The sequence below is a fragment of the Ochotona curzoniae genome, unplaced genomic scaffold (assembly GCF_017591425.1).
Source record: "Ochotona curzoniae isolate NIBS_2020 unplaced genomic scaffold, NIBS_Ocur_1.0 scaffold_461, whole genome shotgun sequence".
NCBI lineage: Eukaryota > Metazoa > Chordata > Mammalia > Lagomorpha > Ochotonidae > Ochotona > Ochotona curzoniae.
In genome coordinates this window covers 1,220,260-1,291,730 of record NW_024467120.1, presented here as the reverse complement: position 1 = coordinate 1,291,730, position 71,471 = coordinate 1,220,260, and the positions used below count along the sequence as shown (strand labels likewise).

Below are 71,471 nucleotides of genomic sequence, written 5' to 3'. Positions count from 1 at the left end.
TGAATCACGGCAAACGTGGATTCTCCACAAAAATAGCAAGAAACAGCACGAGTGCCAAACTCAAAGCAGGCATGGACATGGGTGTCGAAGCAGTAGCTGGACCCAGCAGCTCGGCAACGCCTGTTTCTCTCTCCTTATAAGAAGACTGGTCACTGGAGAAGTGAGGTCACCCCAATGATGTCATTTGGCCACAATCACCTGTTTAAAAACCCTAGCTCCGCGAAATGTTGCATTCTGAGACTTCAACAGCAGAACAGAAGGTGGGGAGAAGAGTGCAGATCCAATTAGATGCAATTCAGCCCATACAGGCTTTCTGGTGCCAGGCATTGGTGTTTAAGTCGGAGTGACTACGTGTAATGCATAACACGCTGCTTAGAACATCCGTACCAGGGTGCCTGGTTTGAATTTCAGCTCCACTGCGGACTCAGCTTCTTGTTCCTGCACAGCCTGGGAGACAGCACAGGATGGTTCAAGCAGTTGTGTCTCTGCCACCCACGTGGGAGATCTGAACGGAATTCCAGGCTCCGAGCTTCAGCATGGCCCAGCCCTGGCTACTACACAGATATGGGGAATGAGCCAGAGAATTAGAGCTGTCTATCTAATAAATTAGCAAATATATATTTTTTTTTCAAAAAGTTTCTAGTGTCAGTTCCCCACCACCCCCGTGAAACAAATAGAAAACACTGGATGTCAAATCAATAATGCTTGAACTGGCTACAATGCAAGACCCCGCCTTGAGTAATGCCATCTCCACCACCGGCTTTAAGCCCCTATACCCTCGCCATACGCATTAATGAGATTTACAGAAAGATTAATTTCCATCAGTTTCTCCAAGACATATCTTTGCCCCCTCCGGCATTCACCATCCCCCCTGAGTATCTTCGTTGCTTTTTTCTTTTTTGTAGGGCTTTAGGAATGCAGCAGAAGAAGGCGGCTTTCCTTCTTGTCCACGCGTAACAGGCCTTATTCCCCCACTCTCCCACCTGAGTCTCTTAAAGTCCAACAAATGGCAGCGACGAGCCTGCCTTCTAGGGTCTTGAGGAGCTTCTGCCTGGAAGACACTCGGGATACAGGAAGGCAGCAGCTATTGGCAGTGGTGTGGGACACTGGAATCCTTGCCTTGTTGTGCCACCCATCAGCGTGGAAAGCTGTGTGCATACTCATGTATACAGCACCATTAGTCACAACAGCCAGGTACCCACTGAAGTAACCCATGACACATGCCGTAATATGGCCGGACCTTGGAGCATTATATGAAGTAAGACAAAGACGGTAGGCTTTTACTTACAGGAGGTATCCAGAGAAGCCAGGAGCTTCAAGGCTTTGGACCATCCTCCTCTGCTTTTCCAGGCCACAAGCACGGAGCTAGATGGGAAGTGAAGGAGGAGCCAGGAAACAAACCAGCACCCATGTGGCACCTGCAAGTAGAGGATTAGCCAACTGAGCCATCACAACAACCCTGACACACATTTTTATTTATTCAAAATTTTTTTCTATTTTTCATGATACAGTTCCAAAGCCTCCCCATTCCCTTCCCTCACACTATTTGCCCTAATACTATTACAAAAGTGTAGTCCTTCAGCAATAGTCACAAGTCCATCATCGTATTACTTAAGCATATTGGGATATTGTAGATAGAGACAGCAGTAGAAAGTCCAGCTTCCTGATATCATATTTAACAGTTTCATTTAGAGTCCATCATTGTCTGACATTTTGGTTTGAAAGGGAAAGCATGGGTGCTGGCATCATGGTATAGGGGCTAAGCTCCAGAATCCCATATAGGTCAAGTTCCGACTATCCCACTTGCAATCCAGCTCTCTGCTAATGACTTGGGAAGGCAGCCGAGGTTGGCTCAAGTCCTTGGGTCTCTGCAGGTGCATAGGAAAGCTGGAAGAAGCTCCTGGCTCCTGGCTTAGGACACCCCCACCCCAGCTCCAGCCAGTGCAGCCATGTGGGGAGTGAACCAGTGGATAGGGAATTCTCTCCCTGTAACTCTGCCTAACACACATATTTTTTTCAAACCTCCATATTGAAAGTCAATAGTTTTTTCAGTCTACATTGCTGTTAACAGAATCATTGCTGTTAAATTACTAATCCCTTCTTTCATGGTTAGGGAAAGAATTATCTATCACTCAAATATACTTCTTTTTTTTTAGATTTATTTTATTTTTTTATTGGAAAGGCAGATATACAGAGAGGAGAGACAGAGAGGAAGATCTTCTGTCCGATGATTCACTCCCCAAGTGAGCCGCAAAGGCCAATGCTATGCCAATCCGAAGCCAGGAGCCTCTTCCAGGTCTCCAACGCGGGTGCAGGGTCCCAAAGCTTTGGGCCATCCTCGACTGCTTTCCCAGGCCACAGGCAGGGAGCTGGATGGGAAGCGGGGCTGCCGGGATTAGAACCGGCGCCCATATGGGATCCTGGGTTTGCAAGGCGAGGACCTTAACCACTTGCGCCATTGCGCCGGGCCTTCAAATACACTTCTAATATCTTTGTCTCTTTAGCACGAACATCAACGAAAAAGCAGCCACATGGTATGCGTGAATCTTGAGATCCAATGTACAATATGAAGACTGGGATACTAACGCTACATTGCTAATGAGCTGTGTGCTGCGAGCTGAGAGTTCCAGACTCACTCCACCTGCACACACAATGTGAGAGAGATAACCATAGGGAAGGATGGGTATGTTGATTTGCCTAAGTGCTATAATCGCTTGACCAAGTACTCTGCATCCCCATAGCCATGGGTTTTGCACATTCCACTAACTGTAAATTAAAAATATTTGCAAATACAAGAAGCAACAATTCAACAATTTTAAAACACAAATTTTAAACACATAAACATAACCATTTATATAGAATATGCATTGCATTTGATTTGGTAAGTAATCTAGACATGATTTAAAGTCTTCATGAAGGTGTGCGTGGGGTGTAGGCAACCCACCTTTACAGAAGGGACTTGAGAGTTTCTGATTTTGGTGCCTTCAAGGGGAAGGTCTGGTACATGTATGTGAATGTACATACATGTATTTGTACATACTCATGTGAAGCATATAAACAAATCAAGTTGAACACTTTAAAAACAGGCATTCAGAACAAGTGCATTTGCACTAAAAATGAATACTTTTTGTTGTCCTTATTTCCTAAACCATGCAGTATCACAACTCTACATGGCGTTTACATTGTCTCAGCTATTGTAATCAGTCTAGAGTTTAAGTTAATTGGAATATTATATACAAATACTAAGCCATCTTTTTTTTAAGATTTATTTATTTTTATTGCAAAGTCAGATATGCAAAGAGGAGGAGAGACAGAGAGGAAGATCTTCCATCCAGTGATTCACTCCCCAAGTGACCGCATCAGTCACTGCTGAGCCAACCTGAAGCCAGGAGCCAGGAACTTCTTCCAGGTCTCCCACATGGGTGCAAGGGTCTCAAGGCTTTGGGCCGTCCTCGACTGCTTTCCCAGACCACAAGCAAGGGAGCTGGATGGGACGTGACGTCACCAGGATTAGAACAAGTACCCGTGTGGGATCCTGGCCCATGTAAGGCAAGGACTTTAGCCACTAGGCTACCGTGCTGGGCCCATATACCATCTTATATAAGGGCTTGAGCATCTGTGGGCGTGTTGTCCATTAAGACTTGTGGAATCAATCCCTTGCCATTACCAATGGGCGGCTGTGCATCTGACATGGAGTGACTACGCGTCCCTGTGAGGTCCATCGATAAGAAGGTCTTGTATTATATACAGCGGGAGAAGGAACAGTAAGGAAGGGCAAGAATCCACCCCAGTGAGGATTATGGTATCCTCTCACCCTGTCGTTCACTTTCAAGTCTGTTAAGGAATTATTCCAGTTGACGCCGAGAGGCCAGAAGGGCTGTAGAGGAAGGAACCTGGGCACTCTGGAGTTGGGAGTGCCGGATGGACGTAGGACGTGTGAGGTGCTCTCCCATTCCCGTTTATGGCCCTCAGTGGGCCCAAGGGTAGCCCTTCCAGAGCTTTGAGTAAAACGTGGTGGAGAGTGCCCTCTGTCGGCACCTGGATGAAGGGCAGGAAGTGTCTGGATGCTGAGTCAACAGCTCACTGATTAGTTCTAATTGATTTGCTCAAACTGCTCCATCTTTAGAGAACACGCAAACCTTGACCCGTCTGGTTGTCATCACAAAACACGTACTGGTTGGTTTAAACATAGCAGAAATGTATTTCTCACGACTCTAGAAACAGTAAGTCTGAGAAGCAGGTGCTGGTAGGTACAGAGGTCAAGGCCTGCTTCCTACTTCCCAAGTGATGTCTGCTAGCATTGTCCTCGTGTGAAGCAAGAGGTGAGGCACCTCCCAAGGTCTCTTTTAGAAGGATACTAGTTCCTTTCATTAGGAGCTTCACCTCATGACCTAATTACCTTCCAAAGGTCCCCAGCTCCTGAACCAGCACCAGGGGGGATTAGAGGCATCAAATGAATTTTGGGGGGCCACAGAAATTTAACTCATCACCTCTGCTGTTAAAACATGCTGGGCCATAGTTATACTCAGTAGGATCAGGTGCAAACTCAGCTGCCATAAAGGAAGAACTTTACACTCACAGATCCCTAGAGCCAGCAGGTGGAGTACCCCCGAAGGACCACTCGATGAAGCACCAGGGATGATTAGGGACCACAAGAGGGGTAAGGGGTTAGAGGAATGGCCAAGGCCTTCACTGAGGTTTTCGTGGTAAGGAGTGGGTGAGGCCAGGTATCTGGATGGAGTTATGTTAGTTGGAATAGTTTCCAAGGACTTTTGGCTGCAGGGTTGGTCCATAGTTGTCTAGTATCTGGCCCTATGATGATTTGAGGAAAGGCACTTGTTGGCTTAGTGTGTGAGAGTTTGCTGAAGGACATGTTTAGAGGCCTGGGCTCTTGACTGGTTAGTTTGTGTGTCAAAGGCATGCCTGCAGGGCAGTCCTTGGTGAAGAGAGAATTAGCTAGCCGTGGGAGGGGCAATATATCCAGGATTAAGACCCCAAAAGTCAGAAAATTAAAAGAAAAATTCTACAACCATGCCACCCTGATTACGTTCTTTTCTCTTCCAATCTTAGAAGCTAAGGAGGGCCAGGCCTGGTTAGTACTAAGTTGGGGAAAAAAAAAAAATAAGAAAACGTACTTAAAACCTGAGCTATTGTGAAGCCAAAGTGGTGTAGTTTGCCATAGTGAAGAAAAAAGAAAACAACCAAGAGAAAGATTGAGCACGGAGTGAAAAAGTCGTGTTTCCTGCTGGCATCTGGTCCCTGAAGGTCACAGGCTACTCTTTATTCTGGAAAACGTGGTCTCCCCAAACAGCATGCGCATGCTCAGCTCTTGCTAGACTTTCACAAGAGACCGGGAAGACTTCAGATGCTTTCCTACGCCACTCACCCAGAAAGTCTTTTCAGGTCCTCTCTTGCATCCTGTCCCATGCCCACCATGCTGGTCCACTGGAGGAGAGTTCCTCCGGGCCCACCTGGAGGTGAAGCACAGGTGTAGTGGCAAGACCTTACACGGAAATGAAACGCTGCCATGGTTTGAGTGTCAAGTCCACGTGTGGACAGCTGAATCTCCAACGCAACAGTTGGTAGATGGGGCCTCTAACAGATGTTTGGGATCGAAGGGCTCTGTCCTCATATGTGGATCCAGGGTACTGTCACAGGAGTGGGCTCTGATGGAAGGATGAGTTCAGCCTCCTGCCTCCAGCCTTTCTTGTGTGCGTGCTCTCTGGCCCATCCTCCTTCAGCCATGGGAGAATGCAGCCAGAAGGCCATCATCAGTACCAGGCTCCTTGACCTTTCACTTCATAGCATCCAGAATCAGAAGGAAAAAGTCAAATCCTCTTCTATGTTAGTTCCCCAGATCCAGGTATCTGTTACAGTAGCACCAAATAGGACACGCATCATGGCAGTGATTAAGCTGCTGCCCAGATGCCCACATCTCATATGGATGCCTGGGTTTGAGTCCCAGTTACTCCACTCCGTATCCAGCTTCCTGGTAATGCAAACCCTAGGAGACAGCACATGATGGCTCAACTATCTGAGTGCAAGACCTGGATGGAAGGCTAGACTCCTGGCTTCATTCTGGCCCAGCCCTGGGGACTGTGAGGACTTGGACAGTGAACCAACACATGGAAGCTCTCTCTCTCTCTTGCTCTCTCTCTCTCTCACCCTTTTAAATGAATAAAAATATGCTTCTTGAAAATGTAAAAAAATATATATAGTAAATTTTAAAAATCATACACCAAAAATTCTTATCCATACGCTGCAACTACCTTCCCTGAGGAGCCAGCTCCTTCTTAACCACAGCCAACCCCGGGAGCCAGCCTGTCAGAAGTCAGACTTTAAAGTCAGATTATCATGTAAGGTAGTAATCCATGAAGTCATAAATAACCATTTCAACAATTGTCCCCAAAACGACTGGGTCTTGTTTGAGAACTAATAACTACTCTAACTTTTGTTCTTGCTTCTAACTTACTAGCAAATACAGAAAGCCACGTAAGCCCCTCCCCACAACCCATCATGAAGGAGGCCCCGCTTGTGGTTAGCCCACCCCTAGTTTCCCCAGCTCACAGCCTCCCACGAGGATGCACTTGTCAGCTTTCCCTTTCTTCCTTTGGGAAGCTCTCCTACTCTTCTGCCTGCCTATCAGTGTCTGTCAAGCAACAGAAGCCGCCTCCCTTACTAATAAACGCACTTTGTTCTTGCAGGGGATGGCCGTTCCGAGACTGTGTCCCAACAGGCATTCCAGTGGCGGTCTTGATGGGTAGGAACGGCTCAGAGCCCTGCTCAAGGAAGATCACCACTTCACTCAGTCCCCCTCACTCCCAACTCTGACCACTCTCCAGGCGTGGGATTAAAAACTCCTTCAAGTGTTCTGCATCTGTTGTTTACAGCGTATTAAACCGTGAATCCTTAAAAGTTAGAATATTCCCAAGCAGGGCCAGTGCTACGGCATAGTAGACTAACCTCAACCTTCAGCACCAGCATCCAACATGGGTGCCTGTTTGAGGCCCAGCTGCTCTACTTCCAGTTGAGCTCCCTGCTTGTGGCCAAGGAAAGCAGCGGATGGCTCAAGTCCTCGGTTTCCTGCACCTACATGGGAGACCTACAAGAAACTCCTGGCTCCTGGCTTCAGATCAGCTCAGTTCCGAAGATTGTAGCCATTTGGGGAATGACCCAGTGGATGGAAGTTCTCCCCCTTCCAACCTCTGTGTGTGTGTGTGTGTGTGTGTGTGTGTGTGTGTGTGTGTGTGTCCTTCTGTCCGTAATTCTTTCAAATCAAAATAAATAAATCTTTATTTTAAAAAAGAATATTCAAAAGCTTAGGCCTAAAAACACTTTCTTTCAACTATGATATCTGCCTTGATATTTAAAAATACATTTTTTATAATTATTGAAGCTGGAATATGGATAAATAAGGGTTATCTGTTTTTGTAGTCACTTGAACTTTTCCACTATTCAACCAATCCGAAGTTGTATCAATCACGCTGTTTCATTTTCTGTTATTCTAGTGCTTTTACATCATGAGGCCATGCTGACCCTTGAAAAGGCCATCTCTGCCAAGGTTAGCTAATTCTGGAATAGTAAATGACACAGCCTGCAGCCTGCAGTATGTATGCAGACCAGCCAGAGCCCACACATCCCACCACCTCTACCACCTTCTCTATACCCAGGATATGCCAATCTCTCCAGAACCTGGCACCATGCAATTCAGGACAGCCTCCGGCACCCCAACCCTGCTCACCCTGCTCACCTGTTCCTTCCCACAGTCCCCTGACTAGTCCTGGGGCTATCCTGAGTCATCTTGGGTGATGTCATAGACCTGCTCCTCTTAGAATTTAAGAGCATCACCAACTATCTTTCCAGTAATGATTCTCCCCTAATCCATTAGCTTTACCATCCCATAATAAAAATAAAACCAACATTTTAAAAACAAAAATATAGGGACCAGAGTTTTGACATAGTGTGTTGGGCCTTGCAATGTCAGATTCCATATGGAACACCACCTTAAGTCTGGCTGCCATATTTCCTATCCTGCTCTCTGCTGGCACACCCAAGAAAGCAAAACAGAAGACAATCCAAGTGACATCCACATGGGAGACCCAGATGGAGTTCCAGACTCCTGGCTTCAGACTGGTGCAGCCCAGGGCATCAGGGCCATGCGGGAAAATACGATCTCTCTGTCCCTCTTTTTCTCTCTGTCTTTCTGTCTCCCTTCTTCTCTTCTTGTTCTATCACTGTGCCTTTTAAATATATAAATAAATTTTTTTAAAGATTTGTTTTATTTATTAAAAAGGCAGAATTAAAGAGAAAAAGGAGAAGCAGAGAGATCTTCCTTCTGCTGGTTCATTCCCCAAGTAACAGCAGTGGCCAGAGCTGAGCCAATCCAAAGCCAGGAGCCAAGAGCTTCTTCCAGGTCTCCCAGGGTGCAGGGGCCAAGAACTTGAGCCATACACAGCCAAAAGCAGGGAGCTGGATTGGAAGTGGAGCAACCGAGACTCGAACAAGCACCCATATTGGATGCTGGTGCCACAGGTGGAAGTTCAGCCTACTACACCACAACACTGGTTCTAAAAGTAAAGAAATTTAAATCTATTTTGAAACTCAGAAATTAAATGACTTTCAGTTTTATTTGTGTTGCCACTGTAACAAGTTTTTCCCAAGGGAGTAAATTTGAAAGGCCCAGCTGCCAGAGAGGGGCGAAGCAAACTTGATAGAAAAACCACCTGTGGATAATTAACCGAGTGATGTCAGTGAGGCTCATTAACTTGCCACACACACAGAGGAAACACTCAATAAATGCCATTGATCAGCCAGTTTCATTGATTACTTAAACTTCCCTTCGTTGATGGATCCAAGTACATATGCTTTTATTTCCTCCCCTACCACTGACCCACTGCCCTAAATATTTTCGAAGGATTAAAATTTCTCTCAATATGCTTGATGCTGTGCCATTTGTTGGATTCTTCTCCAGCCCTCTACGAATGACTTCCCACGTACCTTCATCACTATGCATTTGTTTGATCTGTGTGGTGCCATTTCTTCCAGAGGAAAAAGGCAAATACCACGCTCCAAGTAGCCAGCCAGCTATACTCATATGGGGTGGTAAGCTTTAGCAGAGTAATTAAAAAGAAAGATTTATTGATTGATTGAAAGGCAGAGTTAGAGACAGACAGACAGAGCTCTTTCACCCACTGGTTCAAATAGCCACAATGGCCAGGATCATGCCAGCCAGACCAAAGTGGGGAGCCAGGAGCTTCTTCCAGGTCTCCCATCTGGGTCCTGGAACCCAAACATATGGGCCATTTTGCATTGTTTTCCAAGTCACATTAGCAGGGAACTGGATCAGAAGTGGAGCAGATGGGACTTGCACTGGTGCCTACATAGGATGCTGGCATCACAGACTATGGCTTCACCTGCTAGGGCACAGCACCAATCCTAAGGCATCTCATTTTTACTCGAAGGCTGGCTGAAGAATCTCATCCAGACATGTTCATTTGAAAACAAGAACATGACTGTGAGAACAAACTCCCACTGGTTTGTGTGAGGGCCAAGTGTATGGTGGGCAGGATCGGGCTGGGTTCCACCACCCATTGGTTTGCATAACAGACAGGGCTGGAGACAGAACTGACTGAACAATTGCAACCACTAGCATGTGCACAGGCTGACTGGGGAGACTGTGCCAGACCTTGTATTGACCAGTATGTACAAGAATCAGGGCTGGGATCAAGATGAAGTTTCTTTGGGGATCCCCCCAACTGAACTGATGGACTCAGAGCTCCAAACATGGAGAGAATTGCAGGTTCCATGGTCTGACCATGCAGTGCATGGTCAGAGCTGGACCTCTTCAGCGGCTTAGATGAAGTAGTGGACAGCATATCCAGTTGCACGTGGAGGATATGGCAGTACATTTGAGCCTGCAAAAGACACCTGATACCATAATAGAAGAAAGAGGACAGAACAAATCAATCAACTAAGCCAGCCAAGCATTGGCAGTGAATAGCTGGGCAAACGGAGACCCTAAGTTGGATTATGTCAGCTAGTGGATTCTGGAGAAATTTCACGTGCTTGGAATGGCGAGATCGACAATTCAGAACTGATGGACTATCAAAACCTCTTGAGCAGGACCCTTGGAACATGTCCCACATAGGGGACCCTGGAATGGTTGGGAGGCTGGGTGTGGCTTCTCCCCTTATCTCCCTCTTCCTCCAGATACAGGAAGGAAAAAAAGAGAATGTGGAAATAATGGTCTCACCCACCTTCCTGTAGCCCTTGACCCTTTGCACCATAATCAACTATGTAAAACTCATCAAAAAATTATTATCTTAAAAATAAAGAAGACAAAAACATGACTGTGAGAACAAAGGCTCATTTTGTAGAGGTGGACACTCTACAAGAAAGGTGTTTGCACCAGACTGACGCAAATGCTGGCCTGTTATCCCAGAAAAGGGAAACAGAGCCTGTTCTCTTCATTATAGAAATGGCTCAGGAATCAAAGAAGGTATTCATTTTTGAGGGTTGTCCTGACAACGTCCAAGAAACCAGAAGCTGGAAATCAAGGTATTGGTACAGCTGGTTCCTTCTGGAAGCTTTGTGTGAGAGAGGTCCCCCAGACCACCTTCTGTTTCAGGAATTCACTGGAAAGCCTTGCAGGCCTCAGAATGTGAATGTGTTCACAGCCATGACTTAATTAGGAGAGCAGGCACAATCAGCAAAAAGAGAGGTACTTGGGGAGAAGTCTGGGGGAGGCCAGGTATAGGCTTCAAGGATCCTCTGCCACTGGAATCACCCAGCCTCTCAAGATCTGCACTGGCAGGAAACTGGAACCGGGAGAGAGAGATGCAATGCCCTATGCAATGAGCTGCAGTCACTGATGGGAAACCTTGTCCCATGGAGAAGCTCATTTAGACAGTTGGTGCTCGGGCTTGCAGGCATGTAGGCAGCCTCTGTTAGGCATACCAACAACATGCTAGATTCCCAGGAGGAGGAGGTAGGTACTTGGCATAAACTGCATTGTTTGTACAAACATCTTAGGTACATTGAATGTTTGCTTGTTAATGAGGGGGGGACCCTCCTAAAATCTAACTTCCCAGAACCAACCAAGGGTTACCTAGTATGCAGGTCTTCTCAAGGAGAGAAGTCCAGGCCTGCTGTGGTAGCTCTTTCTTATATTCACTTGGGCTCAGTAAGTTGTAGGGGGTTCAGGTTAGATCCCTGAAGATCAGGATCCAGTGACCAAAGTGATTCCAGTTGTCAGTCTCCTCGGACCACATCTGTCTACCGTGCAGTCACCTCACCCCTGGTAGCTCCGTATATTCCTACCTAGGCAGCATCAGTAAGAGAATGACAATGTGGGGGAGATAGAGCACGTCCCCTGTGCTGGGCCCCACTTAGCACAGAAGGCGTTGATGATCCCTGAAGCAAGGGAGGCAGAAGTGTGATTGGGGTTAGCCCTGGTAAACCAGCTGCACTAGGACCCTTATTCCATGTGACTCCAGCAGGTCATCATGGGGTAGGTGAATGGGAACTGTGGGTGTGCAACGACTAGCCATTTTCACAGCATGTAATCTCTGAAATTATACAGCCAATCGGCAAGAATGGCATACAAAATATAATGATGGGGCCTGGCAGCATGGCCTAGCAGCTTAAGTCCTCGCCTTGAATGCACCGGGATCCCAGATGGGTGCTGGTTCTAATCCCGGCAGCTCCACTTCCCATCCAGCTCCCTGCTTGTGGCCTGGGAAAGCAGTCGAGGATGGCCCAAAGCTTTGGGACCCTGCACCCGTGTGGGATGCCCAAAAGAAGTTCCTGGATCCTGGCTTCGGATCGGCATAGCATCGGCTGTTGCGCTCACTTGGGGAGTGAATCATTGGACGGAAGATCTTCCTCTCTGTCTCTCCTCCTCTCTGTATATCTGACTTTCCAATAAATAAATAAATCTTTAAAAATATATATATATAATGATGCTTGTATGGTAAATCATATCAAATTGATATGACTTGGCAATCTTAGAAGATCATATTGTACCAAAGTCACGGGGTGACTTGGTTGGGTGATGGAAAACAGAGTTTCCCATGAATCAAAGCGCCTGGTCCTTGAGATACAGAATTACATGACCTTCACGTACTTTGTGCACATCCTATGAGAACGCTGGAAGACTGGCACAGCCACACCATGAACTACATTGTAGGAAAAGGCCCAGTGGTCCATGGGGTAAGCTGCTACTTGGAATGCCCACATTCCCTGTGAGGTGCCTGAGTTCAAGTCCTGCTTCCGATCAACTCGCGAACACCCTGGAGGCAGCAGGCAGTGGCTCAAGCACTTGGGTCCCTGCTGCCCATGTGGTAGACCTGAACTGAGTTCCTGCATCCTGGTTTTGACTTTACTCAGACCTGCCTTTTGCAGACATTTTGGGAAGTGAACCAACAGATAGAAGATATCTGTATGTATGTGTGTTTCTCTTTGTTGCTCTGCCTTTTAGATAAAATAACTAAATACTTTGAAGGCGAGAAAAATTCAGCCTTATGATTTCTGAGCTCTTTGCTAAAAGGCTGTGTTTTGAACCTGTCATAACAACCTTATCATTTATTAGATGCCTTCATTATTAGATTCTCGTTTTTCTCTGGGAAGTCGGGATCTGGGAGTCTTCCTGCTTAGAATTGAGTGTAGCAATAGGCAGGGCCCTTGAAATGGAATGATGAGGCCTGGGGGCCAACAATGAAATGTCTATACCCAGCTCCAACCAAATTATCATAAAAGACGTAGATCATTATGTTATTTGCTAAGAAATCATATGTGTATGTGTATTTGACAATATAAAAAACTCTTTCAGGTAAGAGAGTGTTTGAGACATTTTTAGTCAATAAAATGTCTTTTAAAAATTAAATAGAAGGTGCTGTGTCCCTAGGCAGGAAGCACCCACAAAGTACCACTGAACTTGGCCGGGGGCTTGGGGACAGGGTCTTGCAGGCGGGGCAGGAGATACCAGACAGGTGGATCTTCAGGAGACTATATACACTACACAACACTGTACTGGCCTGGAAAAGGCAGGGCAGGTACTGATGGATTCTAGGTGGTAGCAACCACGCCAAGCCAAGGACCCAAGGCCTAGTGTGGACCCCCATGGATGGCCTCTGGCATCACCAAGAAACCCATGTTTTCATGTCTCAGATACAACAAGATTTCAGGTCTCAGAGACCAGAGAGAGACTGGGGTGTGGGACCTGGCATCTAGAACACACAAAGCATGTTGTGCCACCTATTGAGTTGACTGCTGTGCAAGAGAGAGGACCATGCTCAGGTATACATGAAGAATGAGTCACCCTGTTCCTGTGAACCTGTTTAGGCCCTTGGAAACTGCTTCAAAAGATAGAAAAGGGTCAGCAAATTTCCAGAGTGTTGATGTCCATGTGGGAGACACAGCCATTGGCCCAGCTCCACGTTTTATGACTCATGAGATGGATCCATTATATGGGATATGGAGAGATTTCCAAACCTGAAACATGTAAGGCTTACATCCCTAATCAGCAGGAAGTAACTACAGAAGATAAGAAGAATCTACATCCTTCAGCAGCCCTTGAGAATAGGGGTTAGAAATCTCATGAGACAATGAATTGGGACAGGAAGACAGCAAGCTCAGACTCATGAATTGGAAACCATACCGCCCCTAATCTATCTAATACAGTCTACCTACTTGTCAGTCTAATGACTCCTCCCCCAGGTTGTATTCCCCATCACCTGGGACTTGAGGGTGGTTCCGTGTAATTATCCCCTTTCCCAGGCTCACAGAAGCCAGACAACAGGGAGGAATGCCATCTCTCTCCCCGTGGATGTATTGCTAAAGTAGAAATCTCTCTCTCCCATCTTTCTTCTCTCTGCCCGCTCTATCCCTCAATGTGTTTCTGTGATTCCCTCGCTTGTAAACTTCACAAGATAAATTAGACAAAAGAATTCATCATATTTTAAAAGGATGATTTCCATGAAAAACAAAAAGTTAGGAATAAAGAATTGAGAAAGCCAAACTATCGGCACAATAAACAGTGAATAAATTGGTTTTATCTTGACACCTCACTCCATGGTGCTGCTTTTGCATAACTAGGAGGTGCAAATCTATTCCAAAAATATTTGTGGGTAGGAGTGTTTGGCATGTGATCCAGGTTTTTGCCTCCACACTTGCCTTTCTGAAAACTAGTAACTGCTGACTCCTGAGTTAGGACCAACCTCCACAGCAACACTGAGGAATCATTGCCCCATGGATGCTGGGTTTACATGTGCTCCAACAGAGAAGGTGCCTCGTGGTATCCAGGTGCCCTGGGATAGCTACAAACCTCACGGTGTGAGTGTAAGGTGCTACTCTGGTTTGACTGTCTGATTCCAGAATTCTAGCAGAAGTTTAAACCCCAAAGCGATAGTCAGTGGTACCAAGAGCGTGATCACTTAATGCAATTACTGTGTGTAGAGGTGGGTCTGTGAGAAATAGTTGAATTAGATTAGGTAGTTAGAAAGAAATTGTTATAATTAAATCTGGGGAGTTCAATAAGGAGACAAAGACATAACTAGGCCATCAACTCATTCCCTGTCTCTTGCCTGTATCACTACCTGACACTGCCAGAGAGTGCCACCATCAGAGTCTGAACCCAGCCTTGGACTAGGTATTTTCAGAACTATGATCTCAAACAAAACTCTTTCTTTTGTAAAACTGGGTTGCATTGGGTATGTCATAATAGTGTTGAGAAGCTAAGCTAGGCTCCATGCACCTGCTCACTTGGCCAAATCATCAATCCATTTCAAGCCAAATGCATGAGTCCTCCAACTATCATAAATAAGTAAATATATAAGCTCATGCAACTTATTGAAATCTCTTTCTAGTTTAAGAAATTCCTGGGAGAATCAAGATGGCGGAATAGGGTAAGGACACGTTTAAACGGACGGAGAAGCATTTAACCAGAAAGAAGCAGAGAGGACATATTTCAGGAAATACAAAAGGACAGAACAACAGCAGAGGGGTACCTGGAGACTGACAGACACAGGAAAGCAGTGGGCACAGCAGTGTGGTGTTGCAGCGAATGATATTCCAGCATGGCGATCTGAACTCCACCAGCAGCCAGAACTCCACCAGCAACCAGGTCCATGTGGCACCCAGACCTAACATCCCACAAGTTCCGGCAAGATCAGCGCCACCAACAACCTAACTAGATAGTACACCTGGTGTCTCTTTGATCCTGGAACCCACTCCAACCAGAAGAGGGAGAAAGGTTGCAGAGACAACAGTGCAGCCTCAGCACGGTATCACAGGAGGTGGAGAGTGGTGAGCCAAGAGCTGGGGCTGTGGAGACCACGGTGGATATCTGACATAAGAAGCCAGACCTGGAACTTGCTGGAGGTGGTGGCACAAGTGGCTGCAAGCAAAAAGGTGTGTACCAACTGCAATAAGTAAAATTGCATTGTAGACCTGTGGGTCACACAGCTTAGAAACCTGCCCCAAGAAGAAGACTCTGCTAACGAGAAGTACAATGATCAAGAGCAGAAGACGAGACAAAGGCACAATGAATATTACTGAAAACTCCCCTGCAAAGGAGCAAAACCCTATGCCAACCTCAGAGTTAACTGAGGAAGACATTGAGAAAATGGGGGACACAGAATCCATAAGACTCATTTTAAAGATTCTGGTCAAAAATGAGAAATTAATGCAAGAGTTCAAAGAATTTAAGGAAGCAGTAAAGCAAATCAAGACTGGAATATCAGAAATTAAGAACACAGTAGAGCAAATTACAAGTACAGTGGAGAGTCTCCAAAATAGAATGAAACAAGCAGAAGAAAAAATATCAGAATTGGCAGATATCTCCTGTCAGCAGGGGGAAGCAAACAAAAAGCTGGAAGCAGAGCTGGATCAGGCCAAAAAAAGTATTCAAGAATTGAAAGACACTATTAAGAGGCCAAACATAAGTGTTATGGGAGTCCCGGAAGGTGCAGAAAAAGAAGCTGAGTTTGCAAATGTATTTAATGAAATAATCAAGGAAAATTTCCCTAATCTGGAGAAAGAATTGGGAAACAAGATCCAGGAGGGACACAGAACTCCCAACAGGCTTGATCAAAAGCGATCTTCACCAAGACATGATTATCAAGCTCTCTTCAATTGAACATAAGGAAAAGATCCTTAAATGTGCACATGAAAAACATCAATTGACATATAAAGGAATGTCAATTAAGCTCACAGGAGATCTCTCACAGGAAACTCTACAGGCAAGAAGAGAATGGAGTGACATATTCCAGATTTTAAAAGAAAAAAATTGTCAGCCTAGGATAACATACCCTGCAAAGCTTTCTTTCATCTTTGAAAATGAAATAAAATTCTTCCAGAGTAAAGAAAAGCTAAAAGAATGTACCTCTTCCAAACCTGCCCTACAAATGATACTTCAAGATGTTCTCTTGACAGAGAAGAGGAATAGCACCTACCAAAACCAAAGGCAAACAGGAAGAACATCCCAGTAAAATGACAACAGAAGACTAAATCAATAAACAACCCATTCCTAAAATGACAGGACCAAAGTACCACCTCTGTATATTTAACTCGGAATGTAAATTGCTTAAGCTCAATCAAACATCATAGATTAGTAGACTGGATTAAAAAACAAAACCCATCTGTTTATTGTCGGGAGGAGACACACTTCAACAAAGATCAGCGGAAACTATATCAAATGGGTTTTGTTGTTTTCTGTTGGTTTCATCTCTTCAAAACACTTTCTTCTGATTAAATCATTCAATGACTTGTAGATCATACAGTGGCATCATTTTCTTCAAGAAGGTTCTTGATTTTCACTTCTTCAGCTACACGTTATACATTTAATAGCATGTTGTTTAACTTCTTGATGTTGTTAATTTCTTTTTTCTCCCAGATGTTGATTTTGTTTTGTGGCTCTTCGTTTAAGGGAAGGTATAATAGTTGTGTAAAGGAGACTGTCATATCTAGTAACATGTCATTTAACTTCATAGCATTGTAAATTTCTATTTTTATTTCTATTGTTGATTTTGTATCGTGACTTTTCATTTAAGGGAATGTACAGTAGTTACATAATGGAGACTAACAACCAGATGTGAGGATGCAGTGTGGTCGGCATCTCTGTTTCCAGACAAAGATGGAGTTATATTGAAACTGTTTATATTATATTTTGACAATAGGATTCTGGACTCTCTGCCATTGTCCATGCCCGCATGATGAACATATGACTGAGTATGAAGAACTATATGTTAGTAATGATATAAAGGAACTGGGGGGGGGGGAGGGAGTTAGGGAGGGGATAAGGGAATATGGAACTGTATCATAAAATGATAGCAATAATAATAAAATGTGAAAAAAAAAGAAATTCCTGAGGTTTCACATACAATTAGAAAACTCAGGTTGGAATCCTGATTTTGTCACTTCTTAAAGCATTTTCGCTGAGTCTCAGTTTGCTCATCTGCATAATGGGAGGGACTAAAAAGACCTAAGAGGTATCATAAAAGTATCTGGCATCATGCCTGGCAGGTAGCATTAGGATGGAGGCATGTGATTATTATTTAAAATGTGGAACTGGGGAAACAAGTCCTGCTTGCACTGGACGAAAGAATTGCCACCTTTTCCTCTTAGTTCAATTCAAGATAAAGACTGAGAATTTCCAGAACATTAGACCAAGTGGAAAAGTTACTGACGTAGATATGTATCTTGTTTCCTGCCTGGCCAGTTCCCTGCTCTCCAGGCTTCTTTGCAGTTCCCAGAAAACCTGCTCTCCAGGCTTCCTTGCAGGCATGCTGCAACCAAAGATCTCACCGTGCAACTTAGACTCAACAACAGATAGTGGAGGAGGACAACCAGCTTCCTGGAGAATCTCCTCACCGTGGCAGAGGTACCCATATGCTCAGATTCCTGAGATCAAGATAGCTTTGTTGCTGCGACCTGTGGAAGTTTCAAGTGTTGTCCTGTTGGCAAAAGTGCAAATTAGGGGACAGCTTTGTGGTGTAATAAGCCACCACCTGCAATGCTGGAATCCCATTGGGTACCGGTTCCTATTCCTGGCTGCTCCATCTGCGATCCATCACTCTGCCAATGGCCTGGGAAAAGCAGCTGAAAACAGTTCAAGAGCCTGGACCCCTGCCGTTCATATGGGACACTTGATGAACCTTCTGGCTCCTGGCTGTGGCAGTTAAAGCTACTAAGAAAGTAAACCAGAGAATGGAAGATTTTTTTTTCCCTCTTCCTTCCCCCTACCCTAACCCCATGTAACTCTGACTTTCAAGTAAATAAATCCTTTTATTTAAAAAATTATAAACTGTCCATTAATGACAGTGACCATGAAAGGACAATTCTGCAATATGAGACACTGTTCTGTTATATTGGGACACTGTTCATGGAAACAGAACCTCAAAGCAAATTCCTCATAGTCCTTTTTGATCCTGTTTTACGTTTATTTGAGAGAAAGAGAGAATGCAGCCAGCTGCTGAGTCCTTTGGCTACATTCCCACAAAGCCTGAGACGGAGCCAAGCTAAAGGTTAGAGCTTTCCCAGAAGTGGAGCAAACCCAACTATTTCAACCAGCACCCTGCCCTCCAGGGTCTGCAATAGCAGCAAGCTGGCATTGGCAGCAGAGCAGGAATTGTAATCCAAGCAATCTGGTAAGACGCACTGCTGTTTTAACCAGCGTCTTAGCTGCCAGGCCAAATGCGTACCTCTCTACTACAAATCGTGTCTTTCCTGTCAAAGCAGCCAGATTCAGCTTCTAATTCACGCAAGAACCTGCACAAATGCAAAAACAATGACCTTTCTAAAAGACAAACAATTCAGGGAATGAACCAGTGGATGGAAGATCTCTCTGTCTACATTTCAGTAAATAATTTAAAAAAATTTTTTTTTAAGTTTATCACTGATGTTTAGTGAATGGAAGTTTATGGATGTAGTTTTCAGCGTTAGGCTTCAGACTGGTTCTGCAACAACTATTGTGACAATTTGGGCAATGAAGCAGTGGACAGAAAAATGTGTGTGTGTGTGTGTGTGTGTGTGTGTGTGTGTGTGTGTGTGTGCCTGCCTTTCAAATAAAAAGATAAGCCCCTTTTTTAAAGGTCTTTCTCTTCGTGTTGAACACTACAAGTGTCTGCTTCCTTTTTCCTGCTCCTTCTAGGTGCTACGTGCTTTGTTCTATTTGGGAAGAACATAGAATCCATCTCCATGTAGGTGGCTTTCCCCTTAGCACATCGGCTTGTTTTGTTGTGAGTCACTAGGTATTCATTTCTGAAATGAGTGTCCCTTTTCATTCTCTCTCCAAAACAATGCGAATCTGAAGCTATTTGGTTATCAGATACGTTTGCCGTTCCCAGAGTCATAACAGCATAAGCTGAAATCTCTGCTCTTTTCTCTAGGAAAGGGGATCTTATCCTGGGAACTCTGGTCTTGGTGTGTGCCATGCAACTACACCTCTCCCTTCTTCTTTCAGAGTCTAAGTCCCCCACTGAGCCCCAGCTGACAGCTCTAAACTTTCTTGAGACTGCTTTATGTAGAATATTTTGCTAAATGCTTTCCATACAGCCTTTGCCTAAGCTACCTTGCTCTTCAAAGCCAAATAGATCTCTGTGAGTATTTCCCTGAAGGTTAACCTACCCAGCTTTCCATGAACTCTTTGTTATAACATCATTTAGTCTGGTTTGCTGGTTCTGTTTGTGAACAGATGGTGCAAGTCGTAGTAGGAGCCAAGTAAGATTGTAATGACAGTCCTCAAGTAACAGGAAGGCTTTGCATGTGAAAAGCTATCTGCCTTCCAATAGCTAAGACCAAAGGTTGGCATTTGTTGTAAAATAATACAGTGATTATGAAAATGGACACCTAATCTGATACTTACTTGGTGACCTGGGATGAACTGACTCATCTCGCTCACACTGAATTAACCCATTGTTGAGGAGAACTCTGCCTTAATTATAGCATCTGTTTTATAGATGTAGATGAATACGTGCTCATCAATCATCAGAACGTAATGCTGGGTTAGTCTATAGTATGTGCTTGGTAAACAGTGGCTGTTTGATTGTTAATATTGTAAATGAATCCAAGAAGTCCCAGGTAATGAGAGATTTGACTTTCGTACAGTAGCATATCTGCTGGTTGCTGCGGGCCGGAGGGCGGAGTTTGCTTCCAACCAAACCTGGAACAGATGGGGGAATTCTCCACAGGTGTAGCCACCCTGAGGCTGTTTTCCCTTCCCCCTAACCTCCTCCTTTAAAAAGCCCTGCCCCATTTCTTCTGCGCTCTTCTTACCTTGCAACCCATTCCTTCATGTCTGTCTTTCTGTTGCACCAGGAAGGGAAGCCCATGACCATGGTTCCCTGAAATAAAGGCCATCTAAATTCTTTTCCTATATTTGGCTCAGATATTCTCTCCCTGGTGAGTGGTGCATCTAACGATATCTTTTTTAAAAAAGATTTATTTATTTTTATTGCAAAGTCAGATATACAGAGTAAGAGAGATAGAGAGGAAAATCTTTCATCCAATGATTCACTCCCCAAGTGACCACAATGACTGGTACTGAGCTGATCTGAAACCAGGAGCCAGGAACTTCCTCCAGGTCTCCCACACGAGTACAGGATTCCAAGGCTTTGGGCTGTCCTTGACTGCTTTCCCAGGCCACAAGCAGGGAGCTGGAAGGGAAGCAGGGCTGCCGGGATTAGAACTGGCATGCATCTGGGATCCCAGCACGTTCAAGGTGAGGACTTTAGCCACTAAGCCACCGTGCTGGGCCCTAACAATATCTTAAAAAAAAAAAAAGAAAGAAAAAATATTTCTTGAGAGCAACAAAGATAAAAAGGAGAGACAGAGATCTTCCATCCACTGATTCACTTAGCAGGGTCAGGTCAGGACAAAATTGATCTGGGAGCACTGTCCAGGTCTCCCATGTGAGTGTCAGAGCCATTTTCTGCTTTCCCAGGCACCTTAACAAGGGGTCTAGATCAGAAGTGGAGCAGCCAGAACTGAAGCTAGTCCCCATAAGGAATGCCAGCACTGCAGGTGGCAACTTAGCTTGCCATATGCCATAATGCCATCTTCTAGACAGTGTATTTTTGTTCACAAATAACCAGAAACTTGACCTGCAAATTGTGCATTTATTTAGTCTTACAGAATGTGATTGGAAGTTGATGATTCACAGCTGGTCCAGTGTTCAGTAATATCATGAAAGATCCTATCTCCTTCTGTCTTGATGTTCTGTTCTCTGTGATTTTCATCCTTGGGCTCATCAGAGTCATGGTCACAGGATGGCTACTTCATCACTGTTTCCTCACAACCTGCATTCCATGCTGTAAGAAAAGAGAAAGACAATGGGACGGAAGATTTCTAACATTAAGAATTTGCCTTTAATTTCAAGAAGTGATGACCCACCCCTGGGCCTTCTGCTCGCATCTCATTAGCTAGAAGAGTGCCATAAATCCATCCTTCACCCTAAGAAAGGCTGGAGAATCAGGCTTTTAACTTCTCTGCCTCAGTAGAAATAAAAACCAAAACAACACAAAACAGGGGAGTGGATGTATTGATTCGATCTATCACACATATCACAAGAGAACAGTATGACTTTCAATGTAGAGTAGGGCAACTTCTATGAAGATGAGGCCAGTTCTCCACCCCAGGGACCCAGGGAAAGCAGAGTTGGCTGTGGAGGAGTATGCACACATGTTCTATTTCCAATGAGGCACCTGGGGGGGAGAAGATCTTCTACTCCTTCTTACTCTTCTCTAACACTGATCACTTATCATTCCTCAACAGTGGAACACATGTGATGGTCAAAGTGTATTTTTACCTCTTTTGGTATGCATATGTGATATCATGGGGAAAACCCAGAAAAGAGACTGAATCAATCAAAAGAGAAGGAGGTGACGTTGGCATTAAATTTCAATAGATGACAGAGACTTGCTAAGGTAAACAAAAATGGGCACAGGTAGAGGCAATATGTACAACTACTGGACTCAAAAAGCCCTCAGGAGTTTGTTAGGATTAGAGCTTCAGGTCTCGGTTGGGGCCTAAAGAGAAATTGGACTAGAGAAGCAGGCTGGAGCTGGCCAAGACCAACAAGGCTGGTACGCAACCGTTGTGGAAAGTCAACACAGGGAATATCGTGAGTAAGTTTACGCTCCATGTTGCTGTAGCAGGCAGTGTAAGACTAGAAGCAGGGAGCATGAGATCAGAGACAGAATAATTGGGAGTAGTTGGTATAGTCAAGGAGTAAGAGCCAGCATGTGAGCTAAGGGGGGTGGGGTGGGGGGGTGGGGCTGAAGGACATCAGGAGACCTAGGAGGCAGTTAGGAGGTAAAAATCAATAGGGCTTGGCAACTGATTGATCTACGCATTAATGAGAATTCAGGGGTGACCTCATATATTTCTGGCTCAGACAGCTGGGTAGATGTGGTGCCTCATGTCAATAAAGGAAATATCAAGGGCAGTTTTGAGGGAACGATTACGGGTTCGACTTAGGATAAGTTGATTTCAGCATGTTTGTAGAGCACGAAAATGGATGAACCTAGGAGGTGAAAGTCAGGAGGGTGGTCTGGGCAGAAAATGCTGATTGCTTACACCTTTGGTGATAAGGGGTCACCCTTTGGTGATAACTGAAGTCTCTGAAATGGATGTGCACACCTACCCCAGAGGGAGCTAGAGCCCCAGCTTCATGCCACCTTTGTGGGGTTTCTCTTACCAAGAAAGAATGTTACCAATAAAACAATGACAGGGTTATTTCTATATTTTCCAAGTCAAGTTGAAAGTTACATTTTTAAGACATGTATTCATTTATTTGATAATCAGAGTTAAAGAAAGGAGAGAGAGAATCTCCCATTTGCTGATTCACTCCCCAGATAGCCCAGCCAGGGCTGCACCAGGTTGAAGTCAACAAGTCCAGTGTTTCTTCCAGATATCCCATATGGGTTCAAGACATAAGCACTTGAGCCATTTTTTTCTGCTTTTTCAAGCATTAGCAGGGAACTGGATTGAAAGCGGAGCAGCGAGGTACCCATACACGATGCTGGCATCGCAGGCAGTGGTTTTACCTGTTATGCCACCACACCATCCACCCATAATTACAGTTTAAGTCAGATTATTTAGGAATGTGAAGCTATTGGGTGCAGAAGGCATCCTCCTGTTAGCTCTCCACACTTTTCTTGGTGTTCCACACGATGCTTTGCTTTCCCCCATTCTTAGAGGACTGGCCTGTGTAGTCAAGACAGTACGGCAGAAGGGCAGGTATATCATGGCATCATTTACTCTGGGTTAATCATGGCATGAGCAACCCACAGACTGATTCATGTAGAGAGAAACAAAGACTTCCAACCAACATGGTGGAAGCAGGTCCTCCAAGCCCATGAAGCCCTCCGATGCAGCATTCCTGCTGTTATCTGACTGCAGTGTGGTGAGACACTAGGGCAGAAACACCCTGTTACAGTGCTCTCCAAATGCTATCACTCAAACACTGAGTGAGATGATGAATAATATCTCAATAAGACAACCAAGTGTGGGGATAATTTGTTACACAAATTGCATAAAATAATCATATGTCTTATGCTCATGGAAGCAGAATTCCTTGCCTATTCTAATCTTTCCTTCATTTAATATTTTCTCTTTTTAAAATTTATTTTCTTTAGAAATGCAGATTTCCAGACAGAAGGAAAGACAAAGAGAAAAATCTTCCTTCCACGGGTCACTCCTCAAATGGCCCCAAGTGCCAGAGCTGAGCCAATCCGAAGCCAGGAGTCAGGAGCTTCTTCTGGTTCTCCCATGCAGGTACAGGATCCCAAGGCTCTGGGCCATCTACTACTGATTTCCCAAGCCATAAGCATTAAGCTGGAAGGGACATGGACAACTGGGATAGGAACAGGTGCTCATTGGGAATCTCAATACTTGCAAGTTGAGGATTTAGTCTTTAAGCCATCATGCCAGGCATAATATTTTGTTTTATTTTCTATCAAAATAATCCTAGTTTCACAGCCTTTCTTTGGACATACTAGATCTTAAGTAACTTCAGGTAAATTTTAATTTTGTGACACTAGATTCTCTAATAGAGAGAAATAATTAAATAACACAGCATCATATGATAATTAACAAGTAAAGCAACAAATAGTAACAAGCCACTGACTCTTAATAACAGTTATGAATGTGTCCTATGACATTTTCGTAACTAAAATCCATGGCTGTTACAAAATACTCTAATATGACTTAGTTATTTCTAATTTATTTCACCATAATAATTATTGCTGTGAACTATTTATGGTAAATAATGATCTGTTGTTATGTCACAAATGTGGATCTATAGTGTGAATTCAGCAATGTCATTCCAGTATAATAAAGTGGGAAATAAACTGCAGTGTAAAACACCAAATGGAACCAGGATGTAATATGAAGAGATTAACTACTTTGTGATGTTAAATGATTAGTTCAGTTGCTCATAACAGGAACATCTTACTTAGAAACTCAGTTACATTAAGGCCAGATCCACAGCACCTTCCTGTTAGAACAGGCACTTACTTTCATTTCCTGGGAATGTTTTATATCAAGGGGACAAATTACTATCCTTGGAGGGAAAACAGATGAAAAAAATGAAAGGAATAATGACATGTATGATAGAACTAGCGTGTGATCATGAGAGAGATTTAACCTAAACTCACAAATGCACACATGTGGCGATCCTGAGTATGCAGACTGAAAAACAAGGTAGAAAGTGGGTCCTGCTGCCCCTTCACCTCAGGGAAAGGTGAGCTGAGAGAGGGATCCAGCCAGAGTCCTCCAGAGTTGGGGCTGTAAGCATTGTCTGGGGGTTATTTCCCCTCGTTCCCTAAGGCACTTGCAAAGCCAAAAGGATCTGTTGCTCTTCAACCAAATTTGTTTTCAACTTTATTTATTTGTTTATTTATTTGAAAGGCAGAGTTACAAAAAGGGAGAGAAACAGACAGAGATCTTTTTCATGCTTTTTCAATGCCCAAATGGCTGCCAACAGTCAAAACTGGGTCAGTCTGAAGTCAGGTCTCCCACGTGGGTGCAGGAGTCCAGTATTTGGCCCGTTCTCCACTGCCTTCCCTTGCCACAAGCAGGAAGCAGATGGGTGGTTTAGCAGCTGGCACCTGAACTGGTGCCCATTTGGGATTCCTGCACTTACAAGGATTTAGCCATTGAGCCACTGCATTGGGCCTCTTATGACAGTTCTTGCCTGGAGACTTCAGGATTTAGCACAGACACCTGCCTGAAGTGAGTGAGCACCTGTGAGTGCTTGCTACCTACAGAGAACAATGCATGGAGTGCTTACGGTCAGGAGAGAGCATGAGATGACAAAATGGCTGGGTCAAATGCAGCATTCAATACCAAGGGGAATCTGATGGAGGTTTGTGCTTGCTTTAAGACCACCAACAGGGACTGGCATTGTGACACAGCAGGCAAAGCTGCTAATTGCAATGCCAGCACCTTATACTGGAGTGCTGGCACAAGCCCTAGCTGCTCCACTTCTAGCCAAATATGCTGCTAATCACCTGAGAAGACAGCAGAAGATGATGGTGCAAGTGCTTGGGGCCCAGCTATCTACATGGGCGATCCAGATGGAGTCCCAGGCTCCTGGATCTGGCATTAAGTTTGGCAGTCTTCTGGGGACTAACCAGTGTACGGAAGACTTTTCTCACCCCACAACCTCTCTCTTCAAGTCTGTTACTCTGCCTTTCAAGGGATTAAACACAACTTTATAAAACATACATCAACCAGAACATTTGGAGTATGCTTGATATATTCCAATCCTGGGTGTATTAAGTGTTCGATAAAATTCATGGATTACATGGATTTCAGATTGACTTTTTTAAGGTGACCTCCAAGGCAGACACTGATCTGTCAGACGTATTTTGTGTCTCCTACACATTCCTTCAGCCTTAACTCTGATATCAGTACTGGCTGCAGCAGGTGTGTGGGTGTTGACTCATTCCTTGGTGAAGCATCTCACTGCAGGTGTGAGGTGAGTGTGTGCATCTTTCCTTTTCTGCCCAGGGCTTCTCCAGTGCAGCATATGAGATGCTCTGCTTGCACAACTGTGAAAGTTATTAATAGAAGGAGCCAGACTTCCTGCCTCAACATGGAGAAGACAGTTGCCTGCCGAACAGTGTGCAATTGGCCCACGACACGAGTTCTGACATACATCCCTAATATATTAAGCTGCTGAGGTTTGGGGTGTCGAGCTGCAAGTTATTACACTGGAGCACTGGTTGAGTCTCAGCTACTCTACTTGTGATCCATCTCCCTGGTAACACACCCTGCCATCCACATGGGAAACCCAGATGGAACAGCATGCTCCTAGCTTGGGCCCTGACTATAGCGGCCATTAGGGAACGACCCAGGTGACAGAAAATCTCTGCGTATGTGTGCATCTCCCTCTATGTGTGACTCCCTGTCATTCTGTCACTCTGCCTTTCAAATAAATAAAACAAATATTTTTAAAAAAAGAAATGGCACAGGGACACATTATTGGCATACTCCTTTCTGTTTGTGGTTGCCACGGAAGAAGCATCACTCTCTCCTCTCTTTGCACACCAGTAAGTAGATCTCAAAGTCTAGAGCTCCAACAGCTGCAGAAGTGCTCCTTCGGCCAATGAGCGTCTGTGGAGCCATTCTGAGCAATGGGGAATGCTCACAGAGTGTTTGGTCATGAGAGACCGAAGCACCAAGCACTCCAGGGGCCTTTGCTTTTGTCACCTGCATCACTGTGGAGCAAGGTGGGTGCAGCCATGCATGCAAGACCATAACAAGGTGGATGGAAAAGTGGTAGAACCAAAGAGGGCTGTCTCCAGAAAAAGATCCTTAAAGACCCAATGCCCATCTAAATGTGAAGAAGATCTTTGTAGGGAGTCATTAAAGAAGACACTGAAGAGCGGCGCCTTGAGGTTATGTTACGTAGTATAGGAAAACTGAGGTGACTGAGATCATGACTGCTGGAGGCAGTGGAAGAAGAGGGGCTGTGCTTTTTTAACCTCTGATGGCCATGATTCTGTGGATAAGACTGTTATTCAGAAATACCACACCCTGAATAGTCACAACTGTGAAGTAAGGAAAGCCCTAACCACGCATCACTTTGTCTACCCCATGAGGTCAGAGTGGTCCTGGAAACTTTGGTGGTGCTCATGGTACTGGTTTTGGTGGTAATGACAAATTTAGTTGAGGAGGAGACATCAGTGACCGCGGTGACTTGGGTGGCGGCCAAGGTGGTGATGGTGGCAGTGGGGTGGTTACAATGGATGTGGTAATGATGGTGGTTATGGAGGAGGCAGCCCTGGTTACTCTGGAGGAAACAGAGACTATGGAAGTGGTGGACAGATTTATAGAAGCCAGGGTGATAGCTACGGTGAGAGCAGCAGCAACAGCAGCTATAACAATAGAGGAGGCAGCTTTGGCAGTGGTAGTGGAAGCAATCTTGGAAGCAGGGAAAGCTACAGTGATTTTGGCAGCTGCAGAAATCAATCTTCAAATTTTGCATCCATAAAGGAAGGAGACTTTGGAGGCAGACACTCCAGTCCCTATGGTGGTGACATCCCATCTTTGCCAAACCATGGAATCAATGGGAATATGGCAGTTCCAGCAGCAGCATTAGCTAGGGCAATGGCAGAAGGTTGTAATAACTGTCAGGAAAGAAAGCTTAGCAGGAGAAACAGAGACACGACAAGGAAGCTACAGGTTACAACAGATTTGAGAGCTCATCCAAGCACAGTGGTGGCAGGGCCTAGCTACTACAAAGAGGACATGTTTTAGACAGCATTCACCCATAGGGGAAAAAAAGCTCAAGAACTGTATTTGTGACTAATTGTATAACAGATTATTTTAGTTTCTGTTCTGTGGAAAGTGAAGCATTCCAATGAGGGGTTCTAACATAGGTTTCCTTTATTTTCTTTTTTTGAACCCATGCTGATTATGACACTGAATAAATGTGTCTCTTTCTAGAAAAAAAAAAAGAGAAGGAAGGAAGAGAGTAAAGAGAGAGAGAAAGAGGAAGGAAGGAAGGAAGGAAGGAAGGAAGGAAGGAAGGAAGGAAGGAAGGAAGGAAGGAAGGAAGGAAGGAAAAAAGAGAAAGAAAGAATGGAGGGAGGGAGGGAGGAAGGGAGGGAGGGAGGGAGGGAGGGAGGGAGGGAGAGAGACCAGTGCTGACAGGTGCTGTGTGGTATTGGCACACTGGCTGAATCTGCATCCGTTTACTATTCCTGCTGTGTTGTTACTAACTGTGGTGTTGCTAACACCAACTTTCTAGTGTTCTTCCTGGGCAGAGAAAGAATGGGAAGGTTTTCCATTTACCTTTGAGGATGCGACTTGGAACTTAATGCATTACTTCTCCCTACATCCCACTGGCCAGAGGGTAGTCAGATGGACAAACCTTGCTCCCAGAGTAGAGAGTCTAGGAAATATGGTCTTTATTTTAAGTGGCCACAGTCCAGCTAAGATCCAGGAATTTTATTACTGTGGGAGAGAAAATGGGTGCTGGAGGAAAATTAGTGTTTTTATTTGTATTTTTTTTTATTTTTTTGCTGCAAAAGGCATGTCTCATTGTTTGCTGCTCAAAACTTTTGATCAATTAGAGAACACTTGGGTATTTCATTAAATTATAGAAAGCACCTAAATTCTTAGACTTATTTTTCTTTTATTATTTTAAATAAACTGATCTTCAGAGAAGCAAGACAGATGAACATAATTTCTTTAGAGTTATTCGTTATTCTCTTTTTCAATCATCTTACCCGTTTATGTCTCCCTTAGTTTCTTTAATTGTAGCATTAATGATTTTATTACCATCATTGGCTTTTTGATCTTTCCAAAATTAGCATTCTGTCTTAAATAGGAAAGACAGAAAACCATAGACAGTGGCAACTAGCTTGATGCGACTGCAGTGTATCCTGGGTAGGAGACACACTGGTGAACGGTGATTCTCCAGGATGGCAGGGACCCAAGCACCAGGGCCTTCTGCTGCTTCCCCAGGTGGAGAGCTGGACTGGAAGTGGGACCAAATAGCATTCTGATCATGAGGTGCTGGTGTTGCAGGCAGCAATGTTGGTTCATACTGGAAACACTTTAATATGTGTATATCAAGATTTAAATAGCTATGTCCCAAACTGTGCCTATATGACATACACAGTATTATTTATTTCCAGTTTTCACTTTGGAAGTTCTGTGATTTCCAACTAAGCTCATCTTTTTCTGCACATTCAGAAAAATCAATACAGTATCAGTGTAGCGTGGACAGCATTATCAATCTCTTAGTCCCCAAGGTTGAATAAATGTTATCTACTTCTAACTCATTGTTATATATGCCTCCGCTGTGGATTGCTTCCTCTGGAAATGATCAAGTTTTCTCTTCTCCCTTTATATATAGAATTTTCACCTAATTCACTTCTCACCTGCATTACATAAACATCGCCCCTTTTGTCTGCCTGACTCTCCATTTAAACCATGGAGGAGAAACACTCTCATTCAGGTCAAATAAAAGTCTGGCTAGAATTGCCTACATTAAGCAGTAAAAAGGTGAAAACAGATACTGCATTATGAAAATATATTGTTCTCAGAGTAGAAAGAAACAAATCATTAAGAAAAAAGAGATGTACAGCCTATTGTGGAAAAAGATGTAACTCAAAGAAGGAAATTCTTTAGGGTGGATTCTCTGAGGCAACTCAATAAAAGTATGTATTCTTTAAAATAAGAACCCCTGAGACAAGATTCATATAAAGTAATGATAGGAAAAGAGAAAACTATAATCTTATGTTAAAAACCAATAGGATGCTATCATAACCAATAAATTCTGTTCCTTCCAGATGTCCCTCCTCATGACCAAAAAAGGCCTCTGCCCAAGCCCTTCTCTCAGAGGCCCAGGGACCACACAAGGACAAGTAGCTAAATTAAATGAAGAGCGCTTAGGTATCGCCAGTGCTCCATGATGGCCCAAAGACACCCAAAACTCTGAACTCTGCTCTTGGAAATGACATCTGCCAAGCTCCAAGGAGAGGAAGTGTACCAAGATCTACAAAGCTTTGGTGCCTCTGCCAGCATGAGGTGGACCCTGGGGGAGGGCTACAGCTGAAGCCTTCAGGAGAAATGAAAGGCCAGTTACCCAGCATTCAAATCCTCAGCTTCCAGTGGCACAAATCCGATAGCTTCTTGCCTAAGAATTGTCCAGTAAGCCTATCACATATTCTTCTTCTTTGAGTCTAATTTATTGGTTTTAACATATTTTAAAAGTATCTTCTTTACTAGTGCTATGCATGCCATGTTTAATATTTTTGCAATATTAACTAATTCTCCTGATGTATTATTAATAATACATATAGTCAAGACATTACATGAGCAAAGCAGGATTTCAATTCCTTATGAATATCAAACCTGAAGATAAGGAGCAGGCGTTTCGCTAGCAGTAAAGATGCTCCTGTCACAACACTGAGAGGTAAGTGTTGCTTCAAGTAACTGGACTCCTACCACCACCTGGAGGACCTGCCCTGAGTTCCTCACTCACTGCTTGGGCCTGGCACAGCCTCGGGGGACCTGCACTGAGTAGACCTGACACAACCCTAGGAAACCTGCACTGAGGGTCTGGCACAGCCCTGGGGTACTTGCACTGAGTAGGCCTGGCACAGCCCTGGGGGACCTGCACTGAAGGGCCAGCATAGACCTGGGGGACCTGCACTGAGGGGCTGGCATAGTCCTGGGGGACCTGCACTGAGTGGGCCTGGCACAGCCCCAGGGGACCTGCACTGAAAGCCAGGCATAGCCCTGGGGGACCTGCACTGAGGGCCTGGCACAGCTCCAGCAGACCTGCACTGAGTAGACCTGGCACAGCCCCAGCAGACCTGCACTGAGGGCCTGGCACAGACCCAGGGGACCTACGCTGAAGCACTGAGGGCCTGGCACAGACCCAGGGGACCTACGCTGAAGCACTGAGGGCCTGGCACAGACCTGGGGGCCCAGAACAGCCCCAGGGGACCTGCACTGAGTGGACCTGGCACAGACCCAGAAAGACCGGCATATACCTGGAGGACCTGCACTGAGTAGGTCTGGAACAGCCCTGGGGGACCTGCACTGAGTGGGCCTGACACGTCCCCGGGGGACCTGCACTGAGAGCCTGGCACAGCCCTGAGGGACCTGCACTTAGGGCCTGGCACAGCCCTGAGGGACCTGCACTTAGGGCCTGGCATACACCTGGGGGCCCAGAACAGCCCCAGGGGACCTGCACTGAAGGGCCGGCATAGACCTGGGGGACCTGCACTGAGGGGCTGGCATAGACCTGGGGGACCTGCACTGAGTGGGCCTGACACGTCCCAGGGGGACCTGCACTGAAGGGCCGGCACAGCCCCAGCGGACCTGCACTGAGAGGGGGAACATGCAGATGGACTGGAGCACCCACTCTCCCTCTCTTCAAATAAATTAATTCAAAATAAATTTTAATATCTGTAAATTATATAAAGCTATTTATTATGATTGTCTTAAAATTTCAAATATAAAATAAAGCCAGCTTAAAATAATTTTGGCTTTTGTTCATTGCGAACATTTTAACTTTTGGTATAGAAATTCTGTTTTAGAAAAAATGTAAACCTCCTTAAAGCAATTTACCTTAACATTTACTTTATATTGTTGGTGCAATTCTCTAAATTTTGCTTAATTTTTAAGGATTTTTTTTCAGTATTTCTGAAGAATAAAAAAATAGGAGAATTCTCATTATATGAACGTAATTAGTGATTTCTGCTGGAATGAAGGGTATATTTAATTACACGGGATAGATTAAATACACGACGGTTTTTATTTGATTCTACTTAATTTCATTTGTAATGTTTTATTTACTTGAAAGGCAGAGTGTCAAAGAGGAGTTACCTTCCAAATGGCTGCAACACCAGGTCTGGGCCAAGCAAAAGCAGGTGCCAGGAACTCCATCTGGGTCTCCAACATGGCTGGCAGGGGCCTGGATACTTAGGCCACCATCTGCTGCTTTTCCAGGAGAATTACAAGGAACTGAGTTTGACACTGGGAGTCAGAACTCAGATTCATATTCGAATATGGGGTATTGGCATTGCAAACAGCAGCTTAACCAACCATACCACAATCCACAATGCAGGCCCCCAAAACTTATTTTAAGAGACGTTGTTGCCATGCACAGGTATTGTAGATACACTATAGTCACAACAGTATCATTTTTAAGGTTTTGCTACACTTCAGTCATACATAGCCATGATGTTAACACGTACTTTCTGTTCTATCAGTGTGAAAGTATATTATTCTAGGAAGGAGAACGGGATATGTAGTAAATGTAATAGCTTTTAGCTTGCTCACTTCTAAATAGTTAGATGGCCTCCACCTGTTCTGCTCTTATCTTTTTAAATATCAGAAGCAGAACAGCTTATCAGTAAGGAACAGAATTCCAGAGCAAAATACTAATTTATTCCCAAAGAGGAAAGAACAGCTTAAGATAAGCCAAATGAATGCAGGACAATAAAAGCCAAAAAGAATAAAGTCATTTGGAAAGATAGATAAGAAAAACTAACCTTGTGTCCTATACAGATAATTGTCCTAGAAGTCAAAATTCAACAAAGGGATAGAAAATTTTCAAAACTACCTAGAAAATAGCTTCAAAATAGAAGACCCAGGAAGTCTGGGATTGAGCCTCAGCTGGCTGAGCTGCCTCTAGTGAGACCAGCATCTCTCATGTTTTCGGTCCTAGCTGCTGGGCCTCCTATCCTGCTCCCTTCGAATGGCCCTGGGTAGGCAGTGGAGAATAACTTAACTTCTTTGGACCCCAATACCCACGTGGGAAACCTCAATGAAGTTCTGGTCCCCAGGCTTCAAAATGGCCCAGAACTGGCATTTATGGGTATTCAGGGAGTAAACCAGAGGAAACTGCCAACTTGCGCTGGGAAGAAGCTGCAGCAAACAATGCTTTTCGTTAGCAAGATGCTGAAGCACCGGTTTCTTTGCATTCTCGCAAACGCGATACCGTCATAATGCTGAGGTTTTACTTTTCTGACGAGTGTAAAGTGCTGAATATCTTCACATCTTTGATCAGTTTCCTCCTCTTAGTGGCTACTGATATCCTTCATCCGCTCTCCCATGCTTATGAGTTGGAAGAGTTTTCTAGACACTTTCCTGCTGCACATGTACAAATAGCCTCTACTATCTGTGACACAAGTCTTCCCCTTTTCCAAGTGTCCATATCGCTTCTTGATTTCACGTGGACTCATAGGACATCCACAATGGCACTCGATCGGGCCAAGGATGGCACCAATGATGACAACATGTTAGAACTGTGACATGCGTGTCAGCTCTACTCATGATTCTTCAACAGCTGAGTCATCATTGGAAGCAAAAAGTCACTTCCGTTTTTAGATCCTCACTCGTAAATGGAAGGACCAGCTGGAGTGATCTCTCTGAACACTTGCAATATGAAACCTCATATCACGCGTCTCTTTATCTTTGTCCTCTTATTTTGTAAGTTGTTGTAATCTGTAAATATAGAAAACTCCATGAATATTACATCTTACTAATTAAAATTTTTGCACAACAATGACTGTTCCAAGGTAGGATAACTTTTAAAATATTTTTAGTTTGGAGGCCTGGCACAATGGCTCAATGGGTAAACCTGCTGGGGTCCGTGCAGTAGGTATGGATGACACGAAGGTGTGAAGAGAACAGCTCCCCTGTTTGGCAGGGCCTGGGGAGCTTCCAGCTGTTTGGCAGGGCCCGGCGGATTTCTCTCTGACCACCTTGATGCTGTTTCACCCCCTGTTTGCGTGGACACTCAAGCACCCCACTAAGAATTCTGCAATCTATTGAGGCATTGTTTGCCCCTGTGAGATGGCTTTGGCAACTACTGTGAGCTTAAGAGTTAATGTTATTGATGTCTTGGTGAGTGAGTGGGTCTTTAACTGCGCACAGGAGTACAATTAAACCTACAATTACCCCATGACATTTCTGGACACCTTATTGTGTGCCTACCCATTGCTCTGAAATCGGGCCCAGACATATAGCATGCCTTCTGGGAAACAGCTTAACAAGAATTTTACAAACTAATGGAAGTGATGGGAGTATGAGCTGAAACTGCTAAGGCAAAAATATAGTTGCTGTGACCTTAAAGGTTAGCCTGTCCTTGCAACTCTTTAGAGCATAGAAAATGTAGCTGCTTTAGCCTCTTCCATAATTTTTAAACTAGAGGAAGTATAGGGCAATTTTTTTTAACATCATAGAGATATATTTTTGATTATTGTTTGATTGTTTATGAGGTTGTAGAGCCTGCAGCTGTAGGGGGATTTAATGTTTGAAACTTTTTGTTTTAGATCCTTATGTTTTTTTTCTCTTTTATTTTTTCTCTTATCCCATTAAGTGATAAAGTTGTGAAAATAAAAATGTAGTAGGAATGTTTTACTGATTAGTAGGTAACCATCTGTGCCTTGGCCTTGGAGTTCTGGCTGTCACCTAATGGCTACTTCTGAAAAATGAATAACGGCTTGCTTCAAAGAAACTGATTATAGTAACTTACTTTAAGAGCACCTGGTTGACCATGAAGTAAAAATTAATTGAACATCTGTGCATGCTGTCTTAGTTCTAAAGTTAAAGATAAAAAATCAAATGTTTGTGCAGAGACGTGTGATGTGTCTAAGTAAATAAAAAGGACAGCTTCTTCTTGAGTGGGGAGGCAGCGAGAACGCACCAAGTGTCTGTGTCTGTGTCTTTCTTTATCGCCAACTCCACGCACCCTTCCCGAGCTCCGAACTCAGCTGGAGCTGGACTCCGGCATAAACCCTCATCCTGCAAGCGCTGGTATCTCATATGGGTTCCAGTTTGTATCCCAGCTGCTTCACTTCCCATCCATCTCCCTGCTTGTGGCCTGGGAAAACAGTAGAGGATTGCCGGAGTCCAGCTCCAGCTGAGTTCGGAACTCGAGAAGGGTGCGTGGATGAGGCGTAAAGAGGAAAGAAAGAGACAGACCACTAGGACTTCATGATCATAATGGACAATGCATGAAAGCTGTCCGCTTTATTTATACAAAATGAGTCAAGCTCTGGCTCAGACTTTTTACGTGATGAATAAGTGGGTGTTTCTAAAGATAACTCTGCCATAATATTACCTAGAAGTTTCTGCTGCCAGGACCTAGAAGTTCCTGCTACAATTCTTACCCTACAATTCGATCTTGTATCACAAAGAAAAGGGGAGTCTAAAGAATGAGGAAAGAATGAAAGCCTAAATCTAGATCCCTTGATTAGCATAGGTTCAGTGGGGACAGCCAAGACAGTAGGAATAATAAAGGGCCCCTTTTGCAAGACATTGACCTCCAAGCTCAGGCTGAGCAAAAGGTCAACCTCGCAGTAGCAAATGCCAGGATGGATTAGAATTCTTCCACAGGGTGGTCCAGTGTCCATGCAAAAGAAGGTGGAGCTGCATTCAGGTGGTTGTAGTGACATCCGCTGGGCGGGCCCTGCTGGTCAGCGGGAAATTCCTTGCAGCCCTGCCTGCAATGGAACAACATTCTTCACCCCCTTCATGTCCCCCACATCTACTGCACGGACCCCAACAGAGGATGGCCCACAGCCTTGGGACCCTACACCCATATGGAAGACCTGGAGAAGCCTTCTGGCTCCTGGTTTCTGATCAGCTCAGCTCAACTCAGCTCCGGATGTTATGGTCACTTGGGGAGCGAACCAGCAAATGGAGGATTTCTTTCTGTCTCTCCTTTTCTCTCAAATATGGCTCTTCAATAAAAATAAATAAATCTTTTTTAATGTTTTTATTTGAAAAACCAAGGAACAACGAGAGAGTTCTTTTGTCCATTGGTTCACTTCCCAAATGGGCTATAACAGGCCTGAGCCAGGCTGAAACCAGGAGCCAGGCAATCCATCCAAGCTTTCCAAATGGTGGACAGGGTTCCTAGTGCATGGCACACTTTCCAACTGCTTTCCCAGGCACAGCAGCAGAGAGCTGAATCAGAAGCAGAGCAGCCAAGACTCCTACCACCGTGCTGGCTTGAGGTATGAGTGTAGCAGACTGCAGCTTACTCTACTCTGCCACAATGCAGGTGTAGCTAACTTAATGAAGAAGTTTTATTTTGGCTCAGCATTATGGAGGCGTGAGGTCCAAGGGCCCCAGCTGATGACCTTGCTGCTGACAGAGTCCCGAGGTGGCACAGAAAGCTCCATCCAACCTGTGGACTTCCTCTCCTTCTTATAAGCTCACCAGGATTCAATCTTGAAGGGCCCACCCCCATGATCAATCTACTGTTTTTTTTTTTTTTAAGATTTATTTTTTTTTTTATTGGAAAGGCAGATATACAGAGAGGCGAGACAGAGAGGAAGATCTTCCATCCGATGATTCACTCCCCAAGTGAGCACAACGGTCGATGCTATGCCGATCCGAAGCCAGGAGCCTCTTCCGGGTCTCCCATGCGGGTGCAGGGTCCCAAAGCTTTGGGCCGTCCTCGACTGCTTTCCCAGGCCACAGGCAGGGAGCTGGATGGGAAGAGGAGCCGCCGGGATTAGAACCGGCGCCCATATGGGATCCCGGGCGTGCAAGGGGAGGACCTTAACCACTGCGCCACTGCGCCGGACCCGATCAATCTACTCTTAATCATTTCCCAAAGACCCATCTCTAAATATCATAATTACATTGTTTTTCCCTAGTACCATTCAGTTACAACTTTGGGATTTAAATGCCTGGGTGAATTTAGGATCAATTAATATTACACCATAGTCAGTGTTAGATATATTTTTAGAAGCTAATGAACAGAATTTAAAAGATTCATTTGTATAGGAGCTGGTGCCATGCCACAGCCAGCAAGGCTTCTACCTGAAGCGTCACCTTCCCATACAGGCACCAGTTTGAGTCTCAGCGGTTCCACTTCTGATCCAGCTCCCTGCTGGTGGCTTAAGAAGGCAGCAGAAAAGGACCCAAATCCTTGGGACCCTGCACCCACACAGACAACCTGGAACAAGTTCCCAGTTCCTATCCGGCCCAACCTCTGGGGAGTGAAACTGATGGAAGATCTCTCTCTGTCTTTCTCTGTATAGAACACCACCTTTCAAATAAAAATAAACCTTTCAAAAAGACTTATTTACAGACTTGAAAGGCAAAGTGACAGAAGAGAGAGAGAGGGAAATCTTCCATTTGCTGGCACACTGCATAATTTATGCGGATTGGGCCCCACGCAGTAGCCTAGAGGCTAAATACTTCACCTTGAACGCACTGGGATCTCAAATGGGCACTGGTTCTAATCCTGGCAGCCCTGCTTCCCATCCAGCTCCCTGGGAAAGCAGTGGAGGACAGTCCAAGGCCTGGGGACGCTGTGCCCATGTGGGAAGCCTGGAGGAGGCTCCTGACTCCTGGCTTCAGGTTGGCTCAGCTTCAGCCGTTGCTGCCACTTGGGTAGTGAATCAACAGCCGGAAGAGATCTTCCTCTGTCTCTCCTCCTCTCTGTATATCTGACCTTGCAATAAAAATAAATACATCTGTTTAAAAATGTATGCAGATGAACTGTGGATACAGTCTTTCCTACCACTCTTTCAAATATACACTTGCACTAACACTTTATCAAAGTGTCACACTTGCACTTTAGTTTTATTTTGATAGTACTTAACATAGCTTCTGTACAGAGCATGGCTACAGGGCTAACACCTCCTGGAGTTACACATTGCAACAGGTACAATAGACATTTAGCAAGTTCACTAACCTGAACAGTGCTGGCTTCAAATATTCTTTTGTTAGACCAGTAGGTTTCCAAACCTACATGCATCAAGTTTTAAATTCCCAGACTGCAACCTTCTCATGTTTAGGGTGCTCTATTCTGGAAACCGAAGCTCTGGGAGTTTAGTCTTTAAATGTATTGACTGGAGAAGGGGGACCCCTGGCCTGGTTAAAAAAAATTCCTCGGTATAGTTAATCAGTAAAATCTAGGGCCGCCCAGTAATCAGAGTTTTCACGACTCTGAAGGGCACCTGGGCGGTTAACTTCTGAAAACTGCAGTGCAGCACGTGCAAATTGTAGGAGCAGGGCGGGGCGGGGCCACGCAGGAGGCGGGCCCAGGGGCGGGGCTGCGCGGGGGCGGGATCGGAGGGCGGGCCCGTGCGGAGGGCGGGGCCGTGCGGGGCCGGGATCAGAGGGCGAGCCCGGGGGCGGGGCTGCGCGGGGGCGGGACCAGAGGCGGGCTCAGGGGCGGGGCTACGCGGGGGCGGGATCAGAGGGCGGGCCCGGCAGTGGGTGGGACCAGGGCGGGGGCGCGGGGGTGGGCCCAGGGGCGGGATCAGAGGGCGGGTCCTGCGGAGGACGGGGCCGCGCGGGGGCGGGATCAGAGGGCGGGCCCAGGGGCGGGGCTGCGCGGGGGCGGGATCAGAGGGCGGGCCCGGCAGTGGGTGGGGCCAGGGCGGGGGCGCGGGGGCGGGCCCAGAGGGCGGGTCCTGCGGAGGACGGGACCGCGCGGGGGCGGGGCCAGAGGGCGGGGCCAGGGCGGGGCGTGGCGAGCTGAACCCCGCCCCTCGCCGGCAGGAAAGGGCGGGCTCGTTCCCGTAGTCCAACTCTGCCCGGGGTCGCGCGCGCGCGGGCGGTATGAGCGCGCGCCGGGGCCGGTGACCGGCGCGGGGATGGAGTGCGATTCTCTGGCGGGCGACAGAGCCAGGCGCCCGCCCGGCCGCCGGCGGCTGCTGCTCTGGCTGCCCGCTGGCCGCGGTGGAGGCGCGGGGGGCCGCGGGGCCGCGGGGCCGCGCCGCTGCCTGCCCCGGCTGCTCGGCGGTCTGGGGGCGCTGCGACCCCGCGGCGCCGCGTCCCGAGCCTCCCCGCTGCTGCTGCTGCTGCTCGTGCCGTCCCCGCGCCTGGCCGCCGCCGCTGCCCCTCGCCGGACGCCGGCCGACCGGGAGCGCCCGCGCGCGGCCCGGGGCGGCGCCCTTCACCTGAGCCCCGGCCCGGCGCCCGGCCTCGCGTGGTCCAGGAGAGGTGAGGTGCGGGGGACGGCGGGCAGGCGCGGGGCAGGGTCGTCGGGAAGGCCCCCGGCCGGGTCAGCCCGGGTCAGCCCGGGTCGGCGGCGTCCTTCCGCGCGTGGGGCGAAGGTCCGGGCCCGCCCTTGTGGGCCTCGCGGACGCCTGGGCGTAGACGGCCCTCGGGGCCGGGTGACGGGGAGTGCGCGCGTGGCGAGGCGTGCACGCCCACCGGGGGCTGCGCCCCTGCGCCCCTGCTGCAGGTGTGCCGTCAGGGCCGGCTCGGCTACAGGTGTGCCGTCAGGCCGGGCTCGGCGGAGGGAGTGTCGGAGGGTGTGCCCGAGCTGCGGGGAAATGGAGCTGGGGTATGGGTCTCCTATTTCAGACTCCGGGGCGGTGCGTGCAGCCATTGGAGCCTGGCCTGCAGCCTGTGCGGGCACGCAGCACATTTTAGGCGAAACCTTTGCTCCGCAATGTCCCACCTTACTTCAGGATAGCATTTTACAGTTCAGAGGCCAGCGCACACTGCAGAGCTAGCTGCAGTGTGTGTTCTCCACTTAAACTGATCCACAAGACCAGGGGGCACCTATGACAACCCAGAAGGTGCCTACTTCCTCAAGAGGAAGGAGGAAGCGACAGCTAAGCTGATTTGAGTTTTAGAAAGTGTCACAGGCGTGCATTTGCGAGGGCTTCGGAAGGCTCATGGAAAATACGAATTACGAGAAAAACACATGGGTTTGCAACCACGTGAGCTCTGCCTTTGTGTTTTTCCGTCAACTTTGAAATGCTTGTTATTTGAGAGGCAGAACGCCCCATCAGCTGGTCCCTGTGGGCCCTGTGGGAGCTGGGCCAGGTTGAAACAAGAGCTGTGACCTCAGACCAGATCTGGCACGTGGCTGGCACGTGGGACCTGACCAGTGGAGCCCTCAGCAGCTGGGGCCCAGGTGCTGGGTGTGTGGGAATAGGCAGTTTCTTAACTGCTCCTTCAAAGGCCTGGTGGTCCCTCCACATCTTTTAAAATTACCCTTGTGGGTGTATAATCTGCATACATATGCACATTTTACATATGCACGTGTAATCTTACGTGAAGATAATTTGTAAATGCTATAGGAAAATTTAGGGTACTAAGGGTTGGGAAGTAGAGTGAGCCTCCAGTTGGAAATTTTAGGATGAGCATAACTGGTTTTACTGAGTACGTCACATTGGATCAAATGCTTGAAAGAGGTGAGTTTGCACACAGCTGCTAGCAAATTGTTGATAAACATGTGAGAAGGCCTCAAAAAGTTGTGAGAAATGGAATTAAAAGATACACTTGGGTTGGTGGGAAAAGAATTGAAAACCATGCAGATCTCATTTCAGGTCCTCAGTAGCTTGTCAGATGGCATCAACCTTGGGTAGTCTACATGTCTGTTCATAGCCGCTGGTAACCTCGCGTTTTTTTTTCCCATATTTTTCTCAGCAGAAATACCCAGTCAGTGTTGGGTTGCAGGTGAGACTTTGCAGTGTCGCTGACTGGAGAATTTGGTTAACAAAATATGAAGGAAAGGAGCCTGTGGACGCAGGGTGGGGATGTGAGCTGCCCGTGGCTGGCTCAGGGCCCTGAGGAGTTGTCATCATTTCTGTGTTTGGCCTTGTGTTGTGCTTTTTTTTTGGGGGGGGGGGGGGCGGGGGGACAGAAACTGGCTTCCGTTGATAAGTTTCCCTATGGTAACTCAAAGATAATGGGACACTTTGGGTTGTCGTGGATTGGCTAACCTACCAGGAAGGTGTAGTACCGTGTCCAGTGAGCAAGGCACGATGAAAGAATTGAGCACGTATACCGTGAAGCACCAGCAGTGCTTCTGTTCCTGCGTGTTTGCTCACAGGGATGCAGAAAGACGGGCCCTGCCAAGACAACCACGTGCAAACAGGACTTGAAAATACATCTACAGGGCGTGGTGCAGTGGCCTAGCTGCTAAATCCTTGTCATGCATGCACTGGGATCCCATATGGATACCAGTTTGTGTTCCAGCTGCTCCACTTCTCATCCAGCTCCCTGCTTGTGGCCTGGGAAAGCAGTAGAGGATGGTCCAGAGCCTTGGGGCTCTGCACCCATGTGGGAGACCCGGAAGAGGTGGGGATGTGTACGTCACTTCCTCCTGTGTCTAAGGCCAACTTGGAACCTCTTTCTCTCTATCCTTTTGGTAAGCTGAAGGTTCCCAGAAAGGTGAGCGGCTTCCTGCACTTGAACAGAGCTCAGGTTACTTGCTTCCTGGTCCCAGTAGGAATTGGGGACATGGCTGTGTCCTTGGGTGTCCTTTGTCAGAGAGCCTTGCCTCAGCTGGAGTCGGAGTCCTGAGAGCAGCCTTTCTCCTCTCTCAGGAGTTCTTTGAAATAGCATTGCTATTTCTGGTTCCAGCTGTGGTTTTTTTGGGGGGGGGGGAAGGAGAAAAGAACTGCCACTAGCTCCTGCTTAAAAGTAGTGGCATGCTTGTTTGGTTTCATGTAGTGTGGAGGCAGGGGTGAGGTGAGGAGAGTGTTGAATGTTTTAAGTCACCTCAACAATTATTCTGTTGTTAGAAACGAGGAATTGGGGAGAAATAACCCTTTCTAAACTTCTAGACTCAGATTTTTCCGAGCTTTCTGAGCACTGGGACCATCCTACAGAGTTCTGAGATGTACGGTAGCCTCAGAGGGCCTCTTGGGGTGAGCTTTCATCCATTCCTTTGCACACCTGCCGTTTTTCAGGTTAGAGCTGTTGATACACACTGGTCTGGGTATGTTTCCATGGAGGCTGGTTTTGGTCTCAGAACTGGAGGTAAATAATGAGAAAGGAGCTGCTACCCGTGGGAGCTCAGCTGTGTGAGCAGGAAAGACCTGAGGTGAAGAGACAAAGGAGCTGATCTCAAATCACTTTTTGTTTCGAGAGTGTCATCACGCAGGGCTTGGAAGTCGTTACAGTTCCACTGAGTGTGCCGGAGGTGATTCCCGGCCAGCCGTGTCCTGGGCTGCCTGCCAGAAGCTAAGGATCAAAACTGAGTAAGACTGCTCATGGCAGCTTGGACTGACGAGTGAGTCCAATACAGAAGCAGTGCAGTGAGAAGTCAGCGCTGGGCTCGAGCTGCCTGCCCTGGCCTGAGCCGTGCAGCAGCCCGGGCAGAGACGGCAGGGAGAACAAGGCACGTCCTGAAGAGGGGTATGAAAGGACGCTTAAACATAGCTATGGGAAAAGAGAGGCTGTTCAGGACAGGAAGCAGAACAGCTTGTGTGCTAGAAGGTGCTCAAGGGCCAAGGGTGGGCTGCATTAGGAAGCACTCTCTGTGTGGGGCCAAGCCCTGGTCCTACAGTCCTGAGTTATCTTACCCTCATACACACGCGCCCCTATATCATTGCATTTTATATTTTGTCAGTCTACGCACAGTGCCTGACTCGAACACCTGTGATTTGCATCCTTCGCTTGCCTGTCAGTGACCATGGCTGCAACACTTCTGCCCTTCCTGGCTTGCTGCTATAGGCTGCAGAAAAGCATTCCGGGTCACATGTCTGACTTGGGGCTCGCGTTGTGGCGTGTTAAGAAGTGAAGGAGTAGTTGGCTGGCTGAAGCGTCTGTGATTCGGGAGATGACTTTCCTCTCTCTGTCACTCTTCCACACCACCTGGCTTCAGCCTGGTGTCAGGCTGTGGCAGATTAGAAAAAGGAAGAACAAGGGCTGGCACTGTGGTGTAGCATGTTAAACCTCCACCTTCAACACCAGAATCACAGATGGCACGAGTTCAAGTCCTGCTGCTCTACTTCTGGGAGACCTGCTTCAAGCTCCTGGCTTTGGCCTTGGCCCAGTCCCAGCCATCATAGCGGTTTGGGAAGTGAACCATGGGTGGACAATCTTAGTCTCTTTTCCCATCTCTCTGTGACTCTGCCTTTCAAATAAATAAATAAATAATACGTCTTTTATTTAAGTGTGAGGGCCCAGCATGGTAACCTGGTGGTTAAAGTCTTTGCCTTTCATTTGCCAGGATCCCATATGGACACTGATTCGTGTCCTGGTGGCCCCACGTCCCATCCAGCTCACTGCTTGTGGCCTGGGAAAGCAATAGAGGAGACCCCAAGCCGTGGAACACCTGGAGGAGGCTCCTGGCTCCTGGCTATGGATCAGCTCAGTTCCAGCTGTTGCGGCCACTTGGGGAGTGAATCATTGGACAGAACATCTTCCTCTCTGTCTCTCCTCCTTTCTGTATATCTGACTTCCCAATAAAAATAAATAAATCCTTAAAGTGTGTAGTAAAATTTTAGTGTAGCCAAAGTGACTAAGTTACATGAAGAGTCTTTTTTATTTTCTAAGATATTAATTTGAAAGCCAGATGGTTCACTCTCCCAAGTAAGCTGAAACAGGTAGCAGACGGCCAGTCCAAAACCAGGAGGCGGAAAGCTGTCTGGGTCACCGGGGTGGGTGGCAGGGGTCCAAGTATTCGGGCCATCTTGCACAGCCTGCCCAGGTGGATTGGCAGGCAGCTGGTTTGGAAGTGGAGCGGTCAGAATACAATGAACTTGCACCCATGTGGGATGCTCTGTAGGTGGTGGCTATACCAGCCTTACCACAACGCTGGCCCCAAGGCTGTTTTAATTTAGACTGTTTTCCTCTTTTGGCATCAAAGTGTCTTTTTCATGCTAGTAGTAAGGAGTTAGTACATTTAAAATATTCTTCCTTAGGAAAGTTAGAAATTGGCAACCCAGGTGTTATTCTAGCTTCTCAGAAATCCTGTTTCAGTACTTCAAGAAGTCCAGGTGCCATGAGATAATCATAGTATACAATATGGGAACAGGATGCTTACAAAATGTGTTGGATTTGAAAAATGCATGCAGATTCATAGAAAATAGATTGTAAAGGTTGTTGGAATGTCTTGATAATAAGAGGCTTTTGCAAAGACATCACAGAAGACTACAGAAAAAGCAACATTTGTGAATATAGTTACAAAAACTCTCAATAAAGTAGGAGCAAACCAAATGCAGTAACATATGAGTGGTATCATGTGCCATGACAGAATGAGATTTATCCCAGGAAAGACAGGTTTCATTTAACGTGTAAAACTAAATGATGTAGTTCAGTGGATTAATACAGGATTAAAGGCACAATAAAACCCAGTAGGCACAGAAAAAGCATTTGTCAGCTCAGTGCCCTTACATGATTCAAAAAGCAAAAATCCTCAGGAAACTAGGAACAGAAGGGAACTTAATCTGATAAACAATCTTTGAAAACCCCATAATTAGTAACCTGCTTCATGAGGCAGGACTAAATGCTTTTCCCCTAAAATTAGGAACAAGAAAAAAAAAAAAAATACTTGCTGTCTCTGTTCTGTGGAGCATTGCCCTGGAATTTCTATCTAGGGCAGTTAAGCAAAAAAGTAAAATAAAAGACCTTTGGATTGGAAAGAGCTATTGCTATTCTCTGATGATTCTCAAAGCCCAAAGCATTATTGAAGATGTAAATAAACAGGAACAGGGCCCATGTTCGTTGATCTGAATAGTTGGTTTTGTAAAGAGGGAAACATCCCCACACTGACATGCAGGTGTACGAAGATTTGGACATGGTTTGTCCCACATAGATAGATGGGTAGGGAGTTTGAGCCTCAGGCTGAAAACGTTGACAGGTGGTGTGTTTTAAAGCCTAGTAGGCAATCCTTAGTCATTGCAGGTGCTGCTCTAAGAGGGATTAAGGCAGGATCTGTCATCAGTCTGTTGGTTGTGAGAGGATTATTGCAGGAGGAGGAAGCCGGGCTCCCCTCACCCTTGCCTCTGGGTTCCTGTCTCACTGTGTGATCTCTTCCCAGCACCCCCACCACGGTGATACCAGACAGAAGCCAGCAGCGTGCCCTTGAATGTAGAACTACGAGCCAAATAAACTTTGTTTTCATTATAAGGTTACTGCAGCTTCAGATAGGTTATTACGGTAATGGGAAACTGACCAAGAATTCCAATTTCACAGGGACCTCAAAATCCCAAGTGGCTTCTTTGCAGAACTGGAGTAACTTTCCAGAAATATGCTAGAAATTGCAAGAAACTCAGAATAACTCGTTTTGTACAAGAGCAAAATTCAAAACTGACTTCTGGTGTTAGAACTTGTAACAATAACCAGAAGTAATCAAGTGTGGCCTGGGCATAAAGACCTGCACGGATGAATGGAATGGAACAGAGCCCTGAGGTCAGACTTCTCGCCTTCAGGCATTTGATTTCTAGCAAGGGTGACAGTTAAGTGGAGAACCTGGTAGTGGGACAGACAACTGAACATCTACGCTGGACCCTCTCCCACTGCTACGCAAAACGAATCAAAGATGGAAAACTGAGAACAAAAACTCTTAGGAGGAAATGTAGATATAAATCTTCCTGTTCTTGGTTTAGCCAGTGGTTTTTTGCATATGAAACCGAAAAGCACAGGCCAACAAAAGAAAAAAAAATAAAGCTGTGCTTCATCAAAATTAAAGTTTCACACTTCAGAGGACACTCAGTGAGTGAAGAGCTCACAGAAGGGGAGAAAATATTCGCAGATCATAATCTGATAGGGAACTTGCATATGAATGTATTTAAGATAGCTCACTGACAGACAAATCACCAAATTGAAAATGGGCAAAGGCAACAATGTGGCATAACCACTTGAGCCTCTGACTAGGAAGCCAATCCCATAAGGGGATCAGTTCAAGTCCTGGCAGCTCTACTTCCAGTCCTGCTCCCTGCTAATGCGCATAGGAAAGCACTGGAAAACAGTGCAAATGCCTGGGCTCCTGCACCCACATGGAGACTCGGAGGAAGCTCCTGGCTTTGGCCTGGCCATTCCGTTCTTGTGGAGAGTGAACCAGATGGTGGAAGATCTCTGTGTCTTCTTTCTCTTCCTGTAACTCTACCATTCAGATAAAAAATTTGGCTTTTTTTAATGAGCAAAGGACCTGAAAAGATAAATTCTCCAAAGATACACAGCCAGTACTTGTAAGCACATGAAAAAAAATACTCAAATCATGAGCCATCAGAGAAATGCAAATCAAAACCACAAAGAGGTACCATCCAACACCAACCAGGATGATTATAGTCTTAAAGACGGCTAACAGGTGTTAGTAATGGTGTGTAGAAACTGGGACCTCGTTCGCTAGGAGTTGGAATGCAAAATGGAACAGCCACTCTGGAAAACAGTCTGGCAGTTGTGGAACCATTAGCACTTGATCCAGCAATCCCACCCCCAAGTGTGTACTGGAGAATTGAAGACAACATTCACAGCACTACTCATAGTAGCCAAGAAGTGGAAACTAACGGCTAGACAACATTTGGAATAATCCCTCAATGGAATATTAAGAAATGCAAAGAAGCAAAGTCTTGGCAGGGGCCGCAGCATGGATGACACTTGAGAATTTTGTGCTAAGTCACCTGAGTACTAAGTCAAAGAAGCTAGTTGGGAAAGACCACACATGACATGATCAGAGTGTTAGGAAATTCACAACTAGACGGGTGCTTGTCTAGGGTGGGGACGAGGGGCGCAGAAGGCCGGGGAGAATTGGAGGGTGATGGCTAAGTGGTGTAGTTTCCTTGGGGAGATGAGAATGTTGCACAAATGATCACAGGATTATTCCACCACTCTTACGTATACTGAAAAGAGTTGAACTGTGGGAATGTCACGGATTGAAGTTGTTAGGGCAACCAGACATGCTTCTGGAGTATGTCCTGTTTTGTCGTGGTCTGGGTCGTGGGGCTTTGTTCCCATTAAGTCAGCTCTGAACTTACTCTCCTTCCCATCCTAGAGCTAAGCCTCTCTGCTGGCCACCTGCAGCTGGAGCACAGACGGAGCGATTTCACCTCTTCGGGAAACAGGAAGCTCTTCTTTGACACCCATGCCTTGGTGTGCCTGTTCGAAGAAAAGGGTAATCCTGTCAGCCACTGAACGCCTTTGAGAAAACTTGCTAACAGTTTTTTTTTTTTTTAAGATTTATTTCTTTTTATTGGAAAGGCACGTTTTACAGAGAGAGAGGTCTTCATCTGCTGGTTCACTCCCCAAGTGGCCACCACAGCTGGAGCTGAGCCAATCCAAAGCCAGGAGCCAGGTGATGCTTCTCACTCACGTGGGTGCAGGGGCCCAAGGACTTGGTCCATTCTCCACCGCTTTCCCAGACCATAAGCAGGGAGCGGGATGGGAAGTGAAGCAGCCGGCATACAAGCTGTTGCTCATATGGAATTTGGTGCTAACAGACAGAGGATTAGCCTACTATACCACCCTGCTGGCCCCCTACCTGGTGTCCTAATTAATGACTAGGTCAGACACCCACCCTGTATGAAGTTCTTTTTGTTCGTGTTAACACTCAGGCTAATATTCTTACCTACTGCTGTTTAGTTACTATGTAAAAGATTATTCTAGCATATGTGATATTTATAGAATTGCACTCAGAGTATGGCTGACATTCTCATGTTCTCATGAATAATCAGGTTCAAATAACTACACCCATTGTCATTTTCCAGAACCTGACATACGTTTTTACTTCATTGTATAATTTCTTATGCAGCTGCGCATGTTTCTCTCAGGGAAACTGCACTCTGTAGGATTCAGCTGCCCAAGTCCAGGCACAGTGAATTCTTTCCTGCTGGCAGGGGCAGGCAGAAGCTCTTGAGTTCAAGTTTCTAGTTATGTGAGCTTAGAAAAATCTGTACTCGGGCTCAGATTCCACTTGCTCATCTGTGGCATAAGTGTGATAGGAATTGCAAAGATTGCTTGGGTATTAAATACCATCCTTGGGTATACTTTGCAAAAAAAAAAAAAAGTCACATGTTGTATAAAAGTCGTATTTGAAAGAGTTGATGGAAAGTGAGAAAGCGAAGTTACCTTAACAGGCACAAGTCTTCTACTTTTCTAAATTTCCCATGTTTTTGTTTTATTTAGGAAGGAAGTATTTATTTATCGATCTATTTAAAAGGCAGCGTTACCAGGAAGGCAGGAGAGAGAACGATCAGGCTTTTATCCTCTGGTTCACTCCCCTAATGGCCTCAGTGACAAGGACTTTGTCGGCCCGAATTGAAGAGGTTGAAACTACAGGTGGTGCCGGGGTGCTGGTGCTGTGGCTCGGCAGGCAGCAGCCTAACCTGGCAGCTACAGTCATCAGCGTCACATCTTGACTCCGCACATATTTGCATCTTTTGAGAGCAGCAGTGTGAGGACCCCACCGTGCACAGATGAATCGCCAGCTTAGGAAGAGGCCAGAAAACCTCTCTGAACACTTCCCTTTTTGTGTTAAGAGCTGTGTCTCTTGCTAACTCAAGCTTCTGGCCTTTGGGATCTCTCTCGTATTCTCTCATTCCTGCGAGAAATTCACATACGTCCTGTAACTCAGTACATCACCAGGTTTAATATCTCTCTTGTTAAATTCCTTTCTCCTCCCACAGTTGGTCATAAAAACTATGGCTTTAGGGTTTGTTTTGTTGTTATCATGCAAGTTTTCTCTCTGTTCCTTCCTCATGATTGCCATGTCTAATTATGTTTAGCCATGAACCCTAATAGTGATGTTTTCGAATTTGCAAAACATGTTCATATTCAAAAGTTGGGAAAGCAGGAAAGAGTGCCAACAATGAAATCCTCAGAATCTTAGTACCCCAGAAGTGATTATCAGCACGGCTGATGTTGTGCTGGGTAAGTTTTGAAAAATTAGCATATTTTATGAGCAGCATTGTGGCATAGTAGGTTAAGCCACTGCCTGTAATTCCAGCATCTCCTGTGAACCCTGATTCAAGTCCCAGCTGCTCCACTTCCAGTCCGCCTCCAAGCTAATGCACTTGGACAGGCGGCAGCACATGACCCGGATGAAGCTCCTGGCTATTGTGGCCACTTGTGGAGGGAACCAGGAAATGAAGGATCCATCTTTCTGTCTCTCCTTATCTGTTTATAACTCTGCCTTTCAAATAAATAAGTAAATCTTCAAAACAAGATAGTGGGTTTTAAACACAGTTCAAGTAAGTCTTTGAAGGGCCATTGGCTTGTTAAGTGTTTTGGTCTTTTGTTGTCTTTGCTTCTTGTTCTAATTACATGTTTAATCTCATCCAAACTATAGCTTCTCTCAGTAACAACTCTGTAAGAATACAAGAATAAACAATCTTTTAAAATTCTTTTTTTTTTTTTAAGATGGATTTATTTGAAACAGAGACAGAAATCTTCCTTCTGCTGGTTTGCTCTCCAGCTGACTGCAGTGGCTGGGCAGGGCCAGGCTCAAGTGGCCAAGAACTGGAACATGGGATGCCAGCACCACAGTTAGAAGTTAAACCCACTGTGCTGCCACAGATGGAAGCAGTTAATGGCCATCTCGCTAAGATCAAGTGTAAAGTTAATGGGAAAAAAACAGTGCTCAGGTGAACTCTGGCTCAGGTCTTTGTCTCTTATGTAAAGCTGCCTTTTCAATAAGAATAAATAAATTTTTTAAAATCAACTAATTTGTTTATTTCCCTAATTTGAGGTCCCTCAAACTAGAGAATGAAGAATATTGTGAAAGAATTGTTTCATACTATTAAGTGAACTAGCAGTTAGGTTACGATTTGCATAGTCAATTATTTGATTAATTTATGCCGTATGTGAAATAATTAAGGTTTCCTATATAAGTATATTACTTGTAACAATACTTTTTTTTTAATCATTTTTCCCCTGTATGTGGGGTCAGGGGAGAAACAAAGGGAAAAGCCCCACCCAGCCTCCCACCCATCCCAGATCCCCAATATCTGTGGGGCATGCTCCAAGGGTCCTGCTCAAGCAGTTTTGAGAGTCCAACAGGTCTGAATTGCTGCCAATCTCGCCGTCCCAAGCATGATGAAATCTATTCAGAATCCACTGGCTGACATAGTCTCTTCCTGGTTGGGGTTCTGAGATCAGCAGTTCAATTGGAGGGATCTCCAAAGAAACTTCATCTGAGATGATCCCAGACCTGATTCTTGTGTGTGCTTGCCAGTACAGGGTCCGGCATAGTCTGTTGCCCCAATCAGCTTATGCACATGCTGGTGGTTGCAAATGCTGGGTTAGTTCTGTTTCTAGCCCTGTCTTCCATGCAAACCAGTGAGTGTTGTAGTCCAGTCTGATCCTGCCCACTTCATACTTGGCCCTCACGCAAATCAGTGGGAGCTGCAGCCTAGTTGGGATGACTCCCCATAACCCCCACCCGGGCTGCTCCTTGCCCTGGTTCCCATGCTTGCAACTATGCACCGCGAACTTGTTCAGTCTGTCCCACATCCCATTCAGCCCTCATACATGTCAGTGGGCATTGAAGCCTAGTTTAACCCAACCAACCCTACTATCCAGCCTACACACATACTGGCAGGTGCCTTTCTGTCTAGCCACTCCTGCCCCTGTCCTGGTTTTCGTGTTCTCTGGTGGGAGTGGTAACCCAAGATGGAGGTGCCCTTCTAGGCCACTCTAACTCCCGGATTATGCACTCTCCAGGTGGTTCTGAAGTTTGACAGATTTAGCCCCCAGTGCCAGCCTCTGCCAGCTAATGCTATGGCAAAGCCCAGCCAACCCTCACCCACTCTAATTTTTGCTTGTACCAGTCAGAACAGTCCAACCTGGCTTTTCCCTGATCTAGCTCACATGAAACCTAAAGGTGTTGTACCCCTGCCTGGTCTGGTTTGCCCCATCCCAACTCGCCCTCTCCAGTGGAAGTGGTTGTCCAGCAGGGGAGCCCACATTCCAACTTTGCCCCCTCTCCCCTGGTTCTCATGTGTGCTGTTTGGGCACTGTAACCATATCTGGTATGGTTCACCTAGCCTTGGCATTCTATAATGTGCACTGGTTTGTGTCACGACCGAACCCGGACCTGACCCACACTATTCTGGTGCTCAGATTCACCAGCAGATGACGTGGTTCCGCCTGGAATGTCCCTGACCTATGCCAAATGTATGCCAGTAGGTATCTTCATCCTGCCTGGTCTGGGTTGCTCCCTGTCATGGTTCTTGTACTTGCCTGCAAGAATTATGTCCCAACAGAGGAGCTGCCCAAGCTCCTCCTTCAGAAAATCTCTCTATACCAGATCTTGCACATACTGGTGGTTCCATTGGCCCTCCCTCCTTGCTGGCCTTCAATCCATTACGGATCTTACTGTTGGATGTTTCAGCCCAACCAAGGCCTGTCCATACCCAGACATAGCTCACTCATAGCTCATTTTGGGCAGAGACCCAGCCTGGTCCATCCTACATCTGCCCAGGTTCTTCAGAGCACCAGATGGTGCTGGCATCTAGCCTGGCTCAGTGTATCCAGCCTCAGTCCACACTTGTGCCAGAGGAGATTACAGCCATATCCAGACCAGAACTCAGCCCCCACTCTGGCCCCTGCACTCTCCCATGGGAACCCCAACCCAGCAAGGGTATACTCTCACAGCTCCCCAACTAAGCCTATTCCTCCCAGCCCTACATTGTGCATGTGTCCTTGGGTGCTCTGACCCAGTTGACTTAGCCCATCACCTGTCTCAGTCTTTGCCTTCAATGCTGTGGCCTCTTATCCCTGCCTCATGCAGACCAGTTGATGTAAGAGCCTAGGTCAGAATGACATGTGCTCCATCCTGATTTCTGTTCTTCCTTGTGAGTTGAGTTTTCAGCCCTGCCCAGCCCACCCCCTTCCAGTTGCAGCTCAGCCCACCCCACATCCTATTTTAGGATGCACCTTTGGGTGCTGCTGCCTTGACCTACCCAGATTGCCATTCGTTGCTTTACCCATTAGTGATGGCAGGTGCCATGGTCACTCCTAGCTTTAGCCCTTCAGCACTGCAGCTCGTGAGATAACCTGTGGGACTTATATTTCACAGGGTTGGGCCCACACTTCCCCCACAGAGTGTACCCCCGTCTGAGTTCTCTTGCATGCTGGTTAGTGTCTTGATCCTGCCAGGTCCCCTGTTCCACCCTCACTCAGGTACTGGTACCTAGCCCTGCCAGACAGGCCGCCATCCATAACTTTTGTGTGGACTGGTTGTGGCAGTCAGTGATGTTCTATGCTAACAGCCCATCTCAGGATTCCCAGTTGGGCTAGTGAATCAGTCTGGCCCAAATAGATCTTATGAACTCTCCCCTCCAAACCACCAGGTCTCAGTCCCCATGCTTTCCAGAATGTTCTGTGACCCCATTGCTGGAAATCACTCAAAACTCATCCCTCACCTACACTCACATTGGCCTATCAATGAGTGTCCCTAGGCAGAAATTACATATCCTAAAAACCCCAGAGCTTCCACCAGGTGGCTAGCCAGCAGAGCCTGGAACCACTTGGTACACTGGCCCCCCAAAGCCTAGGACTTGGTCATCACCTGTCGGAATTGACTTTAACCTGAGTCCCCAGCATTGGGTCCGGCCTGGCTGGGGTACCCCCCACAACTGCCACACTGCAGGGAGCAGCTTTTGCCCCAACTCAACGGCCGAACCATAATATATTTTTTTTATTTTATTTATTGGAAAGGCAGATTATAGAGAGAACAAAAGACAAATATTTTCTGTCCTCTGGTTCACTCCCCAAGTAGCCTTAATGACCAGAGCTGAGCAGATTGAAAGTCAGGAACCAGGACCTTCTTCTGGGTCTCCCACTTGGGTTCGGGATCCCAAGGCTTTGGGCCATCCTCGACTGTTTTCCCAGGCAACAAGCAGGGAGCTGGAATGGAATTGGGGCAGCTGGAACACAAACTGGTGGCCATATGGAATCTTGGTGCATACAAGGCAAGGATTTAGCTACCAAGCTATCATGCCGGGCTCAATTTTTTAAACATATTTTAAGGAAATTTTAGTGCCTGTGCAAAATGTAGGTAAGAAATGAACATAAAGAAAGTAGAATTCACTTTGATTTTTATATCAGAGACACAATACTTGGATCAATTTTGAGTCTTGCCTTTTCTCAATTGACATTGTGTCACAGGCATTCTCTTTGTCATTGAGCATTATTTGAAAACATGGCTTTTGGCACTCTGCTTTTCCCGCTTTGGAATTCACACAGTGCCGTGAATGTGTAAGTGTGCTGTGGGGTTTGTTCATCGGTTTTCTGACAACTGCAGTTCTGACTATGGCGGTCTTGTTTATTGCATGCGTAGGGTTTACTACTCAACAAGCGGAAATCATTGTGTCGGCATTGGTCAAGATCATGGAGACCAACATGGACATCATCTACAAAGATATGGTCACCAAGGTGCAGCAGGTCAGCGCTGTGGGCCTGGGCGAGCAAACCTGGAATCTGAAATGGGAGATTATTTGCAATAATGTGATATGGGAGCTAACACTCAGTAGGGGTGTGGCCGGAGCCAGTCAGTCCCACAGCCTCATGTTTCTCATGAAGATGTTAGCAGGTGGATTTCCTAGGCTAGACCACATTACCTGTTTTCTTTTTCATAGGAGATCACTCTTCAGCAAATCATGTCTAAGATTGCCGCTGTGAAAAAGGATATGATTATTTTGGAAAAGAGTGAATTTTCAGCCCTACGAGCAGAAAATGAGGTAAAATTACAGAGCCCCTACTCACACCTACCAGATGTGACATTGGGACATAATAAACTTGCAGAAGGACATCCAGGTGGATTTGCACCAAGAGTACAGGGACCAGTGAGATGGAGATTGGAGCATACTCGGTTCCCCTGCAGTTCTCCTCAAGGCCCTCTGGCCGCCGCTCCTGCGGAGGAGGATGCCACTTTGACGAGGTGTGTCTCGGCGTGGAGCTTCCAGTTGATGAAATCGCACAGGGTATCTTTTCCATTACCTGAGGTATTACTGAACATGCCACATCATCCTAGTGTGACGTGTTTTGGAATCATTTCCTGTTTGGAATTACTAGAATGAAGTGTGGCTGCAGGAAGCGCTTGCGTGTCTTTGGAAGGTGGCCCGTGGGTCGGCATTTAAGTGTTGCCTCTGCACCTTCTTTGTGTTTTCAGTCCTGTTTAAACTCCCATAAGCAAGGGCCGTCTGTTGTCTCTTGATTTTAGCCTCATAAAGAAAAAGGCAAAGTTTGCACTTGTCAAAATTGTCCTCAAGGTCACCTGTATATGGGAAAAAAAATTAGTTAAAAGAAACATTGAAGGATTTAGGAAGGCAGAGTTACTGAAGGCCAATGTGTATATCAGAAGCAGGTGTTAATAATGTTACGTAAGTTTTATGCATCAAAACTGGCTTCAGAACGCACACATGCGCGGTGGTGTCCCTGTTGAGTTACTGTGGTGTTTCCTGAAGGTAGAAGTTTGTGTTGAGGGAGAGAGAACTAGGGTACAAGCGTAGGATCTCCCTCGTTCGTCACACACACAGATGGTTACCAAGTGTGCATGCCACTTCCGATTGTTCTGAACATATTCTTGACTTGTCTCTTTTCAAATGTGTTTTTAGAAAATAAAGCTTGAACTACATCAGTTAAAACAGCAAGTGGCGGTAAGAGTTCCTGTTTGTCAGCTTGTTTGTAATTCTTACTTGTAATACACTTACTACTAAATATAATGTTAAAAAATATGGTTTGTTTGTTCATTTGCTTTCCCCACTCTCCAAAATATATTGTGTTTTAAAAATGTAATTTTTTGTGAAATTCCTGTGTAATATGCCTCTGTAATACACATTGGAAGATTTATCTAAGAACACAACCAATGGATAAATTATTGCTGTCTATAAATTCATTTAGGAAATTTCTAAATGTTCCGAGTGGTTGTCAATTTTTCTAAAATATTCAGGTGAAACCTTTAGATTGTCTTAACTGAAACTTCTTGGAGAATTATATGTGGTTCTTAAATGTATCAGCTGTTATTTTAGTTAGGACATAGATGTTCAAAAGGAAGAGGCTTTGGTGAATGTCATAGAGAAGACTTCATTTAAACCATTAGTATTTTGCTTCTTGGAATCCATCTTTGTATAGTTGTCCGAGGAATAAGTTTATTCATACATGTCACAGTGGAGATTCTATTGGGGATGGGTGCTGAGGTTAAAAGTGACGATAACCTACTCTAGAAGGAGTTATGTACATGGAACGGGGGGTTGGAGACCCTGAGACCGGACCAACTCCAGGTTGGACTCAGCCAGAGCCCTGGACATCGCCAGGTCCAGGCTGTCTTCGGAAGCCACTGGCTGAGCCCTGGCCTTGGTTGTCTCCCTGGGGACACAGGCAGCAGGTGTGGCCCCCAAAAGGCTTGTATTTCTTACTTTGGATCTCTCTTTGTTGTTTACCCTCCTACTAGGATGAAGTGCTCAAAGTCCGAACAGATACCAAATTAGACTTCAATCTAGAAAAGAGCAGAGTAAAAGAATTGGTATGTTCCTTTACTAAAAACAGATAATTTCATTTCAGGATGGGGTACTCACTTAGGTCTAAGTTGGGATGCAAGTCACAAGTTCTGATAAATATCCTTTTTTAATTGATGCTAGGGAATTTTAAAATGTTACTTATGTTTTGAATTATGGCTCTCTCAAAGTAACATTAAAATCTTGATCCAGTTGAGTTTAAAACTTTTTTGTTTCAGACACACTAAATTACGTGAACATTATTAATAATAATAATGAACTCAGTGTGAATCTATTTAATATTGACTTAAAAAGTTCCATTTGGCCTAAATTTTGCCTGTGAATAAAAAGGGGAGTTTAGGGTAATTGTTTCACACTTGAATAATTGTCATTCGATAATGGATATTTTCTGTTGTTGGTGGCAGGGCATATGTTTTAAAGACATGTGCGGTTTAAGTGGTGATTGGTCACTGGAAACTCCTGGGTCTCGCTGAGACTCCTTCAGACTGGCGCTGTTGGCTAGAGGGTGCCTTTCTTATTAGCCTGAGGAGGGCTGGGGCACGTGGACATCTCTCGGTGCACCTGCTGTTCTTCCTCTTCCCCTTTACTATGACTTGCTTTTCATCCAAGTGGGCTGTGATGACAAATAAAGCTAATGTTGAGACTCAGACAGGAGCTTGAGATTTCAAGAACTGAATTGGGCTTTGTTTGTTGTACAGTGTAATTATTATACCTCTCTTCCTCGTCTTTATAGAATTACAATGCTTTTCAAACATGAACAGCTAAATCGCTTAGCATCACTAAGATATTTCCTGACCTCGGGCATGTGTCTGGGAGGTGGAGGAGCAGCAAATCCATGGCTGCCTTTTTCCTCAGGAGAGACTCTGGCTGCAGTGGCTGGGGAAGATGATTGTGTGCCTGTGGTTAGCTGAGAAGAGGCGGCTCTAGGAGGCAGATGTTGATGAGTGTCAGCTCCTGGGATGCCCCGACCTGGCTGAGAAATTGCTTGGCACTGTAATCCTAAACTCGGATCACTCTGCAGGCATGGTACAGCTGTGTGTGTACCTCATGTTGATGCAGGTGGGGGACTGGGCCCTCTCATTCCCTTGGTTAAGTTATCGTCTTAAATTAGATTACAAATGAACTGTGGTGATCTCAACAGCCAGTTTTTTTTGTTGTTGTTGTTTTAAAGATCTGTTTTTATTATGTGAAAGGCAGAGTTACAGAGAGAGAGTGGGAGAGTCAGAGGTCTTCCATTTGCTGTTTCACTCTCCAAGTGGCCTCAACAGCCAGGATTGATCCTGGTCAAAGTCAGGAGCCAGGAGCCTCTTCCCGGTCTCCCACATGGATCTAGGGACCCATCCTGCTCTGTTGCCTCCCAGGTATGTTAGAAGCTAGATCCGAAGTGTTGTGGCCAAGACTAGAACTGGTATCCATATGGGACGCCAGCACTGCAAGCAGTGACTTAACAAGCTATGCCACAGCTGCAGCCCTGACAACCAACTTCAAAAGCAATGTGACATACAAACTGTTGGAGCAACAGGGAGATGGAGAGCCGTGTAGACGTTACTTTAAAAAATATGGCAGAGCCAATAAAGCCACAAACTGCAAACCTGGCATCCAGTGTGGGTGCTATTTCATGTCGTGGCTTCTTCACTTCTGACCCAGGTCCCTGCTGGTGGCCTGGAAAAAGCTGCAGACGATGGTCCGTTTGGGCCCCTGCCACCTCTGTGGGTGACCCAGGATAAAGCTCCTAGCTTCAGCCAGTGCCATTGCAGTCATCTCAGTAGAGTCAAACGGAAGATGGAGTATTGCAGTATGTTTCTGACTGTCTCTTCTTTCTGTGCAACACTGACTCTCAAATAAATGGATCTTTTCTAAAAATCATGGCAGCATCAGGATCTAGGCTTTTCTCTAGCAGAGAATTCAGTGAAGGTTAGCGCTGAGAGATGAGTAGGAGACTTGGTTCCACCCTGCCCTCTGGTGGTGATCCGGCAGATTACACACTTGTTCTGAAACCCTGGCATTTTAAATGGCATTTCTCTGATCTTGGAGTCTTATAGTTTGGAGTTTTAATGTTTGTGTGTGTTTGTTTTCTTACATTTAATAGAAAGTGTCTGCATAGTTCAGAACTTTAACTTTTAACTTTCTCCTGTATAAAATGTTAAGTTAGTTGTTAAAATTCATTTAAATTACAGATTGTCATTTGCTCAATTAAATCTCGGTACCCACTACTAAAGATACATTTCTGATTTGGATCTTGGTGTCAGTAGAGCTGCACTAAATCTTCTCATGGACATTAGTAGCCAAAGGCATGATATCACCTATCGCTTTAATATTAAGTTAACCAGTCAGTGCTTTTAGAAACTGAATTGCAGCTGCCCCACAGTCTTCTTATTGTGCGGGCCTACATGTAGGGGTAGGTGTCTGGCCTAGCAGATAAGACTTCTCCATTGACATTTAAAGCACCTGAGTTCAGTTCTCATTTCTGACTCTTAACGCCAGCTCCCTGCTTAGCCAGACCCTGGTAGGCAGCAGTGGTGGATCAGATGCCCGGATTTCTGTCTCCTGCGTGGAAAACGTGGCTACAGTTCACAGCTGCTGGTATTGACCTGGCCCGGCACCAGCTTTTCAGGCATTTGGGGAGTCAACCCGCAAGAAGATGCTTGTTCATTCCCTAATCAGTGTGTCTCTCTGCCTCTTAAATGAATCCATTTTTTAAAAAAGATTTATTTATTTTTATTAGAAAGTCAGATATGCAAAGAGGAGAAGAGACAGAGAGGAAGATCTTCCGTCCAATGATTCACCCCCCCAAGCTACTGCAACAGCTGGTGCCGCCTGGATCCAAAGCCAGGAGCCAGGAACTTCCTCCAGGTCTCCCATGCGGGTGCAGGGTCCCAAGGCTTTGAGCCATCCTCAGCTGCTTTCGCAGGCCACAAGCAAGGAACTGGATGGCAGTGGAGCTACCGGGATTAGAACTGGCACCGATATGGGCTTCTGGCGCATTCAAGTGAGGACTTAAGCTGCTAGGCCACCAAGCCGGGCCCTAAATTAATCCATTTTTAAAAATTAAAAAGAACAGTTGACTATGTTTACTTTAAAAAGTGATAGCTAAATGTACTTTTATATTATTCCATAGTCACAACGCAATGTCTTTGCTGTCTGAACCTCAAGCAGTGATGTATTTTGCACATAGTCATGATGGGTAGCTCCTAACTTGAATTCGTTCTCCACTGTTTTCAACTCCTCAAATGCTGAAAGTATCCACATTGCTGCCAGGGAATGCCACTGTGGTAGTGAGAGATGGCTAGGAGCATCCCAGGAACAAGACGAAAGGAGAAAAACAGAGAGGCAGAAGGCATTGCAGCCATGTGTGAGAACAGGAAACCCCAACAAGTACTAAGAATGAGGCAGGCAGGCAGGCAGGCACTCCATCCCAGAGGTGATTTTATGGTGTTATGTGTTCTCAGAAGTACTGAAAATATACTGTTTATTGGGGTTTTTAAATCAGTTAATCGATCAGTTACGGAGTGATAAAGATCTTGCATCTGCTGGTTTACTCCCAGTGCCCTTGACTGCCAGAGCTAGAACAGACTGTTCGGGAGGCAGGGACTCCATCTGGATCTGCCATGTGGGCGGCGGGGGCCCAAGTACGTGGGCCCTCATCGAGTGCCTTCCCAAGTATGTTAACAGGAAGTTGGAGCAAAGCAGGACAGCCAGGACTCAGACTGAGAACCCCAGTGTGAGATGCCAGCCTCACAAGCAGTGGCTTACCGTGCTGCCCCACAGTGCCACCATGAACCATGATGTTCAAGACGCCACAGGAGCAGCTGTCAGAGGAGGAGAGGGCTGTGGAACAGCTCCTGATTCATGTGACGTGTTTGTTTCAGTACGCCTTGAATGAAAGGAAGCTGCTGCAGTTGAGGACAGAAGTAGTGGAGTTGGTAAGAAATGAAACCTTTAACTTGTTTCTTTTGATTCATCTTTGCTTCATCATGAAAGATACATCCAGGTTTGGGGTCATGGGATTGTTTTAAATCTGTGTAGCATAAAAGTTGCCATCTTACCTATTTTGAAGTGTACCAATCCGTGACATTAAGTACATTCACGCTTGTATGCGGCTGTCATCATTGTCTGTCGTGGAATTCTTGTTTCCTAAAACAGGAGCTCCGTAGTCCTTCAGCGTTAACTGCTCGTTTCCTCTTCCCTGTCTCCTGGCTGAACCGTCGCCCTACTTTGTTAAGGAATCTGGCTGTCCAGATACCTCGTCAATGGAATCATGCAGAATCTCTGTTTGTGACTAGTTATTTCACTTAGGATAATGTCCCACACAGCTGCGCGTGAAGGCACGTCTTCCTTTTAGGGCTGAGTCGTGGTATTCGCCATGTGTGTGTCAGCCATCTGTCAGTGGACTCTCGCTGTCTTCCACCTTTGCTCAGATGCCATTAATGCTGCAGTGAACACAGGTGTGCAGGCACAGTGGCGTTCCCACTAGCAGTGTTTTGGGTGTGTACCCACAGGTTGAGTGTCAGGAATTTTTGTGCTTAATGGAATGCCTGATTGTCTTAATGAAAGCTTATATCTCCATGATTGGCTAATCGTAGGAAGTAGAGAAGTCGTAATATATTTTTCATTTATACCATGCATTATTGTTTGTCCACACCACATTGCCTGGGACCTCTGAAACCTAGAAGGTGCTACCATGAGAGAATTCTATAGTACTGGACTGTTTCTCTGAAAAATAGACCTTGTCTCTCCTCCAGACATTGATTTTTTTTTTTTCCTGAATTGGTAACCTTAGGCAATGCCACATTAGTCTAGGATTTTTAGTACAGCATCCCCGATGTTTTATGCATTAATGCAGCTGCACAATCGCTTTAAGATAATACCAACCAAACCCACTGCCTTTGGAGATTAATTACATATATACAATGTTAAAAACATAATATAATATAATATAATATAATATAATATAATATAATATAATATAATATAATATAATATAATATAATATAATATGAATTACTGGATTGTGTTGAGGAAGGATACAAATTGGCCATAGGTAACCAAGCCTCGTCTGAATAAGACACGTGATGTTTGAATTGTGAAAGAAGAGTCGTGATGAAAGTGAGTAGAGACAGTGTTGGGATAAACACATTGGGCTTTTAGGTGACTATGCGGGGCTCCACCCATTTCCTGACAGAGCTTTTGGGTCTGTTGGTACCCCTTGCACCAAGGGGGTTTTATTTGTGAGGGTGTAGCCCCCAAGAGTGGTCTTACATGGGTGATCACGCTCGATTGGTAACACCCAAGTGCCCCCTGAGCCCACACCAGCCAGGCAGGAACTCGCGCCAAGGGCAGAGCAGACAGAACTAAAGCCCCTAACCCTCTGAACCTCTTTGTGTTGAAGCATGCCCAGCAAGATCGGGCCCTCACCCAGACAGACAGGAAGATAGAAACGGAGGTTGCTGGCCTCAAAACCATGCTCGAAGCGCACAAGCTTGATACTATTAAATATTTAGCAGGTAAGCCGCTTTCTATCTAAGTATTTGAAACAACTTGAAAAGAAGTCCTCTATACAGCAACTCAGCGACAGCACTGCCTTAGCTGGTCTGTGACGTTTTCATTTTTGAACAGCTCTGAAATTGGAAGGCTTGTTAGAATTTCCAGAAGATGTAAATCTTATGTCAGCCAGCATTTTTTTATTTCCTGATAGTAAGTCCTAATAGTAATAAAATAATGATGTATTCACAGTTAAAGGAATCTTAAATGTGAAAAGGTAACTGGTGTATGACTGTCTGGGATTTTATTGAAATCAAGAAAGAAAAGTTTATGAATAAGATGGAAGATTTTAGAGCTGGGCGCTGCTGCTTCAATTGATGACAGTGTTTGTTAAAGATCGTGGTTTTGTTTGTTTCAAAGGCAGAGTTAGGAGAGACTGATGCCTTTCATGTGCTGGCTCACTCCATAACGGCAGAAGCCAAGAACCCCTTGCTGCTGCTTGGCTCTCACATGGGTGCAGGGCCCCAAGCATTCGGACCAGCCCCTGATGCTTTCCTCGGCACATTAGCAGGGAGTAGTCGGAACTGGAACCAGTGCCCATATGGGATGCCAGCGTCACAGGCAGCAGCTCTATGCACTGTGCCACAATGACTGCCCCAGAGACACTTCTGTGTAAAGGAGTTGTTTCGCTCTTTACAGTATTTGAGCCCAAGCACAAAATGAAGATTCATGTGTGAAAAGAAAACCCCACTGTTTCAAGTCAGATTTGACGCTGTGGATTCACCGAGTATTTTTTAGTAAGGGAAGTGCTTAGGTGGAGGTGGCTGGTCACAGAGGCGTGCTGCGCAGTGACATTTGTTCTTTATAGGAAAGTGCGTCTCTCCCTGTGTGGCCCAGGAGTATATAGTTTGTGACAGACTTTTTGTGATTCTAAACTTTAGTGAAAAGCTTTCTTGTATATTGGATGCGTTTGTACTGTGAAAAAATGATGTCAGGGTGTGAGGTGTTTCCATATTTTAGGAACTACACGAGCAGACGAGGTTTTCTTGGTGGTTAAGTGACTGTGTATGTGTGCTTAATAAAATTATGTGCCCTCAAGTAACTTCTAGAAGGACTAACATTGCACTTCATTGCTTTCCTTTTACAGGGTCTGTATTTACATGCCTAACAGTAGCTCTGGGATTTTATCGCCTCTGGATGTAATAAAATGTGTATTTAAAGAGATTTTTTCTATGATTTTTGCCTTAAGAATCCCAGATTGTTGTCCTTTTTTTTTTTTTTCTTATTTCAAATGTTAAAGCTGGTTTTGACTTCCTGTGTATGTCTGTGCGAATGACGGTCGGTCGTGTCGCTGAGGCGGAGCCCAGGACCCGGCTGGTCGTTCCTTCGTCTTTTCCGTTCCATTGACTGTTCCCTGAGGGGTGAGGCCAACACATTGATGACGCCGCTCAGCGGACCCAGCGGACTTGCTCTCCCCTGTGGCGTGTCTCAACAGGACGTGTCTGTACAGTTCTCCACAGTGTTGGAGCAGAAGCTTTGGGGTCTTCACTTCCAGGGCAGACTGACTGGTAAGCACCGTAGAGCCACCACAGCTGCCCCAGGAGCAGCGAGCCCCCCTCACGCAGCCGTCCCTGTCCCCACGTGCTGTGGTTCTGCACTGAACAGAGCGCCGCTCTCCGTCCTGGAGCCCTAGTAAGCTGCTGTCTCTCACGTGCCGTCCAGCTGGAAAAGCTGGCTGCCCCGGAAGCATGCCGACGGCGACAGGGCCTCTCTGGCCTCTTGGAATGCTGTGGTCTTTTTCCTGCCTCCTCCTTTCCCTCAGGGTGTGAGGACTGTCACCCTGCTCCATTGCGACATCACCCAACTAGAACACCAGCTGGTCCTCACCCCAGGGGTTCCTCCCATTACGAGACAGTCTGTCCCCCGTGGCCTCACCTGCCTTTGATACCCAGGAGACATTTGGCTGTCCTGTCGGGTGTCAAGGTTACTGTACACACTTTTCATAATTGAAATGTAGGTCTCCAAGGAACACACCTTTGCCAGGAGCCATCTCAGACTGTGGGCCTTGAGAATGCCAACCAGGGAGCTGTTGTGTCAGGCTCCTTCCTAACCCAGAGGACGTCTCCTGGGCTGCAGGCCTCCTCCCTGCCATGGGAACGCACAGTCCTTTCCAGCAGCGGGGTTACTGTGCAGAGGGGTGTTCCCGTCCAATGGCCTTGGCAGGCAAGCAGGCAAGAGCACGTCTGATGGCAGCAGTGACACCGAGGGAGCCTTCACGTCTACTCTGTGCACACGCACGCTTGCACGCACACACACACGGCTGTGTGAACATTCCCTGATCTGACACAAGAATGAATTGCCTGTTGACCCCATTCCAACCACACTGGCTGCAATCAGTTACCTTTTGTTCTTTCTGAATTTTAGAAACTGTTAAGCCATCACCTTTTTAGAAACATTTATGTAATCCAAAGATTTTTAGTTCTATGACACGTGAAAACCCAATGCTTTTGTATTAAAAGCATTATAAAGTAAATTGTTCTTTTGTTTAGTCGTCTTCAGATACATCACAGAGGCTGTCTTGACTGCTAATCATTTCATTGGTGTGAGTTGCTTGTTTTCAAGGAGAGTCTGCAGCGAGCACGCCAGGAGGGCCACGGTGTGCTGGCCTGACTCGAGTTGGTCGGAGCGTGGAGGAGACGCATTGAGCCCCACCCCCATTTCAGAGCACATGCCAGCAGTAAGTGCCCCTCTGGCCTGACAAAATAGCTTCTAAATACCATCTGTTGAGGTGACACACTTGAGTCTGCTGAAAATATCCCCAGGTGTTCATCCCAGGGACAGTGGCCCGGGTCCTCCTGTCACTTCACTTGAACCTTCAGTTTTGCTGCAGAGTTCTTTGCAGAACCTCACATCTCTGATCTTGGGATGGAATGCAGACCTGGAGCTAAGGGTCCAGTGCTGCACAGTCAGCCCCATTTGTTCTAGAAAGAAAGCATCAAGCCAGAAGTGCATGGCTGTCCTTCCTCTGTGGACTCGGGTTCAAGTCTGAGCATGCTAGGACGAGTCACGGTGTTAAAGCTTCCTGTGCCAGCCTGGCTTTTAAGATTTCTAGATCATTTTAGCAGATTAGACAGAGTGGGAAAAGCTGCAGGTGGCAGCCTGCGTGTGTGTAGTACATGTGGACAGTAACCACCACCCTCGAGGTGGGTGGTGGGCACACTGGCAGATACCATGCAGAACACCCGAGCGACAGATCCCCGGTCCCTTTTTGTGCATCCGTCGCTCTGCTTCCCGCCCTCCCCCTGCCCTTTACCTTTAGCAAAGAATCTGCACTCCGGTCCCCTGTCTTCCTTTCCTGCCCCGCTAACACGCAAAATCTCTTCTGGGGCCAGAAACCCTGCTTTTGACTTGCTGTGTTGGTTTCATTTCCTAAGCGGGTTCCATAGCTTACTGTCTAGCAAGACTAAATCTGAAAGGCGTTTGGGTTTTTCACCAAGCCCCTTAGTTAGGCAGCTACAAAGTCAAGAAGATTTGACTCAAACTGGAAGTCTGGCCAGAATCTGTTTCTGAACACCTCAAAAACAAATCCTGAGCCCCACCCAGCCAGCAGGTCTCTGTCTCAGCTTTTAGGGTACCTTTGTAGCTGTACTGGTTAGCAGAATCCTCCCAGTGGTTTCTGCTCTAACGGGCCTGCCTGTCTGCCCACCGTGTCAATATCAGCAAGCATTTCTCTCCCTACCCTAGTCGGTGTCATTCTTAGAATTTTGTGTCACTGAGCAAATTTACAGGCAGTTTTATAAGACTCATGTCTAGAGAACTTTGTAGCATGAGTGTAATCAAATTTGTAACAGCTTTTCTAGCACTGAAAGCAAAAAGATGTTAACTGGAGATAATTTATTCTTTATAGGAAATGTTGGAGAATGCTTAGTATTTTTATTGAGATTTTATTTGGAAAAATGCTTATCTTTCCACAGATTCCTCTTTATGTTTCTTTGATTATAACCCAAATAATTTTTAACCTTTTTTACTAAGCAAATATTTGACTACATTTTATTTACTAAGTGGATATGTTATTTTTATCTAAGATAAAATGTAACTAATAAATTTGTAACTAATAAATTTTTCTTAAGCTTCAAACTGAATATGAAAAACTTGAATAAATGCTTTCTGAAACAACTGAATTTCAAGTGTTAATTCCATCCAGTTGGTAACAGCCCGAGTGAGTTAGTAAATCTACTACCAGAAGACAAATTGACATACCTAGAAAATGAACGTCAAAGTGAGTATTTGCTTTACAAAATGGATTTTCATAATTCCAGAGAATTCCTTACTATGATTGTATAAAATACTTGACCTTATTTGAACGGAAATGAGAGATTGGTACACAAGCGGGTAAAAATAACTGTGGGGTTCCCGTGGCAAGTGTCAGAAATTGTAGTCAGGCTAGCTTGAACAAATAATAAAAAAAAAAAAAGATTCTTTTTCAGCTTCTGTAAAGCACAAATACTGTCAAAAGTTACATCTCTATGCTCCTAACCCTCCACTGTTCCCCTGATGTTTATAATCCTCCCAGCCTTGAGCACCAACCTGGCATGGAAACCCCAGGGGTCCCGCACAGCTCCCTGACCACAGCGCTCGCCACAGGAGAATCCTGGGACGGGGAAGCTTGCTCGTGGCACAGCCCCCTTCCCTGACCAAGCCATGAGAAAGGGAGCTTAGAGTCAGCCTGTGTGGACCCATCTCAACAAGTCGACTCTAGTGGACACTCCTCTGTCCACCTAGGAAATGTTTACTGAAGTGTCTGATGTGCAGGCAGCAAGGTTTCTTTTTTTTTTTAAAGATTTATTATTATTATTATTTTATTGGAAAGGCGGATATACAGAGAGGAGAGAGAGAGAGGAAGATCTTCCGTCCGATGATTCGCTCCCCAAGTGAGCGCAACGGGCCGATACTATGCCGATCCGAAGCCAGGAGCCTCTTCCTGGTCTCCCACGCGGGTGCAGGGTCCCAAAGCTTTGGGCTGTCCTCGACTGCCTTCCCGGGCCACGGGCAGGGAGCTGGAAGGGAAGCAGGGCTGCCGGGATTAGAACCGGCACCCATATGGGATCCGGGGGGGGGGGGGGGCGGCAAGGCGAGGACCTTTAACCACTTGCGCCACCGCGCCGGGCCCAGGCAGCAAGGATTCTAAAAGGGGAAGAGCGGAGGAGGTAGGCAGAAGCCCTGAATGGTGTGCAAACTCAGCCCTCGATCTCAAGGTTGTGTAGGATGTTAGGGACCACCCACTTGGCTCATCTAAGTCCCTTTTTCACATCGACAGTGACACAAAAGGCAAACTGGAAGCTTGTTTTATTTTTGATGATGTTTACATAGTTGAGAAGTATTCACGCCCGTGCAGACCACTGATTAGGGTGGGGAGGGTCTAGGTGTGGGGAAACGGATAAGACAATTGCTTCCAATTTTTTTTTTCAATCTTCCGGTATATAGGGGAAAGGAGAAAGAAAGGGGAAAGTACTGTTCCTTACTACATCAGTACTGGGAATGTGGGGTGGCACTCAATGTCATCCTATGGTCCTCGATGCGGAGCATGTTCTGAGAGTACTGTTTAAGTGGTTCTGATATTCTAAGATGCTGTGGATTTCATTGCTCCAAGAATGAAGAAACTCCTCCTAGGTCCATTGGCTGACTTAATCCACCTCAGTGTCCATTCTCGCAGACACTTGCTGTCAAAGCTTGACAGGAGGGTTCTCAATTTTGTTCTGCCCTCTGTCCTCTGCCATGGGGCTAGATATCCTGTGCAGGCCTCAATGAGCTGTCATGTACCCCATGTGCATCTGGGCATGCCATCCACTGCCCAGACTTCAGCAACTGAGGCCCGGTTTTGACACACGTACTCCACGATCAGACCACAGATCCTATGATTTTCCCCATTCTAAGAATTTTGAGTCCGGTGGTCCAGTGGGAGGGTCCTCCCAAGAACCACTTCCTGAGGTGACCCCAGGCCTGACTCCTGTGTGTGCCAGCCAGTGTGGTGTCCAGCTCGGTCTGCATCAGACTACACATACACTGGTGGATTCCACTGCCAAGTCAGTTCTGCTCCCAACCCCATTTCATACGCAAACCGACAGATGCTGTGGTCCAGCCCACCCCTGCACAGCACACACTAGGTCCTCACACATACCAGCAGGATCTGCATACTGGTTGGAGTGACCCCTAATAACTCCCAGGCCTGCCTCCAGCCCTGGCTCCTACGCATGTAGGTATGCAAAACAGTGATCCTATCTGTCCCATTTAACTCATACACAACAATGGGCACTGCAGCCTAGCTCAACCCAACCAACCCCACTGTCTAGCCCACACTTAGCCCACACTCCAGCTAGACCTGTCCCCAGTCCTGGTTCTCATGCCAACTGGTGGGAGCTGCAGTCCATCAGAGGGATGCCCAGTTTTCTCACCAGACCCAGACCCAGCCTAAGGCCTTGCACTTTCCAGGTGGCATTACAGTCTTGCCTGACAGAACTTGCTCCTAGTCATGATACTTGCCAGTTGGTGCTGCAGCAAAGCCCAACCAGCCTGCACAGTCAGCCCGGCCTGACTGTCCCCTCAACCCAGCTTACATGAAGACCAATGGGTGTTATAGCCCTGCCCAGCCTGGTCTGCCCCCAGTGCCCACTCACCAAAGGGAGCAGTGGCCCACAGGGGATACCTCATAACCCCCACTACTGGGCTCACTTCTAACCCTCCGGAGTCTTAACATGTACTGGTGGATGCTGCAGGCCAGTCTGGCACATTGCCTCACTTCAGCATTCACCAGTGGGTGTCTCAGCCTGGCTTTGCCCAGCCTGCCCCCAGTTCCAGTTTATGCTGGCAGCCTAGTCCAGTCTGGCCCTAATAGGAACTGGCTGGTGCTGCAGCCCAAACCGGCCATCCCATACCCTGTCCTGGTTCTCACATCTGCCAGTGAGTGCTATACCCTGTCCCAACCCGGCCTACCTCCCACACCTGACCCACATGTATGCTGGCAGGTACTATTACCTGGCCTGGTCCTGGCTGCTCCCACTGTCTGTTGTTGTACTCATCTGAAGGGACTGCATCCCGACAGAGGTGTTCCCAAAGTTCCTCTGGCAGGTGACCCTTCAGTTGCAGATCTCGCATACATCAGTGGGTTCTTGGTTCAGCCTGACTTGGCTCAGTTCCTGTACCCAAAGGTACAATGGCCTTGCCTCACTAGCTCACACACATTCCAGCTCTTGCTGTTGGATGCTACAGCCCAGCCATGCCTGGTCCATGCCCAGACACAGCTCTTGCATAGTTCAACAGGTGCCAAGACCTAGCCTAGCCTGTCCTATACTCACTCTGGCTCTCAGTAACACCAGCTGGAGCCTAGTCCAGTCTGGCACAACTCAGATCCAGTTCACCCATGTTGAGGATGCTGCAGCCATGCACAACCCAAATCACTGCCCCTGTTCTGGCCTTCACACAGTGGGAACCACAGACCAGCCTGGGTGCCCCTGCTTCCCCAACCAGGCCTGTTCACATACACAGATCTTCACATGTCAGTGGATGCTCTGACTCAACCCAGCATAGCCCATCCAACGTTTTGTCATTTGCCACTGGATACTGCAGCCGGGATGGTCTGGTGAACCCCCAGTCTCAACTTGTGCTGGTGGGTACTGCAGCTTAGTCCCGCCCAATGTGTTCCCATCCACAGCTCTCATGCAAACAGGCAAGTACAAAAGCCTACCTGGCACAGCCCACACCACATCCTGGCTCTGTGCATGCCAGTGTGTTCCAACTTGGCCTGGCCTTGCTTAGTCTACACCCCCTAACCAGCCCTCACACCTGCCAACAAGTAGAGCAGCCCTGCCTGATCTAGCCCACCCCCAGCCCCAATTCTCATGCTCACCAGTGGGAGCTACAACCTAGTAGGAGAGTTTCCCAAGTTCCTCCATCAGGTCTGCTCTCAGACCCAGATGTTGCGCATGTCAGCAGGTGTTAGGGCCTTATCCAGCATAGTCCATTCCCGAGCCTTGGCCTTCGTGAGTGCTGGTAGATGCTGCTGCGTTCCAGCCTATCCCCCAAACCCAATTCTTGAGTGTGTTTGCAAGTGCTGCAGCTTGGATCAGTCCAGGCTACTCTTCACTCCAGTTCCCATTAGGTGGCGGTGAGTCCTGTGATCATGCCTAACTCGGCCTTCAACACCCCTTCTCTCCCACAAACCATGACCCAGCCTAACATTGCCCACTTTCTGCTGTGACAGTCATGAGTACTGTGACCTGGTTCTGTCAGGCAAGACTCTTCACCCTAATTTTCGTATGCACCAGTGGGCTGTGATTGATGCTAGCTATCCCTGTCCAGGTCTGACCTCTAGCTGGTCTGCCCAGGTTTGACCAGGCATGCCTTCCAGCTTCTCCACTCCAAACCACCTCGTCTCGGCCCCTGCAGTTACCTGCAGTTGCAGTGGCCCAGTCTATGGCAGTCCCCCAGAAGTCAGTCCTCATCTGTGATTGACTTCCTCGGCAGTCTTCCCACCCACACAACCCGAGACTACTCTCCAGGACAATTCACAGGCACCATGTCCCTGGCTATGGTGTTGGCAGTCTCCAGGCAGGCCTTAGGTCCCCAACAGTCTTCATTGCTCCCAGTAAACCCGTTTCTTCTCCTTGGATGTTGTATGTTTAAGATAATTCTTTTTAAGAAAGGCATTTTTTGAAGTCTGGGCAGTCACTTTGGAAAGCTGTAATTATGTTGAGATGAGATGAAATGCTTGCAGTAGTGTTTGTTGCCCGTTTCCAGTTCAACGCTGCCTCTTTCCTGCAGGCGGGACAAGCATTTAGGAAGTTTCTGCCTCTCTTTGCCCAGGTACTGGTGGAAAGGAGTGCCACAGAAACTGTCACCAAAGGAGGCATTATGCTCCCGGAGAAGTCCCAAGGCAAAGTGTTGCAGGCGACAGTAGTGGCTGTGGGATCGGGCTCTAAAGGAAAGGTTGGTGAGATTTCGCCAGTTAGTGTGAAAGTTGGAGATAAAGTTCTTCTTCCAGAATATGGAGGCACCAAAGTAGTTCTAGATGATAAGGATTATTTTCTATTTAGAGATGGTGACATTCTTGGAAAATATGTAGATTGAAATCTATTGAAATGGCATCCCACAAAGCTGCCCATTCCACTGATAGTCTGACACCTTCCATCATGTAAATAATTTCCGTTTCTCTTTTATAATAAACTAATGCTGTCTCATGACACCCGTTGTCTCTAAACTCCAGTTCCATGGTTTTGGTGTAAACATTTCCAAATAAAATATATAAACAGACAAACAAAAAAAAAAAAACAAAGGTATTTTTCTAGAAATGGTTTCCTCTGGACTCTAAGCCTCTGGCATTCCCCAGCAGAACCTGCTGTGGTTATGCTACTGATGTGGTCTCTGCCATAGTTCAGCAGCTTCTGTAGGAGACTCCTGGCATGGAGCCATTGTGGGCCTGAGAACTGAGAGCCACTGGTGAGGGACAGAGTGGCCACCACCCAGCACAAGAGTCCGAGCATCCTTAAATAGAGAACCACGGGACGTGGCCATATTTTACATGTCACAAATATGCAGACGGCTATTTTTAGGCCCACACTCGGGAATGAAGAGCTGAAATATGCAGGCCTTTTATAAGGTCCTAACTTCACCCTTTGGTTTGTTTAGACATTTTTTGCACATAGATAATTGGAATGTTTCAGTAAGCCCTAAGCAGTTCATGGTTTTGAAGCCACAGGTCAGCTGACTCTGCTAGCCAGAGAAGCTGCATTTTATGGCTTGAGCAAAGGTTTTTGAAATACTTTCTCAGGCTCCACAGTGCTCACTGTCCCAGGAGAAGAGTTACAGCTGCTTGGAAGCATCTTGTCCACATGAAAGTCCAGGGATTTCCATGTATTTCCTAAGGCTGCGTGAACTTCACCGTGTTCCCAGGGCGATGTACCAGTGGCCCTCCAGACTCAAGTATCGCTGTGACAGCTTCAGTAGTTACAAACTCAGTGAGCAAAGGATGGAACTGGCTCCAGACATCTGAGAGACCATGGGAGACCTTAAAATTGCTTTTTTTTTTTCTTTCCTTTTTTTTTTTTTTTCACAAAGTCAGATATACAGAGAGGAGGAGAGACAAAGAGAAAGATCTTCCATGCGATGATTCACTCCCCAAGTGACCACAACGGCCGGTGCTGTGCCAATCTGAAGCCAGGAACCAGGAACTTCTTTGGGGTTTCCCACGCGGGTACAGGATCCCAAAGCCTTGGGCCGTCCTCAACTGCTTTCCCAGGCCACAACAGGAAGCTGGATGGGAAGTGGAGCTGCTGGGATTAGAACCGGTGCCCATGTGGAATCCTGGGCGCGTTCAAAGTGAGGACTTTAGTTGCTAGACCATGCCGCCGGGCTTCTTTTCTTTCTTTCTTTCTTTCTCTCTTTTTTCTTTCTTTCATTCTTTCTTTCTTTCTTTCTTTCTTACTCTTTCTCTCTCTTTCTTGCTATTCTTTCTTTTTTTATATTTAATGTGAGTTGATGCAGTCAATGGCAAGTGACACAAAATGTAAACTGATTTACACCTAGGGACGTTGTATCATAAGGTCTAGAAATGGGTGACCCTGTGTTGGATTGACAGCCCAGCAATGCTTCGAGACTTAAAGACTTTCTCATCTTTCTGCTCTTGATCTTCTTTCTGGACTTCAGCTTTCAAGTGCGGGCGAGAGGTTATATGATCCCAGGGAGGTTACCACTGTTCCAGGCATCACACAATCACGTAATTTCTACCAAACAAGTATGAGAGAAGACAACGGAAGGGCCCTTTGCGTGTGTGCTTCTGCATGAAGTGGTCAATGA

At 46.2% G+C, this 71,471-nt stretch overlaps 2 protein-coding genes across 2 annotated transcripts; both read left to right on the top strand.

Annotated features, from left to right (window-relative positions):
• The first annotated feature begins 38,592 nt into the window (after window positions 1-38,592).
• Window positions 38,593-64,799, top strand: MCUR1 (mitochondrial calcium uniporter regulator 1). The gene is made up of 9 exons (XM_040967586.1): window positions 38,593-38,943; window positions 46,682-46,801; window positions 52,967-53,070; window positions 53,265-53,366; window positions 54,243-54,284; window positions 55,079-55,150; window positions 59,012-59,065; window positions 60,532-60,646; window positions 61,771-64,799. Exons 1-9 carry the CDS (start codon window positions 38,595-38,597, stop codon window positions 61,824-61,826), a joined length of 1,014 nt encoding a protein of 337 aa, XP_040823520.1. The 5' UTR covers window positions 38,593-38,594; the 3' UTR covers window positions 61,827-64,799.
• A 4,584-nt stretch (window positions 64,800-69,383) lies between these two features.
• LOC121147739 (10 kDa heat shock protein, mitochondrial-like) lies at window positions 69,384-69,746 on the top strand. The gene has a single exon (XM_040967644.1). The coding sequence runs from the start codon at window positions 69,384-69,386 to the stop codon at window positions 69,744-69,746; it is 363 nt and encodes a 120-aa protein (XP_040823578.1).
• The last annotated feature ends 1,725 nt before the right edge of the window (window positions 69,747-71,471 follow it).

What these genes read in the sequence shown, in the direction of transcription:
- LOC121147739 (XM_040967644.1), top strand. Translation starts at nt 69,384, where the DNA reads ATGCTTGCAGTAGTGTTTGTTGCCCGTTTCCAGTTCAACGCTGCCTCT.
- MCUR1 (XM_040967586.1), top strand. Translation starts at nt 38,595, where the DNA reads ATGGAGTGCGATTCTCTGGCGGGCGACAGAGCCAGGCGCCCGCCCGGC. An exon ending in GTGCCTGTTCGAAGAAAAGG is followed by an intron (nt 46,802 to 52,966) that starts GTAATCCTGTCA and finishes TTGCATGCGTAG; the next exon opens with GGTTTACTACTCAACAAGCG. An exon ending in TACTATTAAATATTTAGCAG is followed by an intron (nt 60,647 to 61,770) that starts GTAAGCCGCTTT and finishes TTCCTTTTACAG; the next exon opens with GGTCTGTATTTACATGCCTA.